General features: G+C 37.4%; 7 protein-coding genes and 1 long non-coding RNA gene across 10 annotated transcripts in view; 3 read left to right on the forward strand and 5 right to left on the reverse strand.

The window, feature by feature from the left end:
* Window positions 1–359: 359 nt before the first annotated feature.
* On the reverse strand, window positions 360–3242 carry LOC110855187 (zinc finger protein 62). Of its 2 annotated transcripts, XM_035855899.1 has the most exons (4): window positions 3162–3242; window positions 3059–3079; window positions 2698–2792; window positions 360–2179 (listed from the first exon to the last, which is right to left on the reverse strand). In XM_035855899.1, the coding sequence occupies exon 4, from the start codon at window positions 2164–2166 to the stop codon at window positions 538–540; it is 1629 nt and encodes a 542-aa protein (XP_035711792.1). In that variant the 5' UTR covers window positions 2167–2179; window positions 2698–2792; window positions 3059–3079; window positions 3162–3242; the 3' UTR covers window positions 360–537. The 2 variants fall into 2 exon arrangements, with proteins under 2 accessions (XP_035711792.1, XP_021959296.1); XM_022103604.2 differs by having other exon boundaries at window positions 3059–3232.
* A 2467-nt stretch (window positions 3243–5709) lies between these two features.
* On the reverse strand, window positions 5710–6445 carry LOC110855392. The gene is made up of 3 exons (XR_002548455.2): window positions 6368–6445; window positions 6262–6301; window positions 5710–6131 (listed from the first exon to the last, which is right to left on the reverse strand). It is a non-coding gene; the product is annotated as an uncharacterized LOC110855392 (long non-coding RNA).
* Window positions 6446–6597: 152 nt separating this feature from the next.
* Window positions 6598–8565, forward strand: LOC110855188. The gene is made up of 2 exons (XM_035856038.1): window positions 6598–7051; window positions 7413–8565. Exons 1-2 carry the CDS (start codon window positions 6737–6739, stop codon window positions 7920–7922), a joined length of 825 nt encoding a protein of 274 aa, XP_035711931.1. The 5' UTR covers window positions 6598–6736; the 3' UTR covers window positions 7923–8565.
* An 8811-nt stretch (window positions 8566–17376) lies between these two features.
* On the reverse strand, window positions 17377–18879 carry LOC118437179. The gene is made up of 2 exons (XM_035856026.1): window positions 18560–18879; window positions 17377–17899 (listed from the first exon to the last, which is right to left on the reverse strand). The coding sequence occupies exons 1-2, from the start codon at window positions 18757–18759 to the stop codon at window positions 17437–17439; spliced, it is 663 nt and encodes a 220-aa protein (XP_035711919.1). The 5' UTR covers window positions 18760–18879; the 3' UTR covers window positions 17377–17436.
* Window positions 18880–22075: 3196 nt separating this feature from the next.
* Window positions 22076–24295, reverse strand: LOC118437205. Its single transcript, XM_035856083.1, has 3 exons — window positions 23613–24295; window positions 23177–23505; window positions 22076–22385 (listed from the first exon to the last, which is right to left on the reverse strand). Exons 2-3 carry the CDS (start codon window positions 23491–23493, stop codon window positions 22175–22177), a joined length of 528 nt encoding a protein of 175 aa, XP_035711976.1. The 5' UTR covers window positions 23494–23505; window positions 23613–24295; the 3' UTR covers window positions 22076–22174.
* Window positions 24296–54040: 29745 nt separating this feature from the next.
* LOC118437111 lies at window positions 54041–63046 on the reverse strand. 2 transcript variants are annotated; one of them, XM_035855906.1, is made up of 4 exons: window positions 62573–63046; window positions 55020–55960; window positions 54610–54958; window positions 54041–54537 (listed from the first exon to the last, which is right to left on the reverse strand). In XM_035855906.1, exons 2-4 carry the CDS (start codon window positions 55305–55307, stop codon window positions 54149–54151), a joined length of 1026 nt encoding a protein of 341 aa, XP_035711799.1. In that variant the 5' UTR covers window positions 55308–55960; window positions 62573–63046; the 3' UTR covers window positions 54041–54148. Both variants share the same exon structure in this region; 1 of them encodes a protein (XP_035711799.1).
* A 1342-nt stretch (window positions 63047–64388) lies between these two features.
* On the forward strand, window positions 64389–65148 carry LOC110855365. Its single transcript, XM_022103795.2, has 2 exons — window positions 64389–64546; window positions 64667–65148. Exons 1-2 carry the CDS (start codon window positions 64402–64404, stop codon window positions 65017–65019), a joined length of 498 nt encoding a protein of 165 aa, XP_021959487.2. The 5' UTR covers window positions 64389–64401; the 3' UTR covers window positions 65020–65148.
* A 5213-nt stretch (window positions 65149–70361) lies between these two features.
* LOC110855369 (cyclopropane-fatty-acyl-phospholipid synthase) overlaps window positions 70362–72089 on the forward strand; it is a 2029-nt gene continuing 301 nt past the window's right edge. The window contains exons 1-2 of the mRNA XM_022103798.2: window positions 70362–70897; window positions 71296–72089. The exon at window positions 71296–72089 is cut by the window's right edge and continues 301 nt beyond it. Of these exons, the coding sequence (XP_021959490.1) occupies window positions 70489–70897; window positions 71296–72083 (1197 nt within the window). The 5' untranslated portion in view covers window positions 70362–70488 and the 3' untranslated portion in view covers window positions 72084–72089. The remainder of the gene's footprint in view (window positions 70898–71295) is intronic.

Below are 72089 nucleotides of genomic sequence, written 5' to 3' on the forward strand. Positions count from 1 at the left end.
GAAAATTTGCGATGCAAGGTTTTGCGCTGAAACAGTTTTCGAATTATTTTATATTACCTGCCGGGTTACAGAAAGACCTCCGGGATAACATATTCATACTAAGAAATTATTAATGTTTTCACCCAAAATACATATCTACATAATTATCCACAACAACATCTCCCCCCAACTACTTATTTAGAAACGCGTGACAGCCATAAAAAATCCAAACTATTCACAAACTCTGAAATATAATATTTTTTAACCAATTTGTCACGACCATGCATCACCTCACATAATTTCTTTCCATCACTACAATATGTTGAGAGCCTACTATTCAAATTTGATTTTGGGCATGAAACAATGCGTACTACGACGTATGTATGTACCAGTCCTCATTTATTTATCTCTAAGTAATCGTTAACATATTATGTTTACTGGGAATTTTTGCATTAGTTAAAATAACTCCAGTTATTTGGGGTGCGAGCCTAAATAATTTCTACAATATCTCTACACAAGCTGATCTATTCGACACGGGTCAATGTTACACCTAGTCACTCACATATGCACTCTTTTAACATGCTGGCTCAAAGAATCTTTCGACGCGTATAATTTCCCACACTCGGAACAAGTAACTTCCCTCCGCAAATGTGTAACCTTGTGTCTTTTGAACGCCGCCAGAGTCTTAGCCACCTTATCACACCCATCAAACCCACAAGGGAAGCCCTCCCCCCCACCGTGTTCCCCCTCCATGTGCTCCCTTAGTGAGGCCACGGTCAAGTACGTCTTCCCACAGGAGGCCTCCCTACAAACAAACACTCTACGATGGATGGCATGCCGTGATTCCAAGTGTTTCTCCAAGCTGCACTTTACCGTAAATCCGGCCTCACAATCCCCACATTTGTAGGGTTTTTCTTGTAAATGAAAACCAGAAATATGGATTTTCAAACTAGCCAGATCACCGCACCGTTTTCCACATAGATTGCAAGCAAACGGTCTCAATTTTAGATGCACCCGCTTCTCATGCTTCGCCAAGGAGTCCCTCGTCATGAATTTCTTTGGGCAAGAGGGACACCCATAACTTCCCGGGCCAGTGGCATGCCTGCTCTCATGAGTCCTTAAGTTACTCTTTTGACCACTGGCAAACCCACATTTTGGAAATAGGCAAGAGTACGGGCGCTCCAACGTGTGAACTCGGAGATGGGTCTCCCATTCCATATTCCATCTGAAGAGTTTGGGACAAAAGTAGCATTTCAATCGAGCCACGTGGTTCACCACGTGTCTGCGCAGGCCGCTCAGGGCATAAAAAGTTTCCCCACATTTCCCAACGTCACACCTGTAACGCGCCCCATGCACAATTCTCTCATGTTTTTCCAATATTTTCTCGGTGGACAACTTTTTCCCGCATTTTGTACAAATCAATTCTTTCCTTCGGACATGAGTAGCCTCATGACGTGGAAGGGCAGACCTTTTAGCAAACTTTTTCCCACATATCGTACAGGGAAAGCCGATACCCTCATGGTGCAATTTACTGTGAACCTTTAATGTTCCCTCGTGCTTAAATACTTTCTCACACCCGGGGATTTTACAAGAATAGAATTTCCTCTCACTCAGATTTTTATGGGTTTCGCGGTGGGTGTTGAGGGCTGCCATGGTTCCATGCTCCTTGCCACACTCCTCGCATTTAAGAGGTTTCTCCTTCAGGTGGAAATGCTTCACATGGCTCCTCACGGCGACGCGAGTTGCGAAACTCTTGGAACACAAGGGGCATGGAAACGGCTTGAGTTGGAGGTGAACCGCTTCCTCATGAGTTTTGAGGTGATCCCTCCTTCCAAACCGTTTCGGACAGGAGGGGCACTGAAATACTTTACGGGCGTCGGAGTCCCCGTGATGTTTTTCGTGCCGGCGAAGTCCACCCAATTCTCGGAAGGATTTTCCACAATTGGGGAACCCACAGATATGGGGTCGTTCCTCGTTGTGGGTTTTGATGTGGGTTTGTAGAGCGGTTTTGTATTTGAATTTTTTCGGACATATGGGGCAAGGGCAGGGTCGGAGGGAGGAGTGTGTCATTGAGTGCACTTGAAGGTGATTCTTCCTCTTAAATAGTTTCCCACAGGAGGGATACTCGCATCGGAATTTCCTTTTATTACCGCCTTCGTCCTTGCGCTGGGCGGGGGAATCATTCATTATGTTGTAATTTCTGTTGGGGTAACAATTATAAAATATAGTTTTACGGATTGTGCCTTAAAAAGATGGAAAATTTTGTATTATATTTCTTATGGCGAGCGTCAAATTTTTTAAATATTTACACAGACCATGACTTAATTTAGGATAATGCATTTATTTATTATGAGTTCGTATGCATAGGAGTGAAATTGTTAAAAATTGTATTCACAACTAAACACTTCACTTTGAGATGGGCATGTTCGTAAATCAGTTTTCAAGCCAAAAATTGTTTACGAACTTGTATTCTATTTTCTTGCTGCCTATTCGAACTCGTATTGAATATATACATACATGCATATCGGCGCTGTTCGTGTAAAAGTTGTCGGATCAAAAACCAGTTGGAAACATAAGTTGTCGGATGAATTTTTGGGAGAAGTGAGACTTCATAAGTATAACATGGTATCACACTTTTCCCGCATTTTCATCCGACAACTTATGTTTCCAACTGGTTTTTGATCCGACAACTTTGGCACGAACAGCGACGATATATACCTTTATGATTTGGCAAATGTTCTACCAGATGTGTAGGAGGTGGGGACCCTTGGAAATTTGGGATGCTACTTGAACAAATCCTTGAAGATTTTCCCCTAAAAGTCAGACAATTTATGCATTGAACGTGCATATAAAGTAGTCGTAGTCGCATACATGCATAAGTCTGAAGTCACTATTTTTGAAAAAGCATTAATAATGGATATTTCAATAAGTTGCTGTGGGTCCATTGCTGCCGACTGAGCGAATTTTTTTTTGTATGAGGCGAAGATTATCTTTAGTCGCTCAATTTATAAAATTTGTAATAAGTATTTATTAGTTTAATTGGAGGACAAAATTTAGAGGAAAACTTAAATAAACTTACTCTCGACTTATGTACACATGCCTGTCCATACGTTAAATTTGTATTATAAAGTGTGTCAACTTTTATAAATTTTTATTGTATTGAAATTTGTTATAATCATTACCTTATAAATTAAATAATAATTATTCCTTCAGCTCGTGCCTGCAATTTAAACACCATCACCAAGAACTCTCCTACCGGTCTTACTCTATAAGAAAGAATGAGCCGGAGTATTGTAAATGGATGGAATGCATTCTGTCTCCGAAAGCAAAAATAAACTCCAACCCTTTGTGATTAACAGTATGAAAATATTGTTCTGAGAAAAAGAGAAGGGCGAGTGGGTAAAATATTCCAAATGTTTAAGTTGTGCCTCAGGAAGAAAGTATGCCTAGCCCAGATTTTGTCTCCCTTTCAAAATGATGTTGTACTACACTCTTAAAAATCAGGTAGAGTCAAAGCGCAGCTAATGATTTCTCGGTAATAAATTTGGTAATGATTCGTTTTATGAATTTTAAGGAAAGCTAAATAGATGTTATGGCCCCATTGGCACAGGCAAAGCCCTCTCAATGAATTTTCAACAATTAGAATTTCCGCATTAAAACATCTTAAAAAATAATAAATGCACGATACACAAGTAGCGCAATAATGCTGAGAATGCATCACAAAATAAAACGAATAATTCTCCGAGTCATATTTTAATAATGCCCAAAAGTCAATCAATTAATGATCAAATAATTATCTCTAATTGACCATAATGGCCATATTGCGACATGTCGACAACACCGAAAAACATGTTTGCCAAAATTTCATGCATATCGCCGAAAAAATGCCGAAATTAAGCCAAAACAATTTAATTTAACTGGATTTCATCCATAGATTAATTTGCGCTATAAATCTCATTTTGCCCAGATCACACCGCGACCGCACCCCCTGGCGCCGAGGAGGTGTGGTCCAAGAGTTTGTGGGATCCTCCCCCTGGGGTCATATGTATGATGCCGCAAACCGATTTCGATTATCTTGATGCGTTCTTGAGTTATAGTGTTGACAGACAGACGGACAGACAGACTAACTAACCGATCGCATAAAGTAGCTTGCGCTACTTAATAATACTGACAAGATTTTGGTAATTTTGATCCTGCATCCTTGTATTACACATATTCAAAATCATTTTGATTTCAAAATGCTCATCATCTTCTTTGTAATTCTACCGTTTTTATGCATTAATAGTTTTTCAACACAAAACTAATAGTGTGCATACTGGTAGAACTTATAATTTTATGAAATCCATCATCAATTAAAATGTCGGTGTTCTTTCTGTCGACTGGATAATCAAATAATTTTGCTAAGTTGTAAATACGTAGAATTAAGCGATATTTACAGATATACGAGTAAGCAATACACTTACAGTTACAGGAAGCGATCATACATGCGTAGGAATTTTGCCATTGTCCAAGCACATCAATGGATTTGATACATATGTATTAATCAAATTGACAGCTGGAGATCATCAATCATTCTCGTTTTTTACCCCTCCCTCCCCCTCATACAAATACATATGTTGCGAGATAGGAATTTTAACATGGGAGGGATATACGACCTCAGACCGTTCCCTATCCCCCCTCTTGCGTTACGTACTTTATGAACGTTCCCTAAGGTGAATCACTCTGATTTACGAGACAATATAATTTGTAATGGGTGAGCTTATCATTGTCTGTTTAACTACACCTGCCTACAACGTAGTTAAACCGATAAGCTGGATTCCATTGGAAAATAGACAACATTAATCTATTTTAGTAGATAAACTCAACAAATATTTGCCACGTCAGGATTCAGACTGACAATGCGAAGCCATGAAGTGTTACCCTCAGATTTAGATGGGACTAATTTTATTTTGTTCTTGCCCCAAAATGAATAGAAACGGGTTTTTGCGTTTTCGAGAATACGGCCGTTTTGGCACTTTGCGGGAATTTCGAAAAAAAATTCCAGCCAAAATCTCGGATTTTCAAATTTCTCTAACTTTTTGAATTTTGGCGAGAATTGGAAAAACTCAAGACATGTAGGCTTAGAATTACTTCCTCTACGATATATAAATTCAATTTCAAAAAATTTTGAAAATTTAAATTTTGCTGGCATTTTGCAAATTATAAGATTCAAAAACTGGTTAAAAATTTAAATTTTCAAAAAATTTTGAAATTGAATTTAGATATTGTAGAGGAAGTAATTCTAAGCCTACATGTCTTGAGTTTTTTCAATTCGCGCCAAAATTCAAAAAGTTAGAGAAATTTGAAAATCCGAGATTTTGGCTGATATTTTTTTTATTAAATTCCCGTAAAACACCAAAGCAGCCGCATTCTCGAAAACGCAAAAACCCGTTTCAATTCATTTTGGGGTAAGAACAAAATAAAATTAGTCCCATCTAAATCTGAGGGTAACACTTCACGGCTTCGCATTGTGAGTGATCATGTCAAATTTATTTTTGATCCAAAATGGCAGTCCGAATTAATTGTCCAAATTCCGGTACATTGATTGATAGAGGTAAAACCGTACAATTTAATTTTGCTAGATATCAAGCACTGCAGATGTATATGTAATCACAGACTAGGAAATTAAAATAATAAAATAATCCTGATAGAAATACAATAAGAATATGAGTCAAAACAAATATAATACAATATTGTGAGTCAGGGTATAATTTTATTGCGTAATATTTTAAGACTTTGGGAACATTGTGTCCTTAATTGAGCAATTTAATTGCAGGATCTCTTCCCAAAAGATATCCAATTAGGAACAGCATAAGCGTGACAAAGGCCAAGATGATATTTTCCTTTCTCTCAAGATGTAACTGCTGCTCCTTTCTCCGATAGTAGTCATCTCGCACGGCCTTAATACTGCACTCCACCACTCTGCCCACTCCTGTACAAGAAGCTACAGATGCGTCACAGACCGCCTTACTGCAAGTGCAGATTGAAGATGTACTGGCTGCACTGGCCGTACTGGGAGCAGTCGATGAACCACTCCCCATATCAGACGAGCTACCGCTCCCCATGTTTTATACGATGTCTCACCACAGACGGTTGTGCCAAGTTGTTGTCTTCTGAAAATTAATTTCAAATTCCGAAATGGGAAACATTTTTCACTACTGCATATTGTACAGTCTTAGTTTTATTAACCGATCAAATGCTTCACGTGGGACTAAGTTGCGGATATATGGAATACATAGTTACCTGGGCAGTATTTAGCCTCTAAGCAAGACCAATGAGGAATCTGAACTATTAAAATCGCAGGAACTGTAGTGTGTCAACCTTATTTATAAATAATTTGGAAACATACCAAGCAAATTGCATGGGATGTTGTCTAGTATATCCCTAAATTGTGTGACTGTTCGCTGCCGTACGGTGCATCACTCTGATTGACAAAACAGTATGGCTTGATCTGGGTGGAACTTATCATTTCTGGTGTAATTAAACTGATAAACTGGATTCCATTGAAAAATAGATAGCATTAAACGATCCATTTTAACAAATAAATTCAATAAAGATATTTGCCACGTCAGCTTTTACACTGCGTAGATTGAGTGAAATTTATTTTTGATCCGAAATGCCAGTCGGAAATAATTGGACGAATTATAAAAATCTGTTGGAGGAGGTGAAACCCTACGATTTAATCGAAATTAGTAGAAATATGTTCTGCCATTAGGCAATGTACATCGGGAAGGGAGTTGTTGTACATGTCGTCCAAGGAGAGTCCGGCAACGAAAGTGTGGAAACATTTGGCAAAAAGGGTTTCGAAATGTTATCCGACGTTGTTGGAGATTGCGAGTGCAGAATTAATAATTTGGATAAAATTGCCGGGAACACTGGGTTAAGGAAACAAGAAGATTTGAAGATATTTGAAAATTTTAACGAACCTGAACTGTTTTCCGGGTCTAAAGTTGATGTCCCGTATTCATTGTTGGAAAAAAATTGCGAATATTATGTGAAGGTATGGAGATATGGGAAAAGATTTACGGTACAGGTAAATTGGGGGGATGAGAATTTTTTGAGAATTAATTTATCCTAAGAAATATTACACTCAAAATAAAGTTGTAAGAATTCTCACCGTGCGTGAACGCACTACAATAATGCTCTACCAGCATTGGTAACTATTTATCTACAATTTTTGGCTAATTTTTGCGCAAATTATAAATTTGTTAATCCCCGGTGGGAAAATTGATACCATAGCGTAACAAATTTGAGTGTAGCGCAAAATATTGTCACAATTTGTCGATAAATTATTGCCAAGCCTGGTAGAGCATCACTATATAGTGAGTTCACACGGTGAGGATTCTGACCACTTTATTTTAAGTGTGTAAATTAAAAATATTGATATTTATTAGGGGGAAATGGGTATCAAGGTCGGAATAGCTTTTCTCAAACTACTTTCTGACGAGGACATAGAGGCAGAATCGACACCTGACAATTTCTGGGAATTGAGGTTTAGTGAGGAAGATAGAGATCATTGGGTTGAATGGATAGAATCCAGAACTACGAATGCTAAAAGAATTCCAATGCTAACCATGGGTATTTTTATTCTACTAAATCATCTCGGTTGTCCTTGGATTTGGATTGCAATCGGGAAACTGCTATCACCTATAATTGTGGCGTGTTTGGCTTCAAAATTTCCTGCTGTAATTCGATTTTGCGCTCTGTTACTGCTGGTTAACTCACCATTTTGTGAATTAATTGCGTCATTCGGATTAGGATGTTGTATGAAAGGAAGTCGTAATCCTGTCTGGAAAATAATATCATGGATTTCCGTGTTCTTTTTAGCCATGCTACAGTTGCTACTGCTGCGTTTGCATCTTTCTTTCTTGTATATTGTGTATCCAATGTGCAACCAGTGTTGAAATATATGGTAAAAATTAAGGAAAAATTTTTTGAACTTTTTGAAATACCACAAGGTGAATTTGACATTTGAAATTTTGAGGAAATGCTTAATATGATAGTCATACATAGCTTCAAGGCGGGTTAGTGTGGACACTTTTCGGAAAATTAAATTTATTTTATAAAATAAAATATCATTACAATGCAAAATTAATTGTTTAAAAATTACTAGAGGATTAGTTAACTATTAGACTTCATATTACAGACATCAAATTTTGTAGAATATAATTTAAATTCGTAGTGTCAAGTGCCAAATAGTATGTACTTATGTAATGATTGTGTAATGCTAAGATATTCATTATTTAACTTCAGTCACTTCCGACTTGACATAGATTTTTTAAAATGACAAATCTGGCCTGTAAATTGGAAACTGTCCTCGCAGATCGGTCTCAACTTGCTGGTTTTAACTGGATATGTAATTTTATCAGCACTTTTAGCTTCGTAAATTTGAAATAGAATTATTTTATTTTCCAATGAATACTACCTTCTTGGCACGAATTATCATTAATTTCGCGAATGCTTCCTCGAATATATAAATTTTCTGACATAAAAATGAATTCATATTCAATATCAGAAAAATAAATACGCCTATATTTTTCCTGTAACAATGCGATGGTGTGAAGTGCAACTCTCCGATTTGGCTGAAATTTTGGAATTGTGCAGTCCCCGTCAATACCACTAACGTTTCTTGAGGCAGTTTGTGGGATGGTTGGGATTTGTCGAAATATTTGAGGTCATAGTTGAAAAACAGGTGATTTTTACCAAGCGGAGGAAGAAAACTCCACGTCCATGTGTCTCAATAGGAAAAATCGCCAGTTTTTCAACTATGACCTCAATTATTTTGAGAAATCCCAACCATCGCACAAACTGCCTCAAGAAACGTTAGTGGTATTGACTTGGACTGCATAATTCCAAGATTTCAGCCAAATCGGAGAGTTGCACTTCACACCATCGCATTGTAAGTACATAGAGGGTGACCTTGGTCTTTGTAACTTTCCATTTTTTAAATAAAATTTTCCGTTTCTTTTACATGTATCAGATAATTTTCACTTCGAAATTATGTCAGCGAAACTAAAGCATTCCTTTATACATTTTCTCATCTTGTGATTTGGCAGATAAGAACTATATTAAAATTGAGTACCCAAATTTTCATCAATGACAAAATTTTATCTCAAGCTTAATTTGCACACACAAGTTGAAATTTAATCCATTTCCTTGAATTCTTAATTTACTATTAATGGATAGTACTTGAATAAGTAATAACTTTAACCACAGTATTGGTCGAAATATCAATAAATCGGAGCCGCCTAGCTCATAAATCCTGAAGCGTGCGTATTCTGGTTATAGTTAACCAAGTGATACATAAGTAAAATAAAGAATACCACCGCCGCGATGTACACGAAATAAATTAAATACAGATAGTGTTATAATAAAGTTACGGGTAACCTAAAAAAACCCCTCTCTTCGAATACATACACTACACCCAATTATTCTGAGCCCGATTTTTTTCGCCGCACCAATAATGGAAAATCTTAAAATGAGGTCGAGATTTCAAATTGATTTTTTTACAATTTATCTATCATGTATTTGTCATCTTGCATACAAATTTGCAGAACAATTGGATTAATATAACTTGCTTAAAAAAATCTCATCCATCAGAAAATGCAAATAAAGCGCCAAATAATTGTGAGCCCTCACATGTTTTCTGAAAACAAATAACTTAAAAAAACCGAATCCGCTCGTCAACATCTAATTGTTTTATAAATTATTACTAGTACCTTCTTCTAATATAAATTAAAATTAGTTTTGATAAGAAGAAGAGATAAAATGTCTCATAAGAAGGAAGTGAGCATGGAGGTCAGGAATAAAATTGTTGCTTATCGCGAAAACGGTCTCAGTTTTGGGAAAATCAGTGATAAAGTGAAAATTTCGAAAACTGGGGTTGGAGGTATTATCAGCAAGTGGAAAAATACTGGAACCGTGGCGAATCGGAGTGGACGTGGAGCAAAACGCAAGACAACAGTTCGGCAAGACTCAGCAATTTTGCGGAAGGTCCAAGTAAACCCTCGCCTGTCGGCTCCAAAAATCGTTGCTGAAGTGAAACAAGAGTTTGGTATTTCAGTTACACCTCAAACTATTCGAAACAGATTAAATTCAGCTGGATTAAAGGGGAAGGTTGCAAAAAAGAAGCCATGGATTTCATCAAAAAACCAGAGGAAACGTTTGGCATGGGCACGGGAGAAGGCAACTTGGTCAATTGATGATTGGAAGAAGGTCCTTTTTTCTGATGAGACCAAAATACTACTCTTTGGATCAGATGGCATCACTCGAGTGTGGAGGAAGCCAAAGGAAGGCTTGAAAAAAGAAAATCTCAGGCCAACTGTGAAGCACGGTGGAGGTAACATAATTATCACGCCATGAATTTTAGGGACTTGGCCTAAATTTTTATTTTTTCCGCAGGCAGGCTGATGGTGTAGGGCAGTATGTCGTGGGGAGGAGTCGGGACGTTGGAATTCATCGAAGGCATTATGACAAAAGATGTATATCTCGACTTGTTGAAGAGAAACCTTAAGCAATCGGCAACCAAGTTAATAATGGGTCGACGATTCACGTTCCAACAAGACGGTGACCCAAAGCACACTGGCAAAATCATTCCCAAATGGCTAAAGGATAACAAAATTAATATTTTGGATTGGGTTGCACAGTCACCTGACTTAAATCCAATCGAGCATTTGTGGTCAATTTTGAAAAGACGAGTAGCTGAGCAACGCCCTACCAATTTGGCATCATTAAAGGAAGTCATCTCAGATGAGTGGTGGAAAATCGATGAAAAGGTGACCAGACCATTAGTGGAGTCTATGCCAAGAAGAATTTCTGCAGTTATCGCAGCAAAGGGGGGCCATACCAGATATTAATTTTAAATTAATGTGAGGGCTCACAATTATTTTGCGCTTGATTTGCATTTTCTGATGGATGTGATTTTTTTAAGCAAGTTATATTAATCCAATTGTTCTGAAAATTTGTATGCAAGATGACAAATACATGATAGATAAATTGTAAAAAAATCAATTTGAAATCTCGACCTCATTTGAAGATTTTCCATTATTGGTGCGGCGAAAAAAATCGGGCTCGGAATAATTGGTTATAGTGTATGTGCATACATAAAATTAGTATTGAACTCTGCCGCTGTGATGCTACAACGAACGCGAATAGTTTTTTCTGCTGGTCAGAATTTCAAGATGATGCTGTCATACATACGTCCACAGCTTTGTGCCCATTCAATTTCATCAGTCCGTCGACTTCCAGTTCCTCATCCGTCTTACAAATATGGGCCCTTGATGATAAATATCCTTTATTCGAATTCTCTCCACTACGAAAATTCCTACCTGAGCCATGCATTTCCACATCTCACTTCTTCTCACTGCACTCTAGATTCGAATCAAGTGCTCATCTTCTCCTACTTATATATATACACATCTATGAAATATGTGTGTATAGATAACATCTGTCAAGCAGGGTTCAATGAATGTTCAGAGAGTGGAGTTTACTCCATTATTTAATTGGTTATGTGAAAAAACACGTGTGCCTGTCTATATTGAAATAGTTATGTTGCTATGGACTTTGTTCCATGTGCTTCCTCGTGTACAGACATGGGCAAGATAATTATCTCCGATACAAGATCAAGATAAAAGATCAAGATAATATCTCATCTTCTATCTTGAACCAAATCGATTGATCCTGATCTTGATCTTGATCTGCTGCTCGGCGATCTTTTATCTTGATCTTGATCTTTATCTTCTCAAACACAAAAGTTATACCAAATAAAAACCATTAATTCTGGATTTATTAAATTCACAATTATTTAACATGAGATAATATAAAAAATGCGCAAGTGCACGATTAAAAATATTTGCTGATCAGTACCACTTGATTTTATGTACCATTTGATGGAGTTTACTTGATCATATTAACTTGATCTTAATCTTATGCAACATGTACAAGATAGTTTTAAAAATATATTGCAGTGGATAAGATTGTATGCAGAGAAACCCGATATACGTCACATATTGTACCTAATATTCATTATAATAATAATATTGGTAACAAATCTGTTCAATATCGGGCAGCAGTAGCATGGGCTTCTCTTCCGGAGGAGCTTGTATCGCATATGTGCATAAATACCAATAGAAATATGTTATACCCTACATTTACATACACGTGCATAAGGATATAAAAATTTGCAAGGATGGTTAACGGAAACTAATATTAAAGTGTTTCCCATAACGCGAGCATTGTGAATATTTTACCTGGGAAGTTTAAACATTATGCATATGTAACATGGCATTTCATGTTGGACAACTCACGTGTAAACATGTAGTATGCCAATACGTTTGCAAATGCTAAGTGGTCAATTATCTGCAAAAACTGATCGAATGGACGGGGCTTCAAATTTTTGTAGCCCCGTCCATCTGCGAATTTAACTAAGTTACGCCTTGCAATATCGTGTTCCTCCATTTATCATGAAATTAGTGAATTAAACCAAGAACCTTTGGTAAATATCCAATTAAATTATGTGACTATTGGGGCACAAAAGATCTAATCTACACAAATTGAAGCGTCCCAATAATAGCGACCAAATTGGGTTGAAAATCAATATTTGTACAACTATGTAATCGAAATGCCAATTTAACACCCCCTATAAGGGGCATGAAATCAACGTTGCACAATAAGCAGATGAACGTAATCCACATACTTACTTATGTCCATATGCATGTAGGAATTTAATTGTATGTTTACGCTCAACATACTTTCTTGTGTAATACTGATTTTTTGAAATTGTGAAATCAGTATTTCCTTTGGTTCACATTGTATACTTACTCAGAATTGTGTTTAAAAAAATGAAAACTACTAATTTCCCAATTAGTCTTTTCATATTTTCAGTAGCATCCAATTTTACAGAATCACAATACAAGCTCAAACTGCCATCAGAAGTGTTGATCACTGTAATCTCCAATTTTTGTATTCGAGGGGCGCCAAGTATGCACCAGATAAGAATCCTACACTCTGGCTTGTCGGCTTCAAAAAATCAAGATTACGAAACATTCCTCTATTTCCAACATTGTTTCCACCCTACAAACAACAACTCTTACCAAGTGGAACTACCATCTTCATTTTACAAGTCACTTCATGGCCTGCGTTATCTTAATCCTGAAAATAATTTAAGGCTGTTTGTCGAGGTTAAGAATTTTGACATGTCGGCGTTCCTCCCGCCAACGCCGCAAATAAATCTCATTTACCTACAAGGGAAAACTATCGAGTCATGGATACCTTCTTTTAATTTACTCCTGGAAATTGACACCCCAACATATTTTTTGGTCGATATATTGGGTTCGAAAAATTTAGTTCTAATCTAAGTTCTTTCAATATTCTTAAAACCAAATTTTGTGAGAAAGTATTTTCTCAATCCCTCAACTTCAGATTTATAAAAAACCTCATACATAACAAAGAATAATAACAATATGAACATTTATTTTTCAGGACCTGACGAGCAATCCTCTTCACTAGGATTATTGTTAGCCTCAAACATTTTCCACACTAATGGTTTCTGGAGGCCTGAATCGCATTTATCTCAATTAACCCTGCGTACAAAAAATATCACAACCGACGAGCTTATCACCACTTCAGTTCAACAACAGCAGAATTTTCATGGACAAAAGCTCCTTTGGCGGGCAGTGCATGGAGTCAAGTTCCTTAACTTTGGTCACCTTTGCGACACATACCTAAAATTCACGTCAAGGTTGGAATGTATCCCAATCTTCCCCTTAGTCTTTGCCTTAACAACCTCGCTAAATGCGACCCTAACTCTACGTTCCATCCTCACCAAGGCCGACAAACAGCTGGACTTCCACTTTCCAGAATTATACCTTCGCCGAGTTTCAACCCAAGGTGAACCCGCCACCACTATATCCGAGGAAGAACCCCCTTCCTTCTACCTGCTGGAGTACACCGACACAGTTCTGCCCATTTACTGCATGCCTGTCGACGCCGTTGAACTGGTAACGTCCTCGAACTTTTTAGTACCAATGCTGTCAATTGACATCTACAGCATTCTACTCTTTGTCTTGGCATCCTTCTGTTATGCGGCAGTTCAAAAGAAATGGCTCGCCATCTTTCATCTGAGTCGCTTCGTCCTACATCAAGTTCACTGCAATAAACCCAACTCTGGCACTAGAGCCAGGGTTGCACTTCTTGTCTGTCTCTGTTGTATGAGCATGAGCGCCTTTTTTGAAGGTGGGATAACCAGTGGACTCGTGGCGCCTGACAAACCCATTGTATTCCACTCTTTAGCTCTACTTCACAAGGCGGGATACAGAAGCCTATACACCGGAATTTCTGGTGAAATGGACAATGTAGAGAAAAAGTTTCAAAAGACTGCGACGATGGAGTCGAACTACACAACAGAAAGTGGGACATGCTTCAAACTTTACTTCTTTAAAAATAGCGTGGATCAGATTGCCAATATTGTTCGAACGTCGGAACATTCGGTTAGGATGTCTCGGACCGGAGCGGTTTTAGTAGAAGGCGAAATGGCGCAAACTTACATCAAATACATGGCGAGGAAATTTCCCAATTTATCCTGTTTTGATGTAAGTGGGGAACACATGGATAAATTGGGTGGGAACGGTCCCATGCCGAATGTTGGGTTCAGATGGGAGGGAAAGTACAAAGGGGCCCGAAGGATTCGTGCCATTCTGGAAGGATTTGCCTCGGCTGGAATTGGGAAATTTTATCGGGAATTTCTTAACTATCGACTGAAGCTAGCAAATACGGAATTCGAGCCGTCAGCGGATAACGATGAGACGGAAAATCTTAACGAGAAGTCTGAGTTTGTGACGCTAAAGGGAACCGGGCAAGTTTTTAAACTTTGCGGTGTTCTCTGGCTTGCGTCTGGGATTATTTTAGTGTGTGAAACTATATGTTATGCTTTAAAATCTTTGAAATAAAGTCATGGACTTATGTATAGTACTGTGTAATATACATACTAGGATCATCTACACACAGGATCATCACCCCACCAAATACATACATGTATAAGTAGCACATTTTCCAAATTAAACTAATTTTTATGCTGATTTTTAATTATTAATTAAAATGGGACTATGTTCAATTATTCCAGTTATTTTAAATTACAATGAGGGAGGCAGGATCGATAATACATTTTTCATGGGACATGTGGTATTGATTTCTATACGTGAATATTGATTATAATTTTGTATTCCATTGAACCAATTTTTGATTATAATGAAATAAGAAGAATTATTTTGCCAACCACAATGGTGATGTTAAGGTTCGCGAAACAGGAATTAAGTATGTCATTTCTGAGGAGCAAAAGAATAAAGGACCCAAGAGTGATTGGCGGTGCGACTATTGTCGCCCATATTGGGATGAACAAGTGGACGTTTCCTGGGGTATCCGGGCAACTTCTCCTCTTACTGCACAGTAAGTGCTGTAACATGACCAATAAAACTTGTATTTTTTATTCATTCTAGTCAAGAAATACATTCACAGAGGAAAAAATATCAGTTCAAATCATCATTATATAAAACATAAATAAATAAAAAGTACACATGCTGATCTCAGGTCGTCGTCTAAAAAAATTGGTGCAATATTACATAAATGATGAGCTTACCAACTCATTAGCCGGGCAATAGTCCTCAGGTGTGGATGAGGGTGTGTATAAAATTCTTGTGCCACGTCCAGTTTGCCAAAGAGGTTTACTTTCTGTTGAGAAATACAACCACTTCCTACTTTTGCACTGCGCTCTTTATATTTTTTGTAGCAAAAGAGCAAATGAATTAAGTTGTTTAGGAAAGGGTCAAGAATTACTCCGAAAGTTTGTCACAGATACAAATTTGTTGTCTGGAGGGGATTTTCTTGTATATAATATGCATAGTCTTTTACATCTACCAGATGACGTTAAAAATTGTGGCAAATTAGATAATTATAGTGCATTTCCGTTCGAAAATTACCTGCAGACGATTAAAAAAATGTTACGAGCTAAGAGCTGACCCCCTTGAGCAAACTGTAAATAGGATATCCGAACTATCAATTGTTACAAGATCAGAAACCACATCACGAACAAAAAGATTTAAGATTATTGGTGAAGCGAGTTTCTCCATCCGTCCGAAAAAAGGTGAAAATTGTTGTTTAGCTAAAAATGGTGCAATTGTAATTATAACTGAACCGTTAGAACAAGGAACATTTAGATATAGAACGTTTCATAATATTAAAAATTTTTACATTGAACCAATTCAAAGTTCGATTTTGTCAATTTTTCTTGTAGACAATTTGACAGATGATGAGAAAGTAGGGGACATCTCTATGTTAATGACGAAAGTTTATTTAGTACCATATAAAGGTTGTAAATTTGTAGCGGTACCGTTACTGTAGTTGATTATTTATGTAAATTTTATGTTTTATGTTGAAATAAAAATAAATAATAAATAAATGAGTACGAAGTATGTATATTTGATTTGATTCTGCACTAAATCAGCATTAGAATCAAAGTTGAATTTGGCTTCGAAGCGTCTTTAATCCAATCATGAAACAAACGTAATTCAAACTAAATTCAAACCATAATTTGACTTGTGGACAGATTTGTTCCAAATCAAGATCACAAGTTTGCTGCCATCCAGAAATGGTGGACAAATCGTGCTTTCCTACAGATCAAACCGACAGATTTGGAACAGAGCAGATCCAAGTTAACATTGTTGACTGGGTAATAGTTAATTTCGTTAACAAATTAACGTTATGCGTTAAATGTGCTTCATAAGAATTTTGAAAAATCCTGGCTCACCCGTTGTAAGTAAAAAAAATATAACTAGGTTGACCCAAAATTCCCAAATCTCGGCAAGGGACTGTCCAGAAAGCATGTGATCGATTTGGGGGGAGGGGGGTCAAACCATCCCATCCTTCCCATGTTAATTATGACATGGGGCATTTAGATCACCAGGGTGAGAGGGGTAAAAATCGATCACGTGATTTATGTATGTACAGCCCCTAAAGAATTTATTACCATGTCGGAACTGTAAATGACTGGACAGTTGTGCTATCAATTGAAGATTTGTGACGCAAATTCTGCTACCGTAATATATTTAATTTTTCAGGCATGTCGTCTCTCGACATTCTGAATTATATCCTGATTGATCATACAAACAGTTTACAAAATTGATGTACCCGTCGTGCCTGCCAGTTGTATGTATGTTTTCGGTGCCAAACAAACGTGCTAAAAATGTAGGTCATGAATACTTTGTGAGTTATGAAATTGTTGGTGAAAACAAGTAAAACATACAGGGAAAAGTATGACCTTTGACAGGTATATGGTTTTTAATCAGCGAATTTATATCGTCATCCTATTGTGAATTAATTTCTACTGAAACATTATTCTTTTGACATGTATGCGTTGAAGAATGTAGCTTAAAGCAACAAAAATGTGACTAGCTGATCCAAAACAATCCTTGATATTAGGAGTGACGTTGATCTATCTACAAATGTGTCATTCCCAGATTCAACTTTTAAAGGCGAGCATGACGCAATATATTTCTCTTCCCATCTCGACATCTTCTTTAATCCTTGCCTTGCTGTCTTGATAAATTCTTCAGATCTTGTATACGGGAAGGACCAACGTTTGAAGAGAAATAGAATCAATACGAAACAATCGAAGGCCATGAAATAAAATAGTATCAAAACAGGCAACGGGATCTGGTCAGTGGACGTCAGGATGATATATAGGGATGCACTAGTCAGCAGGATTGTGCCACCAATAATGGCCTGCATCATTGGGTCTATGCAGAAATTTTTTAGTAAGCGAGATAACAATTGGAGTTCTCTATATTGAAGAAGTGACATCCTGCGGAAGTATTCTTCAGAACCCAGATCCCTGGAAAACGATTATTTATGGCTGAATTTTTAAAAGAAGAAACTAATATTTTAATACTTGTCAGGCATTACCCCTCCTCAGTGACCTCACTCGGGTTCAGTGTACCTCGGTGGGCAATGTTATGACCCAAAACGCACGATTAGTTGAATCTGTCGTTTAAGGTGAGAAATTTATGTTAATTTTACGGTCGCCTGAACCCGAACGTGGTGACTGAGGATGGACGTTGGTTGACCAGTTGTCAAGAATTAGTTTCTTCTTTTAAAAAGTGAACCATAAAGTGAACCAGAAATGCATACAGTTATCTCTTATTTTTCTTGTTACTTGATGAAAACCAGTCATGTCGGGCCTAAAGCAAGACGTAAAAGCCGGCGTAAAGTACATATTTTACTGATTAAGATGAAACGATTTATCGAATCTTAATATATTTAGCAGGGTAGCACTGTTTCCCGAAATTATAGAATCTTGGGTAAAATGAGAAATATAGAAAGGTTTGAAACAACAGGAATATGCATATGCATAGTTCGGCTGATAGCATGAATATTGGATACTTGAAGATTTGACGGATAGACTTTTGAATGTTTCTGGACATTGGGGGCTAGATGTCAGCTTCGATATGCATATGGTATCCGTCGAGCTATGCGACTATATACAGGAGCGTACCTTTTTAATCCATTTAAGAGCAGAAGTTGTACTTCAACTGCAAGCAGAAGGGCAATTAAGCCAAATACTGGTGTGCTGGGGACAAGACGACCTGTATAGGCGGCGACGAAGGCTTGTATAATTCTTTCTAAGAAAGGTCCGGACGTGTCGTTCCAATCCTTGCATGGAAACGTTGCCATGGTGAGGAACGCAGGTGGCATGCAAGGTTTAACGAAAGTAGTGATAGCAAATGTGATCGGCGTGGTTGTTAACGTTGAGATGGTGAGGAGCGTAATGCCAATAAAATAATACTCAACGTACCCACGGAAACCCGTTTTTAAGTATAAAATAACTTAACTACTTAAAACTAGGATTCCCCTTTTACATGTCATCATTTTTTTCCAATGAAAACAAAATCATGAAAAATTTTACTTGAATCGTATGACATCAAGTTGTTTTGCAAAACAAGTAATCAAATTTGGAGCTGTAAACCACAGTATGTAACGAAATTAATGATTCATGCTCCCTTTCAAATTTCAACATTATTTTTTTACCATGTATGCATCATGTATCTGTCCGCAAATCTGCCAAATTTCAGACAAATTGGACTAATTTTAAGTAGTACAGGAAAAATTGAATTTCAAAAAATTAAATTTTAACGCAGTGCGACTCATGCGCACGCTATGATTAATTTCGTTACATACTGTATATGGAGACGCGAATTCAAAATTTTGACCAACCTTTCTGCCGATGTTTCCCTTCCGAAATAATCGAAGAATTAAAAACACATAAGGTTTCCGTCGGGACACGGAGAAGGTGCAGTAGGCCGAAGCAAGTAGCTGCAACTAGGACTAGAAAGACCGTCATAAGGATTTGTTTCCAGTTTTTAGAGATAACACCTGCACTCGAACTTTGAATTTGAAACCATTTCAATATTAGCAACAATTGAAGCAAGAGAGATCCAATGGCAGAGGAGATTTGAAGAGGGGCCCATTTTTCTTTGTTATGGCGGAGATATTTTTTATCATCTAAAATGAAAGGAAATGCGTGGCTCCAAAGGATGCTTTTGACAATAACCTGGCTGATCGAGGTGTAGGAAGATACTGTTCCATTGTAGGACAACAGATATTGCTTAATGGAAACCTTGAGATTTTTGAATTGGGCTGCAATTTCCAAAAATAGGGAAGCCGGACTGGAAAGCATTTCCATACTGGTAGGATCACTGCTTCTTGTAAATATAGTAGGGGCGACACTTTGGGGTTCGGTGGATTTCAAATCATTGCCTTATGCATTGCCTCGCGAACCAAATTATGAGGCCGGTTAGAGTTTTTGTTATTCAATAAGCTCTTACAAATGTAACGGCTTTGGTAGCAGGGCGAAACAAGCCGTTCCCCAAAATATTATTGGACTAACCCCCTGATCTCGAGACGATTGACGCAAAATAAGATTCAATCCTAATATGTTCGTATATTGCTGCAAATCGGTTTTGATGATCTCGAAAGGAAATTGTAATATTTTGCGAAAGCAAGTTTAGTTTCAATAAATCGATATTTTCTTGACTACGTAAACTAGAGTTTTCATTCTAATAAATATTGTATTATATGAGACCTGTTATCCTTGGATTTTGGCCGGATATTTTTTCAATGCAAGCCATGGATTTTGTTGATCAGCTAAATCCAAAACTGGATCGAGTTTCTGGAAATTTTTGTGGACTATCTCAACTCAATTCTGGGTTTGACACTATATTTTCTATATTAAGGATACTATATTAAGGCCAGGGGTGAAATTAAGGAGAGACTTGGCATTCGATGCGGCTTGGGAGGAATTAGTTGCTGAAATGTCAACTGAAAGAAAACAATGAATATATTATATCCTTAGACGGAGATACCCCAGTCGATGGGCAAAGTCGATCGATGGGCAATTTTATTACGTATTTAGGTAGACATCCGCAAGGTGATTGAATAAGCTATGAATACTTGAATTTGCAGGGTTTGTTACATATTTAATGTTTGGCGGGACACATGCTTCCAAATTATTCAGAGTGCATTTCATACACCGTTTAAACTCTAAATAATGCAGAAATGTCAAATTTGTTGGTAAAATTCTAGTATCGTACTTGCATGCCTATTTACACAAATCTATATGATTCGGTAAAAAGGTGTTACCAGACGGCAAGCTGGGACTGACGTTTGACTGACCCGGGACGGAATGATTCCAACCAATCGGCCTAATTTTTTCAAGTTAAAAAAACGATTGATTTTTGCGTAGTGACCCGAGTTTTAAACTATCATAAAATTTACTTGACGGAATTTAATGTCAATTTGTTGAATGTGCTTCATAAAAATTTTGAAAAATCCTGGCTCACCCGTTGTAAGTAAAAAAATATGACTAGGTTGACCCCAAATTCCCAAAACTCGGCAAGAGACTGTCCAGAAAGCATGTGATCGATTTGGGGGGAGGGGGGTCAAACCATCCTATCCTTCCCATGTTAATTAAAACATGGGGCATTTAGATCACCAGGGTGAGAGGGGTAAAAATCGATCACGTGATTTATGTATGTACATCCCCTAAAGAATTTATTACCATGTCGGAACAGTAAATGTCTGGACAGTTGTGCTATCAATTGAAGATTTGTGACGCAAATTCTGCTACCGTAATATATTTAATTTTTCAGGCATGTCGTCTCTCGACATTCTGAATTATTTCCTGATTGATCATACAAAATTGATGTACCCGTCGTGCCTGCCAGTTGTATGTATGTTTTCGGTGCCAAACAAACGTGCTAAAAATGTAGGTCATGAATACTTTGTGAGTTATGAAATTGTTGGTGAAAACAAGTAAAACATACAGGGAAACGTATGACCTTTGACAGGTATATGGTTTTTGATGAGTTGCGTAAATAAGGATTGGCAAAATTTTAAAGGGATCACGAGAATATCTGAGTCGCCAAATAATTGAAAAAAAGTTTACATAAAATCAACTTGCGATGGAGGTCTCCCAACGTATGTATGCTCACAGATTTGGACGAAACTAGCGTCAATCGATCACAAATTTAATTAGTATGAAATTTGCAAATGCAACTATCTGCCATTGCGCATGTCTGGCGGAGATTTTTGCATCCCAAGAGTCGAAAACGGGCCACAAATGCAACCATTTTTTCCCTTTTCGAGTTGTGCATTACAAATTTGAGCGTTTACGCCACTTTGGATGCAAATATCTCCGCTAAACCTGCGCATGGGCAGATAGTTGGATTTGCAAATTTCATACTAATTAAATTTGTGATCGATTGACGCTAGTTTCGTCCAAATCGGCGAGCATACGTTGGGAGACCTCCATTGTTAGTGAGTTCCTTAACAACCAGAAATTGGAAGAAAAGCTTTTGAAATATTAATAAAACTCATATCGTATGAATTTTATGGCAGGATGTGAAATTTTGGTTCATATTAATGAAAGACAAGGAAATGAAATGATTGAGCTTGACAGAAAACCTTGATCAGGAAATCAGAATGACGAATATTTTTATTAAAAACGCGTGAATCCATGGACAATTTTATTTAAATGTAAAACTGGTGTGAATTTTCAAAATTTATTGAGATTCTGTTCCACCCGAAATTATAGATAATCTGACCTTTAAAATTAATGTGTTGCTTTAATGAGAGCCATTTCCCAGAAGAAACTGTCACTCATGGCTCGTTCGATCTTAATCCAGCCGTCGTGCTTGGGACAGGGACCCGTCTTGACCTTTACCCCGCTGGGTTGGAGGCACCGCTCCACGTCGTTGTTCCAAACCATGACCTTGCCCAAACTAGGGGCCGGGGTGGGTCGAGGGTCAAGCGTGATGGTCCATCTGCATCAATATTTAACCCAAATTAGAAAAAAGTTCGCTCTGATATAAGTAAAATTACAAGTTTTTAAAATCTGTGGGTCTGGACTATGTATGAACCTGAGATACTTATTTGAATCGGGGAAATTCTCGTACCTAATCTGTATTAAATTTGAAATATATGTACTTATTTTTTACATTCATGTTAAATATTTTTAGTATTTATTTATTTTTAGTATTTATTTTTAGTGTTTTTAGGATTTATTTTATTGTATTTTTAGTATTTATTTTTAGTATTTAGTATTCAATTTGAAATATATGTACTTATTTTTTACATTCATGTTAAATATTTGTATGTAAATGTGATAATTAAATTGACGCTGATAATTTTTAATGAAATTTAATAAATATGGGAAGCATGGATTTGAATATTACGCCAACTTTGAAACGTTGCAAATCAAACAAAATACAAAAATGTGTTCATCTCTCGAATAATGGCGAATTTAATCGATGAAAATTGGGATGGTGTGTATTAATCTTTTCTTGATTGAGAACCAAATTTTTCGTAGAATTTGGAATTTATGAGGATCCGGATTCGTAAAATTTCAATGCTTCATGTTGCATACAAATATTCGAGGTACATATATGTAATAATTTTTGTGAGTATGTAAGAGACTAGAAATCTAGCAACGCTAAAAGCAATCCTGACAAAAAAAATTGCAAATGTAAATTCTGTAAAATTTACAAATTTGTATTTTTGTACAGGATTTCTTTTTTACCTTTGCATATTTTTACTTTTTTTAAAAAATTTTTACCTTATACAGGCACATTGTAGGGAACAATTTTGCAAATGGGTGTAAAATCCTTTTCCCTCGGGGGGCGAGGCGAGACACATTTCCGGGGTGATGAATGGCCTAATACTTCCCCCCCACTGGGGACCGAGCGTGATCCACTCCTGAATCTTGTCCGAAGGGTCGCAAAAGTCCATGAAAGTGTCGCCACGATGACCCACCAGGCATTTCCCGCTGGACAAGTGTTTCAACAAAAAGTGGCGTCGGTACGGCACCTCGTTTTGTACACCACTCGCCAAAACTAGAATTAGCAGTGACACGGCCGCGAATTTTTTATTCATCCTGAAGGAACTCTGTGAAGAAATTGGAATCAAAATATTGAAAGGTATTTCGACGGGATAAAAAAATACTGTCGTGATAAATTTTCTAAACTTTTAAGAGTATAAAATTCTATTTTTACCTAGATTTTCCTGCTTGCTGAAATTTTAAAATAATTTACGGAACTCTCAACATTAAAATAATCCAAAGGAATTACTACACTCTAAATAACTTGGGGACAAATCGCAACCTGCGGAGGTACTATAGCTGATTGGGCTAAATTTTATAGTACTAATTGAGCAGACGAATTGTCACCAACAGAAAGCTCGTGTACCAAACGGAGGGAATGTTGTCATTTTAAGAATTTTAACCCCTTCGCTCCCACAAAAAGGACTGGAAAATTCGTTTGCTACCATTTTAATTCAGATGTCAAATCTCAAAAATATGAAAAAGACAGTGAAAACCAGAAAAACTCGAAAATTCCAGTTTTTTTACATGGCGTTGGTATAGGAAAAGTTCAAATTTTTGGCAGAAAAAGTCTACAGAAATTCCACTTTTTGCCATCGAGTTTTCCACTTTTTGCAATAGAGTTTTTCCATTTTTCCATTTTTTCCTTGGTTTCTGGTTGTCATCGAAAAATTCAAAACTACACAAATGTGTGTAGTTGGTCCTTAACGGAAAGCAAAAAAGTTAACAAATGTGTGTACTTGGTCCTTAACGGGTTAATATTGTGAAAAAAAATTATATACGGATAAATAAGTTCAATTTATGTAAATAACAACATCACAAACTTAGCGGTTGAGTTTTTTGGTTATTATCACTTGTTGAAAAAATGTCTCCTTACACATTTCCCAAAAATACTACTTATGGAATGAAATTAATGAATGAAAAAATGAGAGTGGATACGTGCCGGAAGTTCCGACTTGTCTGTGGACATCCGCCGTCAAGATGTTCCACGAATTTTGGGCTGACCCTGGCCCACTTTCTTGCTCGCAATGAGACGAGACGACAGTCAGTCAAGGCGTGAACGGGGCATGCCCAGCTTTTGGATGGGCATGCCCATCACTAATTTAACATATTCTAATATTATAGTGTGAACGATACTTTGCAAATAAACCTTCGGATGCGAAAAATAGACAAATTTACGCTGAATTTTATGCAATAATTGGAAAATGGAAATATTTCAATTTAGCATCCACCCCAATTACTTTTTTGTGTGTCATACGATCTATTTTTCAATTAATGTATAAAATTCAACCTAAATTTGTCGATTTTTTTAAGATTTTAAAGTATCGTTTACGCTAAAATATTAAAACATGTTAAATTAGGGATGGGTATGCCCATCCAAAAGCTGGGCATGCCCCGCAGACACCCTGACTGACAGTATATAGTTTTTTTGCGCAACTTCTTTGTCACCCATTTCGTGACAAAGTTGCAATTGGAATTGCGAGGCAATATGCTTCTCGTGTGGGTCTTACGATTTGCGTAATTGTACATGCAGAGTTCGTAAGTCATGTTTTTTTTGGGTTTTGTTTTTATTGTGTTTTATTGCGCGTTAATACTGTCGACAAAACCAAAAATACATAATTGTATTGAAAAATACAATAAAAATACATAAGGTTTTGTACATAATCCTGCTGGAAATTTCTCCTTTTTTCTGTACAGATTTTTGCTGATATTGATCTCGATAAACTTTTCCTGTAGGGAAAATGGGTCAATTTTCAGAATGTTGGCCAATTTTCGGCAGGAAAGTTATTGAATTTTTTCTCGGGGAAGGAAAGGTAAATAATTCGGCGAAATTATTCCAATGCATTAAATACGTCAAAATGTCATACAGGATAATATGCAAGTTGATAAAAATTCTGAAATGTTATACAAATATTTACACAGCATGACTTTATTGACACGAGATGCATAAATTCAAGTAAATAATTGCATGAATAGGACACGTTATGGCGTATCACCGAAAAAACGGAAGTCAGACAGTTTGGCGAAAACACTTTCGGCGAAAAAAAATCGCAAGAAAAACCACGCGACAAAATATTCCGTATTTGGAACCCTGGCGTTCACTTGAATCGTATTCCTTGCCATGTCTGCAAGCTTCGTCAAAAGTATGCATGTCTTTGTCTGATTTTGTTTATTTTACACATTTTTGTATCTCATGAACAGGGGTGTACTTATTTAGGCTTTGTTTACACCCATGTCAATTTACGTACATATTATTAATTAACTTATAAATTTGTAGTATATATTATTTTGATCATATCCATGTAAATCTTTGTGCATACATTAAAGCTGTCCGCACTAGAATATTAATAGCAAACTTATATTATTTATATGTTACAAATTTTGGTTAAGTAAAACCGTTAACTAACTAAGTAACCTTAATGACTTGATTTGCCAAGATACATATTTACGTAAAAATTAAAGGTCTGGCATTGATTTGTGTTGTTTAAAATATTGTGCTTTAATTTGTTCACTAAAATGCAAACAAGGTTTGTTTACACTTTAATTATGAAATTTAGTTTGTTTTCTTGTAGCACTAATCAACAAAACAAACGAATGCTTAATTGATTTTCCGAAATTATATTGCTTTGGCTTTATATATTTAGCAGCAAAATACTCAAATTGATTTTCAGGAGTTTTCGAAATTCGCTTTGTAATTTACTCGATCACATCTTTTGTGTACGGCCCCTTTCACAAAGCGTAACAGAAGGAGTTTTTCGTAATAAAGGATACCAAATTAGACAACTCTCCCTTCCTTCCCTGCATCATGAATGGATAACGGTCTGACTAAAAACCAAGTGTCTCGTTAAATCAACTTTTACAGCCAAAATTAAATTTAAACTTAAATTTTTAAGTTTAAATTATGGTTAAATTTTTAAAATAAGATACTAATTTTTGAAATTTTATTAATTTTTGTTCGGGTTGAGGTGACCGTTCAATTTCTCGCCTTATAGGTCAGGTGCAATTAATTGTTCATTTTACGTCACACCATGGTCACTGAGGGGGGACGAAGGTTGACCATTAGTTAAAAATTAGTTTTTTCTAAATTCAACCATAGATCAAATTATGAAATTAATCACTAAACGATGTCAATTTTTTTAAATTCGAGACATAGAACAGTGCACATACCACGGCACCTGCAGTAAGTTATCCTGCAAACCATTTCAACTTAAGGAGGACAAATTCTGTGTCAAGATTCCCCCACTTCTAGTTTTCTTTACGATTTTTCTAATCAGTCATATTTGCCAAAGGACAAAAATATGTTGGACCATTGACCAGCTCCCCACTAAAATAACTTGAGTGAAAAAATGGTCGAAAAAGGTATGCAAAACATTCCATCAAGCAGTTGGCATAAAATTTGTCACACCCCTTAGGGATTCTTCTGCGCATAATTTGCCCCGCATTTTTATGCGTGTAAGCATGCTGCGTACTAATTTGATTATAAGATTTTCTATGTGTCTATTTATTAGAGCAGGAATATGTGGCAAGAAATGTAAGAAAACAGAGTTTGTGACGCTCTCTTAAACCCATTCGTATGCCCTTCTTATTTTCAATATAATTTCATCACTTTGTACACCCGGTAATTTTTGTATGCATTTCGTTGTGAAGTTTTAAGCATGGTCGGTTACATATTTGCACGTTACATGTACAAATAACGGGCAATAGTTATAACTTTAATTGCTGAGTTAACTTGTTTCGTCTTTTTGGGTTAAAGCTGGGAAAAGGTTTTGACATTATTTTCATTGGTCGAAAAGCCATGGGTAATACTAATTAGCAAAGTTGCTTAACTAATTTACTCATTATTTGCATATTTTGTAGCCAGCGAGCAATTCATTCAAATAAGTAATACAATTTTTTGTAAATAATATCTACAACAAGTAATTATCTTAAATGATTCATATTTCGATAGGACCCTTATAATAAGGGTATTATCTCAATATTCACATCTATGGCAAAGCAACAACACTAAACGAATAAATTGATGGATTTCGACCTACGGAGAATTTGTGGTTTCAAAATATGTGATAAATTATCACTGGTAAGCGTAACCAAACTCAAAGTAAATCAAGTGTTGGAAGATTGAAATGTATCCAAATTCGTGAAAGAACGGGCTACTGAGAACATCTTGTCTCAGATTTTGAGTAGGCCTCTTATCCCTTCGTCAGTCCCTTGGGAATCTTGGGTTGGCTGAATTAATACAAATTACGACAACAGCTCGCCATGGAAATGCCTGTACCACCAAATTAATTCAATTCTTGTAACGATTTCACATTACATGGGGGAAAACGTTATGTTTGGTTTTTATTTTGGAATTTTTTAAATGAAATGAATTAATTTTTAAATGAGAAATTTGAGTTGTAACGTTTCAAGTGAATTTACGTTTCACAAGGGTGACATTATTTCTAAGGGTGAAGTATAGGATGCATTTATTCTTTGTTTTATGGACAAGTTAGAAAAGATGTAGAGTAGATCTGCTCATTGTTTGCTATTTAGGACTATTTAGATTGTAAAAAAATATATGACAAATTTAACACTTTCATCCTTCGCAAATTCAGGCATATAAAATTGAGGGATATAAAGTCTGGGTCGAAATTCTGCAAATTTTAGAAGAGTAACTATGTAGCTATGTATATTTGGAGCAAAAATTTTTCTACATGTATTTTAATAAATATCTTAAGAATTGTCGATATTAAAAATTCGACCTGGCAAGAATGAGATTGAATTGGATTAATTGTTAATTTTGGGCACTCTTAACTGTCAAAACTCAATTAAAATTCAGAAGAAAATCTGGGACAAGGTAAGGGCCAGCATATTTATGTGTTTGATATTTTATTACATAGACCAGAGTAAGATAAGAGAGTCAAAGACGAGCAGGATAAGCTTCTTGAATTAAGTTAATAACTTACAATTTCTATAAATTCTTAATTCTATTATTCTATATAGTAGAACTTCTAAAATAAAGTAATTGTCGGCTATAGACTACGAAAAATTGACCTGTTAAAGAACATTGAAATAGTGCTATTTTACTTCATGTTAAATAGCAAAATTGTCAATGTTTTTTAACCCGTCACACGGTCAGTTTTTTTAAAATATAAAAGAATCAAAATGTCTTATTTTTCGATTTTCTATAAGAAAAAAAAATCACCACGAGGATAATTTCAAAAGTCGGTTTAGCAGGTATTGTAAAGCATAGGTTGTCCAGAGACCCGGGGAAACCCTGGCTGTAGTGCTGATTGTGACCTGGGGTAATTTCGCTCGGATCGAGCAGTAGCCTAAAGACGACCAGGACGGCTTTGCTTATTTATCACAAATATTTCACAAAGTTGACAACACGCGAACTTTACTGACTCACTCGGTGGAGCTCTTTAGCTTTAGTCGGGTGCGTACAGAAAACAGAAGCGTCCAGACGACGCTCCTCCACAACACACCACAAAAAATTTGACCATATCAATAAATTCGGCCAACTTTGACTAATTTATGGAACAACTGACCAAGCGGAAACTTCCTTTCCTTGTTCCCTGCGAGCGGTCTGAGATAAAAGGTTTAATGATTTAATTCGAAATGGTGTTAATGATGAGAAAACCTTGCAACTTGGTGCTGGCCGGTAGTATTTATTGCCATCGTAAGAGACAAGGTTAGGAACATGTTACACATGTGAAAAAGAAATAAAGATCTGTATGAAGTGGATTTACACAAGTCAAATATCCTCACGAAATATATGAGATATGCGAATATGAAGATGGTTTTGAGATGTTTTTGGTGTCGTAAACTGACGTATTTTTTACATGAATACGACCAGAATTGATATTTTGCAATAGCCAGAAAGAATAATAAACAGGTGTGACGGTTCAGAAAGGGGAATAGTGACGCTATGTTACGATAGATACATGTGTACCCCCCATTTTTTTGGCCACCTGTGAAAAATTATCGAATTTTCACAAAACACAAAATTTGTAGGACAAATACAAATACTTAAATTATCGATCAGAGCGAAATCTTACAATTCGTCAAGTCAAAAACCTTACTTTGAGCATAACTGTTTCAGCAAAATCTTTCGCACACTTTTGAGTGGAGAGCAGGATCAGACAAAAACGCCATGATTCAAATTTCATGATAATCATGATTGAGATGTTAATCATGTTGTAATCATGATTGAGATGACGAGATCCGTTCGTAGTAACTCACTACCCACGAGTACATAAGTAATCTCATGTTCATTTCTTATATGCAGGATAGTACGATCCTGAAACTTTATTTGACCCGGACAAGAGTCGTGACGTTCAGTTTGGGAAAGGAGTTAAATAACTTAATAGATGTTTGATTTTTGTAACCTAAATGAGGATTGCCACACCCCGTGCTGCCAAATTCATATCTATTGTCACTTTCCAAATTGCGGTCAATTAGTCTACCCGAGGTTTCGAATCGAAAGAAACTTTCCATTTGAGTGGACGATAATAAACCCATGAAAGATGATTTTTTTCTCCTCTGCCATTTCAAAATATAATTGTCGATAATCGTGCGGGGGTTACCCTCTCAACGAGTGACAATCTTTGGATTAGCGTAACTTTTTCGACCATAAATATTCGCACACTTTCTCAGAATTTATTTCTTATATGGCAAATATAAAGATGGTGAAACTAATATTTATTCAGGTTAAGTTTCAACGTAATCACGTTACATTCGGGAAAGCGTTTTGGGGTTTTTAAAGCTAATTTAACGCGTTTTTAAGTGGCTAATAAAGTTAGCTTTTGAAATAAATTTACTAACTTGTTTAATGAAAATGCTCAGGTTGGGCATAAAAAGACGGCAAAAGGGAAAAGTAGGTTTGCAACTTTGCTTTCTATCAGAATGAAAACCGTGGTCGTAAGTTTACTATTGTCTCAAAATAAATTTAGAACCGGTATGTCTAATCGGATCACAAGTGGCCGTCATGGATATGGATCTTACTTCACAGTGGAAGTATAAATTATCCGGGCACGAAAAACCGAAAAATCAAAGAACCATCTGTATATCAGAGGTCAACGTGGACAAATTTTGAGGCGGCGGGGTGAAATTTTGGTGATTTTTTTGCCACGTGGCGGCGCGGCTAGGCGCCAATCCTACACACTCTTGTGTTGAAAGTAAAAGTTGCTCCTTTTACAAGGCCAATTAGTCATAAAATGGTTGTTTACAAAGCACTTAATTTGATATTCAAACTTTTATGTATTTGTTTATTTATTTTTGGAAACTTAAGATTTTTGAGGTAGGCGATGACAGGTAGGCGATAGGATGTATGTTACTATAGGAGGTAGGAGATCCGCTGTACAACATTAGAAAACCTTGGCTCTTGGTGTTTACTGGTAATTTAATCGTCGTAGTAGACTTCTTGAAAGGTTAAAAATATGTTCAATACGGGCGAAAGGAGTAAAGATCAGTTTTTTGCCTAGTAAATATTTGAAGTGTATAACTGACATGTTTGCAGTTTAGTAAACTGGCGTATTTTTTACATTAATACGATCAGAATTGATATTTTGAAATAGACAAAAAGAACTAAAAAGGCAGGACCGTATAGCACGGAATAATATTACGATACCCCCAGGTGTGAAAAATTATCGAATTGTGTAACCATAAAATTTGTACAAATACAAAGTACCCAAATTATGGATTAGGTGTTACAACCGAACAAAACATGTCCGCCCGAAATCGGACAATCATTAAGATTAAACCATTAAGGGGTCAAATCAGGGTCGCCGGAGTGGATATAAACTTGAAAAAAATAAGGTGAAACACTAGGAATCACTAACACATGTAAATCACAAATATTGACAAGCTTAAAACTTATCCGGTTGGTTCATACACATTTGTAAAAATTCCAGAAAATAAGGAAGACGGAAACTGTTTGTTAGCGTTACATTTGTCACTTGAGGAAATGGAGAAAGTACCAGTTTCCACATTTACGAGGACATTTGTAACTCTTTGGTAACAATAGGTTAAGCCACCGAGTGCTAATTTCCTTATTCTTTTTAGGTTTCTGTTCTCATTTGGAGTCTAATAAATATTAGGCTTGCCGTTGTGACAGAGATTCCTCCCACCACTGTGCAAAAAAGTGCCGTACTTGCGTGAACGGGATACGTGTAGGATTCCGGATGGCATTATTAGCGTAATGAGACTAACAAGCCGTCTCTGGGAAATTGTATGGAGTTTCATCATCAAGCTTCCCTCCTGCTATTAATTTCGTTCAGGAATGTAAATTAGTCTCACAAGCTGATCAAGACATGAAGATTTTACATCCTTTTTTCTTACTAGAATTTGAAGTAGAAGGATACCTTTCATTGCACAAAAATGTGGGGACCGCAAAACAAACTAAAACAATTGTGAGTGACCCGTTATAAATATGTATTACGTTTAGCATGGAATTAAACAGAGATTGATGCAAATATACCATCTAAACGGTTTAATTGTAACCGTTTTGAACAGTATTATGTAAGTAGATCATAGTTCGCTTGAAAACCAAGAGAATGACCTTAATATTTAAAGTCTTACATTGAACTTAAGACTAAACTATGTATGTAAACATATGTAGGCGTACTTCTAAGAATTTATGTAAGAGAGTGGAAAATGAAGATCAGAATTTTAAACATTTAATGGGCTTTCATGGTTGCCTAGATATGCTTGGGAATTATTACCGAATATTTTCTCAGTATCGCATCTAAAGAAGGTTTCCACAGCGGTGGGAGATAGTAAAACCAGGCCTAATTTGTCCTGGATTTTTCACATATGTTCATGCGTAAGAAAATTTGCTGAATAATTAAACCCCCTGGTTCATTCCAAAATAGGATTTCGACAACGGAGGGATTTCTTATATTTGGGCAATATTTTGATTAGCGTTACTATTTTGATGGTAAGTATTTTTCCAATCATTATTTCTTGACGGCTTCCCGGCTTTATTCCTCATAGTCCCGATCCAAAGATCGGTAAATTACTATTATTTAGGCTGATTTTCCAAGCAATCACATTACATTCGTGAAAACGATGTCATACTTGGGGTGTCTGAGGCTATTAATCTCAACATTTGAAATGAATTTATTTGTCACTAGGATGAAAAGGTTTGTAGAGTCAATACATAGGTAAATTTGTGAACTTTCGTTTCTCTCACAATGAGAAACGTGTGCGGAGTACTGTTGACAAGTTTGCTAGTGGGCCTCGTTACGGGGACAGAAAATAGCCCAAAACTTGACCAATTCAAAAGGAAAATGATTCCTTCCCGTATAAAAACTAAAAATACTAAATTTAGACTGAATCTAATAAATATGTGTGAATCCGATCAAGACGTGGCCAGTACTGCATGCAGCTTTTCATGGAAAATCATTAACAGCAACGTGACCACTGAAGCCACCACTAAATGCAAACAGCAGTTAGTCCGCCGGGAAAAGCACAGCATTGGTGCTCGATATCCGATGAACCGTTCTTTAAGCCCTTAAGCCGTACACCGGGGTCAAACCTGTCTGCAACCCGAGGGGTCAGATCAGGGTCGCCGGGAAACTGGAAGATGATAGGAGATAACACTAACACGAGCAAATCTAGACGTTAATAAATATTTAATTCATCACCTTTAAAGTTTTCCCTTTAGTACTAAGACATTTGTGAAAATTTGACAGATGAGATAAAATTTAAATTACAGAAGTGTTCACGTTCATAAATCGAATGGTATATCTTAATATAGATTGTACATTTTTGAGAAATACCAACATTCCAAAAATTATCAACCAATGTTAAACCAGGGTGGAATGAAGATAATTCGTCTAAAAAGTCTGAATCGTTTTCGGAATTGGACTCCATTTTGGGGGTCCCAAAATGGCAATAATTGCAAAATTAAAAATTACTTGAAGTTGTATGATCGATAGTCATATTTAAATAAATAGTATGAACATGTACTTACTTTCTTTCTGGATTTAATAGCTAAATGGAACTTATATATCCTATAATTAATTAAAAACCCTGTCCAAGTTTCTATTTTTGTTTGTGTATATAAAAATGGGTAGTTAAAAATATTGGGGTGTTTGTGTACGAGCTGAGGGTGTACAGATTTGTTATGAGTTATGGCTGGAGTATGCTGTGAAATTTGCTTATGTGAAAACTTTGACAGGGGTCAAACTCTTTCAGCCAAAAGCAGTGGCATTAGATAGATGCATGTCCCACAGGCTGGCATTATTAAGGGGTGAAAACCCCTTTATGGGAATGTCTTGTCCGTCCGTCCGTCCGTCCGTCCGTCTGTCTGTCCGTATCCACGATAATTTTAGAACGGATGCGAATTTCGAAATGCGGTTTTCGCCAAAGTTTTTCTAATTTTTGAAGTACGGATGAGTTCGAAGATGGGCTTTGTAGGTCGTAAGGCCACGGCGCCACGGTCATGACGCCGTGTCGAATAGGTGTCGAATTTTTTGTTCTGACTGTTTTAGACGTATTTTGGGACGGGGATTTCAAAAATCGACATCATTTTGACGTATGATGACCGTGTAAACGACGCCACGTCGAAAATGTCGAAATTTTTGGTTCTGACCGTTTTAGACGTATTTTTGGGCGGGGATTGCAAAAATCGATATCATTTCGACGTGCCATGACCGTGTGACCGTGTTGACTACGCCACATGTCGACAAACTGAATTATGTCATGTGGGATGTCTATCGAAAGGAAGAGTCGTGTACGTTCAAAGTACGCGGGAGTTATATCGAAACGGGGCGAAATGAGACGTGGGGTAATGTGAGACAATTGGGGAAAATGACGGGAAAGTATTGGAAGACGATGTGGGTGTGCCACAAGAACATTTACGTGTGTTTTCACCCCTTTGCGACATTTCGTTTGCAACGGTTTATTTTTCTTTGTCAATAATATGTAGATGCCAGGCCAGGTGAACAGTGTAAAAATTCGTGTCTTCATATGATGACGCCCCACCTGACAGTAGCGGAACTATAAATTTGGGGCCGGTAGGCAGGGGTTCGCTAGTGGCCCCTGTCCCTGACTGGTTTGACAGCACAGAGAAAATTTTAGTTTTTACGAAAGCATAAACTTGATTCTGGCCAAGGTAATTTGAGGTCGAATTCTGATTAAACTACAAAAATTGAATCAGAATATCGTATTCAGAAAATCACATTGATAAGCCATGTAGGGTCGGTTTTTAAGTCAATATCATGATTGCAAATTCAGTTAAGCCATTTAGGTGGCACCTGAATGGTCGCATGTTTATTGTCGACGATAGATGCCAAGCCATGGTAAAGGTTCGAATTTAACAGTCGAAAATGTATCGAAATTTGTCGTTTCGACCGTTTTAGACGTATTTTGGGACGGGGATTTCGAAAATTGACATGGTTTTGACGTTCGATGACCGTGTGACCGTATAGATGACACCACATGTCGAAGAATTGAAATATGCCGTGTGAGGTGTCTATTGAAAGGTATTGTCTAATACGTACGTTCAAACTACGCGGGTAGAATTTGAAAACGGGGCGAAATGAGACGAGGGGAAATGTGAGACAATTATAGATAATGGCGAGAGAGTGATAAGAGACGATGTGGGTGTGACATACAAGACAATTCCACGTGGTTTCACCCTATTGCGACATTTCGTTTGCAACGGTTTATTATCCACGCATTCCTAATTTAGGTACAGTCAAATTTTGTAAGGCACATTTAATATGTAGGTATATTTATTTTGTACGTTTTGACCGTTCACCTCTTACAGAAACAAGGATTTTTAGTTTTACTCATTTTAAAACGTGAATTTACAAATTAATCATCGACAATTTCGATAAGTTCCCTCTTCTCTGCAGCACTGATTCTCCCCTTATGTTCTGTAACGATTAGCTCATTTTGGGCCTCGTTCATTCTGCAGATGGCAGTAACATGGGTAATGCCTTCTTTATCAATCGACAGTGTGACGTCAATCCTCTGTTCGCCGGCCATAGCGGGAGGGACACCATTTAGATAAAACTCGCCAACCTTATGGTTTGCAACTACTGTTGTGCTTTCCCCCTCATAAATGACGATAAGGACGGAAGTCTGATTTTCGTATGCCGTTAGATACGTCTGTGTCTCGCTGGTCGGGACTGGACTGTTTTTTGGGATGATTATCGACATAGTTCCGTCCAACAGCTCGACTCCCATGGCGTGTGGAGTAACGTCGGATACCCTCATTTCCACCAGAGCACGTTGTCCTTGCGTTAGATTTAACTTTTTGGATTTCATTTGTACTTCTAAATTCCCTGTTAGAATGGCAGCCTGTAGGGCGGCACCACGTGCGACAGCTTCATCAGGGCTGACCGTGTTGTTTAATGGTTTTTGAAAATATTTTAATAGCAATTCTTGAATTCTTGGGATCCGAGTGGATCCACCGACAAGGACTATCTCGTCAATTTGGTCCGCATCAAGGTTCGCCTCTTCTAAGGATTTTACTACAAGTCTGATTGATTTGGCGAACAGGTGCTCATTCATTTTTTCGAATTCGAGCCTAGTTAAATCTAGCTCAAGGTCGAGTTCTTCATAAATTCTGGCTAGGCTCAGGTGTGTTGAGGTGGCCTGTGACAGTTCAATTTTTGCTTGTTCGGAAACGTGTCTCAATCTTCTCATTCGACGTTGTACCTTAGCTTGGAGGACGCGGTCGTCACTGTTTTCCCTGCCCTCCATTAAATCCACGCCGTGCTGTGCCTCAAATTGCTCGACGCAATAGGCGACAATACTGCTGTCGAAATCTTCACCTCCTAAATGTGAGTCTCCATTAACGACCAATGTTCTAATCTGATTTCGAGTCATATTTAAAATTGAAATGTCGAAAGTTCCACCGCCTAAATCGAGTATTAAAATATTCCTGGTTACGTGAAGTTCTCCTCGATCTAAATTATACGCAAACGCAGCAGCCGTAGGTTCGTTAATGATTCGAATAACGTTAAGATCCGCCATTGCGCCAGCATCGCGGGTGGCTTGGCGTTGTCCATCATTGAAATATGCAGGGACTGTTACAACGGCGTTGGTTACTTTACGGCCTAAAAACTTCTCCGCGGCTTGTTTAAGATTTGATAAGATTTTTGCAGCAATCTGTTCAGGGTGATAGGTTTTTCCGTGCACCTCTATTTTTGGTTTGTCCAATTCTTTGACGACTTTAAATGGCCAATTTTTAATGTCATCTTGAACATTTTTATCTTCGAATGGCCTTCCAATTAAACGTTTCCCGTCAAACAAAGTGTTTCCTGGGTCTATAAATGCTTGGGTTTTTGCTTCTTCGCCAACCAGCAGTGTCCCATCTAATTTGAAGGCAACATAACTTGGTGTAGTTCTCTTCCCAAAATTGGGTATAACGGTCATTTGACCTTCCCAAAATATCGCCACACATGAGAACGTTGTCCCCAAATCAATACCAATGGCAGGTTCTAATGAGGAATTTTCTGCTTGGCCCAAGCACAGCGTCTGGAAGTAATCCGCAACTAAGGATTCTAATTGTGCACGGTGTTCTTTACTGAGGTCGGGAAATCTTGTGTTTGTTAGATGTCGCGATTTATTGTGGAAATTGTTTAAATCTCTAGGCGTTAAAAACTGTACTGCCTCGCAATTGCTTCGCTGTTTGTTAACCTCGTTTTTATAAAATTCAAACGCGTTCTTGGCTTCGTCCTCGTCAACGATTCTCTGCCGCTCTACTTTTCTTATAGCTTCCACATACTGGTCTAGACTCCTGGCAAGTTCTTTCTTTAGTTTTTCTTGCCAGGGTTCAATCCTTATTCCATTTGATTTGAACTTTTTAACAAACGCATCAGAAAATTCCTGTTGCTTCATGTGCAGATAATTAAGGTCTTGGGAGTCCGAATTATGATGTCCAAGAACTTGATCAAACTCGAGTACAATGTTTTCAATTTCTTTCTCCATTGTTGGTTGCTCAGTTTCAGTTTTGGTTTGAGGTGGAGGAATTGATCCCGAATGAGGAGGGGTACGGAGTGCAGGAAAATTGATTAAGGTTGCTGAATGTTGTGGGGTATTGGAAAAATCAAAATTTGAGACGTTTAACTTGTTGTTAAACTGCTTATGTCGGTTCAACGATTGTAGGATTTTTGGTCGAAGAACATTCAAATCAAATGCATATGGACTCAAGTTTATCAAGTTTGTAGTTTCATGAATAATTTTATCATGGTGCTTTTCAATCGAAAACCGATTTGCATGACTTGTCCCGTTGCTGGATTGTTGAGTTGGTTGTTGAGTTATTGATCTGATAACTTGATTAATGCTTGCCTGAAGAACTTCTTCGAAGGCTCGTGTATTATTGTTGTTGATGATAATCTTTTCACTTTGCATGGACTCAAATTCTTTCTCCATTTGAAGTTGACGACCAGAGATTATTGAATCTGGGCAATCATTGCCATATGAATACAAGGACGTTTTGGAGTTTCTGATTTCAGTACCGCAAAAGTTGACAATATCGGACTCGGAATAGAGGAGGATTTTATTCGATATATTTCTGGTAGGGAATTGACGATCCACATGTATTGCAAAATCATTCACTTGTTTTTCAACCATTTTCTGTAATCTTTGGGCTTCAGCATTTGAAGAAGTAGTGGATAACTTCTGTCCCCTTAGATCCTAATGACATGCGTAGTCGCTCATCTGCCTTGGTTTTATCGAGTTGGCTCAAATTGTTAGAAAATTTGGAGAAATAGGCCATGGCTTTGTTAACTTCAGCGTCATTGTGGTTCTGAAATTCTTCCAAAGTCAAATACATTTGAATCTTTTCAAAATATAACTGGACCACATCATCCATAGCGGACACGCATTGTTGTTCTTGATTATTTAATATTTTTAGTTTCTCTTGAGTCATGTTATCTGCTAAAGTAGACCATTCTTTTTGGACATGCAAGATTAAAATGTCAACTTGACTGTCGCGTATGATGGGAAAGTTTTTAATTTTCTGATCGAGATCGAATTTTAGTTTGTCGGAATTATGCTGAATAAGGGCAGCGGTATTAATTTTGGTGGAGGGATTAATCATTGAATTTGTATCAATTGAATCTAGCTTCTTTTTGGCGTCTGTTGCAAATGTTTGACTGTGAAGGTTTAAGCAGTTTGTGATTGAAACTTATCAATTTTTGACGTGTAATCAAATAAGTTGGAGTCCAGTTTCGATGTTAAATTCTGTCTAAGTTTGGCCATTGCATTGCTTGACCTGCAGCTTTGTTCCAGTATGTTTAATTTTTTATCTCTTTCTTGATAATGCCAACGAGTGAGGTGATTCCGGAGGTCGGAATTTATTTTGTATTCATCAGTAAAGAACTTATTGGTGAGAATGTTCTGCATTTCCTTTTCGTAAGTGAGGATCATGGAATCGATCATGTTTTGCATTTCTGAGTTGCCTTCTTCTAGATTTATTCGAATATTTTCCACTTTCTGTGTGGCCTGAATTTCAAATCTCTCCATTATGATGCCAACACTATCCTCGCTAATTTTAAGTTCTCGAAGGCTTGGAAGCATCACTTTTACTGCTCCATTTTTACAAGACATTCCGATCTGTTCGAGTACTCCAATTGGAACTGGATCACCTCTGGATTGCATAAAATGTGTCAATTTTGCATCCAGCTTTATCTGGAAGTCAGATTCTGCCTTTTGAAGACATAGTTCTACCTGATTTACAATATTGTTGCATTTCTCTTGAGCTTCTTGTCCTTTTGCGCGAATAAATTCTACGAATTGCTGGCAATGCTCGGAGTTTTTGACGTTGAAGGACTGCACAGTCGAATTAAACGATTGAATTGAATTGTCTTCCAGTTCGATAATAGATTTTTTGGCACGCTCCAAGTTGATTGATTCCATAATTGTTTCAAGTTTGGTGGTGAATTGTTTTTTCGCCTTTATTATGGATTCCGAAAATTTGGTGGATTCTCCTTTTTCATAATTTCTTTTCATTATTGAAAAAGCAGCTTTAATTTTGCTTTTTAAATTTGCTTCGAATTTAACTTGCTGTTCATCCGATCCAAATTTTTTGAATGCTTGGAATTTAGAAATTGCTTCTTCTTCCAATTGGGTATGTACGTCGAGCAATTCTTGCAAACTGTAGATATTTTTGACATTTCCGACCGGTAACGGTTCATACTGATTTGAACTGCGGCTAAGTTGGAGGACTGAACATTAATTTCGGCAATATTTGTCTCATGTAGTAGTAAATTGTAGGGGGCGTGATAATACGCTTTTACTCTCAGGCGCTCCATTATATGTGTGTCTTTGTCAACTTTCCTTTGGCCTCACATTAATCATGAGAAAAATGAAGCCACTTCACTTTCATGGACTGCTGCATCTTCTTTGTTTAAAGATGAACATTACACATATCAAGATTCTGTTATCCTGATTGTCCATCACCCCTTCTGGACCATGAGTCATCCGAATTCCGTTCCTTTCTCTCTGCCTCTTAATATCAGTCTTAATTATAGTGCTTTACTTTATTTTAACTTGAAACTTTAAAAAAAATCGAACATGGAGAATAAAAGGCCACGAGAGTCTCGAGCGTACAGAACTTTAGTTCAGTGTTATTATTGTGACAAAACATTGCAGTTAGACAATTTGGAAGATCATGTGCACACCCAGCACGGGGAGGATTTTCCCGTAAGGAGAAAAGGAGAAGTTCCTCTAATGGAATTTTTGAAATCCAAATCTTTGATAAGTTTAAATACGTAATGCAATAAATTGATACTTCAGAGCAATTAATAGTATGATTTAACTTTGTCATCGTAGACATCAACGTCATCTGCGACTTCGTCAGCTCAGTATGATAAGCAAAAGAAGAAAATTAAAATTGACCTGCCGGAAATGCCCCCTCCGCCACCGAAATTTGTATTCAAGAAACGAGACCCAAAAGTAATCATGTAACAAAATTATTTCTCTTACATTAGTCTCAAATTTCACATAAATTATTAATTACAACTTAATTTAAAAAAATCTCATATAAAAATTGTGGTACAGAATTTGGAAGATGACACTCATGGAATGGAAATATCTTCAGAGCATGGGGGACGAAGCAAATACTTTTTTCTGGATGAAGGAATCCAAGAAAGTGTTCAGATTGACAAATTGAGGCAAGAACAATTGAATTTCACCAGAATCTTCTCCAAGATAAGACTGGAGAGGGACATGAATAAAATAACAAATCAATTGGATTCAGAGACGAAGCGAATTTTGAACGACTTGCAAACCAAATGTCGAGCTACAAAACCCATCATCTTTAGCGACTCACTTCACACAGATAGGGATTTTCAGAAGGCCATGTTTCAGGGATATCAAGAAAAGTTCAAGGTGGTACGAGCAAAGTCAAACGGAAATTGTTTCTACGAGTCTATTTCATTGGCATTATTCGGAAACTCGGAATACACGTCGCATCTTCGGTTGATGCAGGTGAATCACATCGCTGAAGAACAAGAGAAGCTTCGAGTAATGGCTTCACAATTCAACCGATCTGTTGATCAGGTGAGTTATTACATATAACGACCCCCACTCTCCAAGTAAAAATTTAATATGCAAATAAATACGTATGCATAGAAAAATATTTACACTAACTAACACGAATGAAAAGGTGTTAAAATTACAATAAATTGCACTTTAAATTAAGTTCCTGTTTATTAAATTTCAGATAATGCAAATAACGAAAGAATCACCTCTATCATCGGGGGAGGGGTGGGCGTCCGAAATGAATTTATTTATGATGAGCGAGCTTATCAGAAGACCAATAATAGTTCACCAACCATCCGTCATTGGTTCTCAGAGACCTGGATATAATTCCGTTTACATATCCATGCCTGCCACTGCTACTAAGGCGCCCATCCATTTAATGTTGAAAGGACAGCATTTTCAGCCAGTTCTTCCACTGGTGGACGGTATTACATATTCTGCAATCTTAGGCGATAGCCAAATGGTTGCCAATGAATATACTAGGATACGGTGGAAGTACGAATTGTGCGTTGGAGATGAAGTATATCGAATTACTGATGAGCAAATACAAAATATGCAGGAAGCACAACGTGACCCCTATAATATAATTAAGGCCGTTCACGCACCCACAACAAGGACGACCTTTTTCCACCTCTTCAGGAGAGCAGCGTAGCAGAGACAAGCTATTCATCAATCCACGACGAAAACGTATTTTCAGAGAAATATGAGATGACTAGCGAAATTTTGAGTTCCGACTTCAAATTTGAAATAGGCCAAGACCTTGATAGGGACATTTCAAAAGCTATTCAAGGTTTGGCAATTGAAGTCGCATCTCTGATCAAAAAATTTGACAACTTAGACTTAATGAAATCAATCAGCCAAGAAGGGAAGAAGAAGAAAAAATTTACACATCCACACGAAATACAGATAATATCATGTCACTAACGATGCAGACGGAAGTCTACCCTGTGCTGCAAAAACTTAAGAAAGTGGAAGATTTCGAAGAGGAAGATGAAGAATTTACCCATCTCGTCTGTGAACTCTGCTATGATCCACTTGACCTAAGAAATAACACTGGAATTTTCAAATACAATGCAAACCAAGGTACTGACTTTTCTGGGACAAGACAGCCGGACAGTTTTCGTAATCTGAAATATCGAGTACATGCTCACATGCAAAGTAAAACACACCTTACTAGAGCAGGAGAGAAAGAACCTAATGTGAAGTTGGATATAAAATTTCAAGAAAAGAACAAAGAGGCTGGAATGAACTTGGGACGGTTTGCATTTATGGCAGTGAAGGTGGATCACAGCATTGAAAGATACGAGGATTATGTGGCATTGTTTGCCAATAAAATGCCACTGGGTGACATAAATCACGGCCACGATTTTTGTCGCAATTTGACGCACTCCATCTTCAAATGTTTACATTTAAGAATGGAAGAATACCTAACCAAGCCACTGCCGAGCACAGGCCGTCCTACACCAATCTTCATATTGGTCGATAAGTATACGCCGCACAGAATTACAGGACAGATAATAGCCATCCTTGCATTTTACGAAGGCAAGATGAGAGACATTTCATTCGATTACGCCCTGGTTCATTCTCACACCGGCGAAGGTCTGGCTGAAGCTATTCACAAGTCGCTAACTGGTGTATTTTCAAATGAACACTTGCGGACTAGGTATTGCCAATACTAAATTGTATTGAACTTGACATCATACTGTAGTAATAATTATTGTCACAGGTTTGTCGGAGGATGTATGGATGGTGAGTACATAAGAAACCTAGGAGTGGGAAAACATTTGATTGCTGAGGAGAGCTGCATGCAAGTTAATTCAGAATGTGCGACGTGGTACACATTCGATTGGGACAAACCTCACATGTTTGAGCTAGCGTACGCTGATGCAAATAAAGGCCAAATGGCAAATATTGATACGACAATTCATGCCATTAACAAGATATTCAGTTCCCCTAAGAAGTTTGAAGAATTGAAGAATTTTCGGGCTAATTCTGCCCAGTGTCACAAGATTGTGGCACCCATCCAGAAATCTGAAACAAGATTTCTCAAGCACCAATATATTGTCCTTAGTCATTTTATGAGCAATTTTCCAGCCATTTATGACTACTTGTACGAGAATAGGGACGACTCAGCCAACAGAATAAATAATCTCCGGTTTGTGGTTGGACTGACGTACAAAGCAGATATCTGGATTGCCTAAAGTTATAACACCTACGGCACAAGTTGCTGCATACGTAACGAGGGATTAGTAAGATCCATAAGTTTCTATGGATTTAATAGGACGTAATTCAATGGGGATATTCAACTCATGAACAGCGTAAGTTTGAAAATAATTGATCCTAATCCTTAAGGTGTTCTCGCGTGCTTGGCAAAGTCAGAATTCGCACAATTTTTGCTTAAAAATCAGTTCCCAAACTTTTGGGCCAGTTGTTGAAAAAAAAACTCGAGGGAATATTCCCCCTGGAAAACTCCACTTTTACCGAACCGCAACACAATGGTGTTAACAACGGTGACGTGAATAAATAAGTTTGACTGCAGTGAAAATAGCTCTACAAAAATTAAATAAGAACCGCTCAAAAAGTAAAGAGGAACTAGGTTTCTGACCTGTAGAAAGATGATTATTGAATCAAATGACATGAAATCATCACAGATTATAGTACGTGCATTTACCTACGTACTTTAATCGTCAAGGGGCCCATATACTCCATCCCTTCCGATTTTTCTAATTTTAGAGCGAACGTTCTTCATGAGGGTCTTGCCATGATTTCTTGCCACTTTCTTGATCAAATTCCCGATGACATGTAGAAATCCTCTCAAAGTTTTTGGTGGATCGCCTAGTCTGGAGTACTCCCTCTTGAGATATGCCCAAAACCGCTCGATCGGACGTGCTTGAGGTACATTTGGAGCGTTATCCTTTTTTTCAACAAAAACGACTTTTTTGGCATGGAGAAAGTAGGTCACTTTCTTGGCGTAATGAGACGTTGCCATATCCGGCCAGAACAAAACGGTCTTATTTTTGATGAATCGGGTCAACCTCTTTATGATGCACTCCTTCAGGTACAATTCTGAGTTCAAATTCTTGGAAATCATCAAAGGTTTCGACACGTCCCCGTTTTCGTCGGTTGCAAGCCAGATCATATGCATCCTCGGAAATTTTTCCTTTCCTTGGAACTTGTAGTCTGGTCGAATACTTTTTGTATCTCTGCATGAATAGAACTTTACACCATTGACACTTTCGGGGTCCACAGTAGGTTTCATCGTCCATGAGGAGTAACTTTGATAGTGTTTGCTCCAACAATTTCTCGTAAAGTTTCCGGCAATTGGTTTTAGCCCGCTTTTTCTGACCTTTGTTATATTTTGGTGCGGTTTTGGCCTTGTAGGTCTTGAAGCCTAACTTCTTGGCTTTAATGTAGTGTACATAGTAGGTATGGCTGTCCTAACTTCAATTTTGACGCCACGGCCCTTTCCGAAACGTTGGGGTTCTTCAGGAATGCTTTCTCCACAGCCTTCACCACTTTCTTCGTCGCCACAACGGCCGATCGACCGTAAGTTTTTTGGGATCCACATTTCCACGTTCCTCGTACCTCTCCAGTATCCGATTAATTGATGTCCGGTGCAATTCCTTCACAAACAAAGTGATCACGAGTCATTTTCTGATCGCGATTGAACGAATTTACATACGTTTGGCATTTCCCAGCCGTCAACCTCGGGACCGCCACAAAATCTACCGGATACCGGCGATGTGTTGTTTGTTCCACTTCCAAGAAAAGGAAAATGACAAAATACCATTGCAAACTTTGCAATCAACCTCTTTTTGTTGCTCCGTGTTTTGAAAAATATCACACACACCAAAAATATTGAATTAATAGATATGAATTAAAAATTGTTGTGGGAACGCTCTAATTTAAATTGTGTTTGGAAAATTGAATCTGCAAAATATATAAAATTTAGTGTACTTATATTTGTTTCAACTTATTGTACATGCAGCGTAATTGCATTCGCAGAATTGTTCAATAAAAGAAAAGAGTTTTGAAATACTACGCATGAGAATCCTACATTTGAATGTTTTTAGGTTAAAATCTGTATTTATTTTGCAAAAGATATATTTGTCAATTATTTTCTCAATTAGGCCCATTTGAATGACTTAAAACATGAAAATATTACAAATTTCACTACTTGGAACCCTTCCCACGGGAGCGTGTTGCAGTGGGTGGTCCAGCACCCCACAGAGCGCTCATCTTGTTCGACCACGGCTCCCACTATACATAACCAACAGCAACGCGTCGCACGCTCCGCACTTGAACCATACATATAACCACGGAGGAATAGTGGAAAAACCTAGCTATGGTGGAGGGAGAGCTAGGAAAACCACTATCACTTCTGGGAATGTGGCCCAGAAGTCTATTCGGCTATGACTACATATAGACACCCAGACAGGTCAATGAATGATAGAGATCATAGGCGGGGTCCATGAGAAAATGGAGACATACAAATGAAGACGGAGTCGTGACGGCGGAAGCAAGATGAGTGATGGTTGTTGGGCGAGGCATCCACGGACCACGAAATACCCTAGCGCCCTTTCGGGTTCGGGCTACGTGTCCCCTTCGCGGCCATGCATTATGACCATAGCCGAGCGACATTACCCACTTGCCCCTTCACCGCTCGCAGCACAACCGGGTGATGGGACCCCTGTAGGCCCTACTCCGACCTCCTACTCGTCACCACCCCGACATACCAAAAACTGATCTACCTGGGGGAGTACTCCCGGACGTAGATCCGCCAGTGCACAGGGTCCGGCGAATCCTCTTCGCCTGATGGCTCAGCTTCTCGTTGCTGGGGCGAGTGGGGCCAGGGGGCGTGAACAGGGTCGCAGATAAGGGGTGTGAGTGGACAAGGCTCACTGTGGCAGTACTCCCTGACACGCATTTAACTTGCCCTGGAGGCCCACCCGTGACCCAGATGGCAGATATCCATCTTTCAGAAGAGAGAGAGAGATACGTTCTGCTTGTGCACTGGTCGGATGCCCAAGGATAACTCCTAAAAAAAATAAGTATGCACATCTTTATATTGATAATTGGAACCAAAATCATGCAAATTAATTATTTTTTAAATGTCGCGCAATTATTTGAAACGTCTACAGAAATACAATTAATATTAATTAATATTAATATTACCAGTAATTTCTTAATAATAATTTTTACAACTTTCTAAGACATATAGTACTGTTGGTAATGTATAGTGGGAGACGTGGTCGAATAAGATGAGCGCTCTGTGGGGTGGTGGACCACCCACTGCAACACTCTCCCGTGGGAAGGGTTCGAAGTGGTGAAATTTGTAATATTTTAAGTCATTCAAATGGGCCTAATTGAGAAAATAATTGACAATAAGACATATTACTCATGTTTTTTATAAATTCTCTGTAACATGTCGCCTGTGGACGGACGAGTACCTCTAATTTAGAATTTAAGAAACATATCTGTTATATTTTTGCAAAACAAGCAACAATGAAAACAATAATTAATTTGCGTGATTTTGGTTACAATTACAAATGTAACAATGTGTAACTATTATTTTGTTATGCAAAAATGCGCTTAATAAGTAAATATTTACTGTTATTCAATAAATAACACAATTAAAAATAATTTTTGATGGAAAATAAAGTAAAGTATGCTTTATTTTTAGAGCAAAAACAAAATAAATTATAATGCCTGGGAGATTCGACCTCAGAACCTCCGGTGCAAAAACGGAGTGGCAGACCAGTCTGCCACGAAAACTTCTATCAGGTTACTTGTTCAGGAATACCTGTTATGCGAGTGCGGAGAAGTAACGTAAAATCGCGCTTTTGTCCTCCGCCACTACCTCATCTAGTACAAATTAATTTTTAGCCCGAACCGGGGTTATGTACCCGTCTTGTCCGTCCGTCCGTCTGTGTAACGATAACGGGAGAACGGATTGAATGATTTCACCAAATTTGGCACAAACATGTATCTGGGCCATACATGTGAATTTCACTTCACTCAGCCTCACTCGAGTCAAATTGCCCTCCACTCCCCTCACTCATGTGAAGTATGGCCAAGTGTGGCTTCACTCACTGACAAATCTCATTCGCACTACTTCATTCCCTTCACTTCTTCATTCGGTTCACGTCACTCACTCCCCTCACTCACCTAGATATTGCCTTCACTCTTCCTTTCATTCAATGCATTCCCTCGTGTCATCATAATTTAAATATTTTGGCGCTATCTAGTGGGGCAATGGGAGACTGGACTGGGGCAAGGTGAGACTGAGCTGGGGCAACGTAAGATTGGACTTCTTGTCTCGGGTAATATAAAACGGTACTATTTTAATATTGCCAGGCTGATATCAGTATGTCAACTAATTATCTACCCTACTACCCTATATTCCTTCACCATTCTTACCCCTGAGATGAAGGAGTGAAAGAGATGAAGGAGTAAATGAGACGAAGGCCTTCACCCATCAATCCATTCGGTTCTCGGTTTGCCTTACTCACTCACCTTCACTCACTCGATCAAGTTTTCAAATCCCTCACGCAGCTTCACTCTTCTTCACTCCCTCATTGTGAATGAAGCCTCATTTTACCTAAAATGAGTGAAGCTGCACAGGTATGATCTGGGCAATGTAATGAACGAGTTCTAAGATGTTCTAAGATGATTCTTTCTAGGAGTAAAAGTAAGCCAAGAAATTTTATCAACATACAAAAACTCTTTCAATGTAAGACAATATTTACTACAGCACAATCTAAGAAATTACTAAAAATGTACAGATTGTTTAAAGGAGAAAGTCATTATATTCATAATTTAACAAATATTGAATTACCTGAGTATATTAAATTTATCCTTTCTTTTGGTTTAAGATTCTGTTTACTTACAAAAATTAATGATACTAGTATAAAGCAACATTTGAATGAAGCAATTAGAAAAATTTCCTGGATAACTTATTTTAAGAGCAAAGATGAAGATAAACAGTTGTCAGATTTAGACAAATTTTTAATACGTATCAAAAAGTCAACTAATGTATGTAAAAGTAGAGCTGACATTGAGACTGAGATCTTCCCAAACAAGAATTTAGTAAATGATTTTTTGTCAATGATTAAAAGTAAGTACAAAAGTTTGCAATTTTTACCGAACGAAGTGATAAATAATTTTAAAACTTTTATAAATACTAATCAAATTATTATAAAGAGTGCAGACAAAAATGCAGGTTTATGCATAATGTACAAATCTGACTATGACGAAGAGATTTACAGAGAACTTAGCAATGAGTATATTTATATACCATCAACAAAGGTTCAGTATGAAATGAGTATGTCAAACTTTACTGACAGAATTAAGGCATTTAAAACAAAAATTAATTCGAACATAAGTGTTAGTACCCTCATCAATGAAAATCACAAACCGTCCAACTTTTATATACTTCCCAAAATTCATAAAGAATTTAGCAAATTTCCTCCTGGCAGACCAATAAGTAGTACATGCAGCTCAATTAATAAACAGGTTAGTCAATTTGTGGATTTTATTCTAAAACCAAGTTTACCATACATACCCAATTTAATTATTGATACGAATCATTTATTATTATTATTGGATAATGTACAATTATGTAAAAATGAAAAACATGCACTTATAACATATGATATAAATAGTATGTATACAAATTTGAAACGGCAGAATTGTAAAACCTTTTGCTTAAAGGCATTTAACGATTATATTCAATCTAATTTAATGTCAACAATAGAATTTAAAAATCTTCTTGATTTGTGTTTGGATTTTAATCACATTGTGTATGAAAATAATTATTATAATCAAACACAAGGGATCCAAATGGGGAACTCTGCATCTGTCACAATAGCAAATATCACAACGGACTACGAATTACGAGATCTGTTTAAAAATATGAATGAAATAGTTTTTAATGTGCGATTCGTCGATGATGGTTTTCTTATTATAAAATCGACCAGTATTGCTAATATAAACGAATGGTGTAAAAATGTATTTCAGCATTCCTATTTGACATTTACGTATGAATACAATGAAATGCAATTAATTTATTTAGATGTAAATGTAAATATTACCATTAACAATACTATATATACGTCATTTTTACAAAGCCAATGGCTAAGAGTGTTTTTTTAAACTATGAATCGAATCATCCTAAATCACTAAAGGAATCCATACCGTTTAGCCAAGCTTTACGCATTAAGAAGATTTGTTCTAGAACGGAGGACTGTGAAAAAGAATTCGCCTTATTATGTAAAAAGTTTTTAAGCAGAGGATATCCAAATGCAATAATAAAAAAATGCATAGAAAAAGTCAGAACAAAGGATAGACACGAAGTTTTACAGCCTAAAACTAAACTTGTGTTACATTCTCTTATGAACAACCATCCAGAAATAATATGTAAATACCAAAATTGTAAAATCAAAGAAAAAGGAGACATACACAAAACATTTGTAGTTATGCCCTTTTACAATAATATGTATAAGTTTAAAAGTACGCTCATACGGTTCCTAAATACAGAGAAGGATACAAGCAAAAATAAGCAGTACCGTGATATCATTGATAGACTAAACTTTGTAATCTCTTTTAAACAAATCAATTCCTTAGCACAGTATTGTACGTACAAGTAAATCTCAGTCTTGTACAAACCTTGAAAGAAATACATACTATTACTAAAATGCAAGACTCGATCTCACCGAAGGTAATATTTATATGTATTGTACTTAATTTCATTCCTGATGGCTAATTTTATCTAATTTTATCTAATTTTATCTAATTTTTTACCTAATTTTTATCTAATTTTAATTTCAAAAATGAGTAATAATTGTAAATATAATTTTGATTGTAAAAGGTCTGATGAAGCAATAAAGAATTGCGAAACCGGTCACAAACGGTGATTAAACACATCCAAACATCGGTTGGGAGAGTTTTATTTTCATAGAAAGGGTCGATCAAAAAATATTTGGACCGGTGGGGGGGTTCCTCCCACTATTAGTGGTGTGTGAGGGGGATTTGTTGAAGAATATCCGAAATAGTCCTAAAAGGCTGAAATTCGGCATGATGGTCCCAGACTCGGAATATGAAGCCAAAATCGAAGAATTTTTATCTTGAGGGACCCTGTGGGGTGACCAATATTGATTTTGAGAATTTGCCCTAGAAAGTTGAAATTTGGAACACAGGTCTAATGAAATCGAGAGAGAATTTAATGTTTAATTTGGAAAATTATCAACCTAAGCGACCCTAGGTTTCACGCAGACCAATATCAAAAGTTAATATATTCTGCTGAAATTTGGTGTGAAGGTTAACTTTACTTTCGAGTAGCATATTTAGTTTGATATTTGATATAAGATGCCTCTAAATCCTGGTTCGGGCTATGCAAAGCTGTACTGAGAGGTTTTTGCTTTTTCTGCCCATGAGAATTGTGCTCTCCAAGTGTTCTGACCATCTTGTAGCGTGGTTTCAATTTTATATGAAGGAGTCATGGATGTTAGGTACCGCTGGACATGAAGGGCAGAGCAAGTGATGCCGCGGAGAAGGCAGCGTAGGGGAAGCAAGAGGAAGCTGAATCGAAGCCTGCTAAGATACGATTTGTATACATTACTCACTCAAAACATGTTTCACCTGTCCACAAGTGATGTGACTTCCATCGGGCAGAGCACTACTTATGTGACCGGATTGCACATACTTTCAACCCCACGTATTAAATTTCATGGAGTCCAAGTCCTACCAGAACCTATGTGCCGACATAATTAATAAGCTTCCCTTGTGATATTATTGACACAAATTGTCTCACCCAGGTTCCATAAGTTTCCATACTTTTATAGAATCCATCCTCCTGTCAATATGCCCGCCACATTACTCACAACATTGGCGAGACTGCCGGGGGAGAAATTCACGAGGATTTGACATGAAGCCCACTCGGAAAGAAATCAGGGCAACTCTGTCACCTCCGACTACTTACTGAATTTCATCTCGTAATCGATTATTTCCGTCATGCTCACCTCCCCGAAGAGCCTGTGCTCTGCCATTCTGCCATGAAGGGTAGAGGAGTGGGCAGTGCACACACTATGCGCGTTTTTCAGATTCTTGACCACTTGAATTCTCCTTGAATTCTTGCATGGTCCATGTTAAGTTTAGATATATCAAAAATCCAATAAACAAATAATAAAAATGTTCCAATTCCATGCACGACCCAAATTTCTCATTTTGCACTTGTCGTCATTTTGCGATTTTGTGGAAGATACGGAGCCACGAAGTCCGAGTCCGAGGAAAGTCACACGAGGAATCGTGTTTCGCACGATTTTGCATCTTTTCAACTGAATTTAATTAGTTGAAATGGGTGCTACAGGTCGCTCAACACTAATCATCCTTATGCGTAGTAAATCAGAAACATTACCTGCACCGGTAAATATTTCCTAGTCCGTTGTAACTTTAATTACAAAGTTGATTTAATGCATAAATTATTCACTTACCAGGTACTATCGAGGTGTGTTTCGTGTCCAGGGTACCCACTAGGTGTTTTAAAATCTACTGGGACCCTAGATGAAGGATCCATTGATATTTCCGTGTAAAACTAATATCTGGCGCCGTTGCTTTGCGCCAAATTCGTCAAATTTAAATGTTTTTATTTTTTAAACCGCCATAACTTTTTAAGATTTTTTAAACAAAATTTTTTACTGAATTCATGACAGAGGGTTCAGCTTTCGCATGCCAGGAAAGTTTTCAAAAAATTGGTTGTTTAAATTTTTTGTAAATTTTGAAATTTAAAATTTTTGAGATATTTATTAAAAATATCTCAAAAATAAAAATTTGTATTTTTTATTTAGTTCGTTAAATAATCTTGACCTTTGTGATCAGATTATGGCCAAAAGTTTGAAAGTCTCAAGGGAACCTCAAAACTTATCGAGGTTTGAAATTGGTCGAAAACGCAGATATTATCCATCCTTGACCCATATTTGACGCCACGCCACGGCGCCAAATATGGGTTTTGCACGGAAACGTGAATGGATCTTTCATTTAGGGTCCTAGTAGATTCTAAAAAACATACTGGGTACCCTAGACACAAAACACACCTCGATAGTATACCTCGATAGATTCCAAATGTGAAACCAATGCCAAGATAACAAGTAGACGGAAGCTTGCCTTTCGCTGCAACAACTTGGTTCTGGTGAAAGAGCTTACAAATTTGAGCCTGCCTATGGAAAACTCAGACAAGTCGGATGAGTTTGAGCACTTGGTGACCTCATCAATTTGTGAGTAGACGTCATGGCTTGCCTATATGATTCATTAGTAATAAATTCTGCAAAGTAATTTGCAAATTCAATCCTCCGCAGCATCTCCACTTGTCCACAGAAAGGTTACGCATCGCCCCATGGTGGAGTTATCTGATACAAGACACGCCAATGAGGAAGCACGAACAGATCCTGAACATGATCCATTCATCCCACTAGAACTTAAAAACTATCGGCTGAAGCTGGTAAAACAGAAATTTGAAGATCAAAACAATGAAGATAATCTCGAATACGCGTTAAGATATAAACGTGGAGTAGTTAAAGTTGACAGAGAGTGTCAAACCATCGCCCCATCATTTCTTATGGAACGCAAACATCGCAAATTAACATAGTTTCAGACAGTGTTGTTCGTGTATTTGTTTGATAAAATTCTCACCTGCTTACATGCATTATCTCAAATCTCAAGTGTCTCAAGACAAGAGTTCGGCAACGTAGCCAATTAATGACTTACGAGTGCATGCATTAATTTTACTCGCAAATGTTGAACATTTAGATTTCATATAATTTACATATAATTTAAGTTCAATTCTTGTAATATTGGAATTATATATAGTTATATATATATCGGTATAATTAGATTATTTACCCAAGTAACAACACAAACCTTACGCATTTCAAACAGAAGTTCAATTGTGTATTTATTTGAGGAAATTCATAAAATCCACCAAAAATATCAACAAAACCAAGTCATCTTGAAAACATTCTTTATTTCTTAGCCTTATAAAAATGTTCTAAATTGATGGACACTATAATTATTTAGTCATCTTCATTTCAGGGAGTTGTAAAACTGGTATTAAATATTATTTAACAAATCAATATATTTAACCACAATGTCCATTTCTGTACCAATCATGAATCCTATCAAGTTTTAAGTTCACCTTATCTGTCAACGTAAAAAACAATTACTTAATTTTGGCCCATTCATCATTCATCCTTGGTCACATTATCATTCTACCGATACATATGTACATGTCTTTCTTAAAATAGATACCCTTATATTTGTTGCTCTCTAATTCTATTGAAGGAAGTTCCTCCAACAACTTGCATTGATATGACGATCAAGTAATTGGTGTAAAGTGTAATTGTAATAATATAATAATATAATAATATTTATTCAATGAATAATTCTTACAAGGCTCATGGCCCATAGAATTACAGGTTAATCGTCTGCATGATTTCACAATATAACGGGTTACATTGCTTCTAATTCAAAATAATTAGGTCGAAACATTATAACAGAAATTTGACTTTTCAATATGACACCACAACATCCTTCGCAGTACAATACCATCACAAAATTCTGACACTTTTAGTTCTAATCTGACCAAATAACTACACGCGTAGCAACATTATGATAACGGTAGTATGAAACGGTTTATCCATTACAAACTTCCAAACACTCTGGTAGCGGTCAAAGCATTATAAGAGAAATTTGGTTCATCATGTGGCTTCAAACTAGGCACTGGTAAAAATCTCTACTTTAGCAACGTGACAATACAACTCTCTTCATAGTAAATAACTTTTTCGAGCCGCCGTACCTGTTTTGAGTTAACATGGTAAAACAGTATAACAAAATTCAGTGTAAAATGAACTTCTACTTCCCAAGTTCTACGTGATAATATTAGAATATAACATTCGCAGTATAACAGCATAACAAACTTCTTTCATATTATGCTTTAAAAGTGACAAAATAATGACAAAATAGTTACAAATTGTGACAAATAGTGACAAAACTGTGACAAAAGAGTTACAAATTTGTGTACAGTGTAATTTTGTGTAATGAAAAGTGTCGAACTAGCGGCGTACATTAATGTTTTTACCAACTGTGTTTTTATTTTATAAATTATTATCATTACAATGAATTAGAAGGAATACATGGTGAGTTTACACTTATTCCAAGGCCACAAAGACAGGTTCAATGAATTAGCTGAATTATATCAATTGCCTTGCGAAGGTTATCTGGATCAGGAAGTGGATGATTCACCGTGGCGTCTAATTTTACCCAGAAAGCCAACTCGCATAGTTCACCACGCATAAGTTTTTCCTCCTCTTCCGTTACGAAGGGATTTCTAATAAGAAAATTTAAATCTACAGACGCTTCGGCGAGGTCTCTATCGGTCATGTGCATATTAAACATTTCCCTTCCGTAGGATGCAGCATCCTCATAGCGGTCACAATGGTCAATAAGAAATCGACAGTAGTGGCGCTGCAAATCTAAGAAAATTTTTGCACAATCCGCATTTTGCTTATTTGTTGGAGTTTTCAGAACGGCAGCAAACCTGCTTTCAGCTTCATCATTCCTACCTAAAATTGTGTGAGGTCGTTCAATTTTTATTATATAGGGATTTATGTAGATTTTCTGCCAGACGTGCTTACCAAGTCGGCTCAAAATTACCATCGTAATTTTGAACAATTTTGCCGCGACTTTGTCCGATGTAATGCAAAAGTTATGTTTCTTCTGTAATTTGTCTGACAAAGCTTCCAACTTTGATAGCATGTGGCACATTTCCTGGTTGCTAAATGAATACGAGGTAGACGAGCTGTCCTCCTTGTTATACCATGCCCGTTTCGGTCCTAATGTCTTAGACACATATGTCAAGAGTAGACCTACTGCCACGGTGTTTCTTGGATCAAACTTGTGGATTAAACTTGATAAAAGTGTCATTCCTTCGTCCTTGAACTCATCCCTGTAGCCTGTCAGGGATGTGGCCAGTTTTCCATAAATCTGAAAATGTAAAAGTTATGTTTTACGATATAACTACTAGGTTCGCTATATATGCACGTACGCTGAAAAAATACTCGTTTTGCGTATGATCGAGCCCTCTGAGTTGTATGTCTCTCACGAGTTTTTTATAAATATAGCACATGTCCCCTTTGCGGGTCTCCCTTTTGTTGAACACAGTATTTAAATTTCTCAGCGATTGTTGCACCAGAGGGTCATCAGGTTTAATCCCAAAGCCGGGGTAGGTTGTAGCTTCATGCAGAATGTCCAATGCAAGATGGTAGTCTCTTTTTCGTAAATTATTCACTATTGGCAGTCTTTCAGCTGTTTCCTTTGGAAGTGTTTGTACCATATCAAATGCCTTGCATGCGATCAATTCTACTGCGTTGAGCGGAAAGGATGCACTTGGCCTCAACGGGCGGTGGAGGTGACTTCAAATAATTAGTATGCATATCAATAAAAGATTGAATGTCACTCGCTCCCTGTCTACGGGTGGCGTCATGATCAATCATTCGCGAAATTCGAGCCCATTCGCTTTGCAGTTGTTGGTCAACAATGAAGTCAGGGGTTATTCGTTCAGCTGGAGGTAACATGCAGTCGATAACGTACCCCTTGATTTCATTGTATGACTTTTCAGTTGGTGCCAGAAGACAGAGCCAGATTAGTCCTAAGGAGTAGACGTCAATTTGGTGGATTCCGAAGTGAATGGGTTTTGTGGCAAGGTGCATTGCAGCTTGCTCAGGAGAGAGGAATAGGCGTCTATTTGATATTTCGGCAGTTTCATTGTGGTTGTCCCCGTCTTGCAACGTTTTCATAAACTCGTCAATTCCCCCATTTTGCATCGTCAGGCCTAGATCGGCCAATTTTGCCACTAATAAAGAATCTTTCCTCGAAAGCAAAACGTTGTTAGGCTTTAGGTCCCCGTGGACAATTTTCTTTGTTTGAAGGTAGACAAAGGCTTCGACAAGTTGACAAAAGAGAACCATGCTTTCCGCCTTACATGGCCTGAAAAACATATTTTTCATTTGAAACCATGATAACGATTTAAAATAAAGTTTTTTTTAAATCGAAGTATTTTTTAGATAGTTAAAAACGTATCTATTGTTTTTGCATTAAAAATTTTCTAAGCAAATTCTTGTTCGTCATGTAATTTTGAAGTTGAAAAACTCCGCCACTTGTTGGCTGATTTTCAAAATATAAAATATTTTTAATTTTGAAAATTGCTCAAGAAATGACGGAGTTTGTTTTTAAAATTTCATGATGAAGAAGAATTTGATGTTTTTTTAATGCACAGGTCATAATTACCTACGTTTCGGTAAACCTAAGTATGCTTCATCTACAAATACCGCAGCATTTGGCTGTAGAATTTTGCTTAAACGAGTTTGCCGATCTTCCCAGTGCTTATAAGCATTGGAATTTTGAAATTAAGCCATTTTTGTAATTCTACACCGATTTGCAAAATTCGAAATGTGTTGGAAGCTTTGGGGCATGGGCTAGAATATATATGTTCTGAACGGACGGTTCGTTTCGATAAATGACCGATGAGATAAATCACACAGACTCAAGTTCTATACAATTACAAGGGGTTTTATTCAATAGCACATTAATTGACCCACAAATAATTAGCTTTTAATACTTTTAACTGTACCAAATTACGAGACTTCTACTACAAAGCATATACAAACGAAAAGTGAGTCTACACTTAAAAACTATCCTTCAACTCTTCAATCCCACGAGACATTAATTAACACTTAAGACATAGATGCCTCTCACAACTCTAAAACTAAAAGAGAACCAATATTTTTGACAATATAATTTCAAATTTTTGAAACTTGACCTCGTTCGCCTGCTGTGAAGGTCACAAGGTCAACAATTACCACATTTCCATTGTTCGTAAAAATTGATTGTCCCCAAATTTTATTGAAAATTTCGAAATTAAACAACTTGAGGAGTGTCAAAATATGACCTGTGGGGCATCAAACACACCCAACAAAATGTGGGTGTGGCTGGGGGTGTGGAAAAAATTAATCATGGTTAAATTACTGACAATGCGATGGTGTGAAGTGCAACTCTCCGATTTGGCTGAAATTGTGGAATTGTGCAGTCCCCGTCAATACAACCAACGTTTCTTGACACACTTTGTGCGATGGTTGGGATCACACATGTAACTTTTGCTTCGCGATCCGATCCACGATCCGATACAAGGGATTCAAAAGTACCGCGAGCCGAGCCACGATACAATACAAAGGGGTGGAAAGTTTCGCGAGCCGATACAGGTCAAGATACCTGACGGTATCGGCTCGGCTCGGCTCGTGGATCGGCACGCGTTTTACGATACATAAAATAATTGAAAATATTTAGAGAGATGTACTGACTGGGATTAATGTAATCCCAGTCAGTTAATTGATTTTCAATTTCGTCACCTGTTCGGTTCGTTATCATAAATTGGTTGAAGCGATTACTCAACTCAGGTTCGCATAAACGCATTGTTTATAATTTATAATTCGATAAATTATTAGCTCGCCCTGCGTAGCAAGAGAGCTATTGAATTCCTCCTGTCCGTCTGTCTGTCTGTCCGTCTGTCCGTCTGTCTGTCTGTTCACGAGTTTTTTGCATCAATTGATGCTAATTAATTTGCCCCATGTGCAAATTTTACCAAATTAGTAGCACCAGTGCTCTCGAACAGTCGGTAACACAGAATGGTGCAAAACAATTGAGAAAATAGATGCAAAACACACCAAACGTGCATAAGAACCTAAAGAGACAACTAGAATTTTTACTTCGAATTTGTCAGGATTTTATGTCAAAATTCTGGATTTATTTTTCTCGTTTATTTTCCACCGTTGGTGAAAAATTATGTCACAATTGTGTATATCTTTTGTCCGCCTATTCGGCATCATTAATGCAAAATTATGCCAAAATTGCGTATCTATTTTATCTGCCAATTCTGCACCATTGGTGCAAAATTATGCCAAAAACATGCACTTATTAGCTCGCCCTGCGGAGCATGGAAGCTATTGAATTCCTCCTGTCCGTCTGTCTGTCTGTCTGTCTGTCTGTCTGTCTGTTAACGATTCTTTTACATCAATTGATGTTAATTAAAGCGAGTTATTGGCATTCGTGACCGACTTAATAGCACAAATGATATCGAACAATCGGTGACTCAAAATGGTGCCAAACAATTGAGATAATAGATGCAAAACGCACCAAATGCGCAGAAAAGCCGGAAAAAATAACTATACTTTTTCCTTCAAGTTTGTGAAGATTAATGCAAAAATTATGGTTACTTTTCCCAGGTTTATTTTCCACCATTGGTGCAAAATTACATCAAAATTATGCCTCTTACGAATATTCTGCACCATTGGTATGAAGAGCTCGTATTAATTGCAAAGTGCTAGACACAACACCAACTGGGTTTCGGTTCTCTACAAGCCCAAGACAGGTCGCCACTCCCGTTCATCAGGTAACCAGGTCAGGTTACGACCCAGTTAATGAAATTTATATTCATTTTATTTCAGTTTTTATTAGCCCGAGCCAGGGCTTATTAGCTCGCCCTGCGTAGCAAGAGAGCTATTGAATTCCTCCTGTCCGTCTGTCCGTCCGTCTGTCTGTCCGTCCGTCTGTCTGTCTGTTCACGAGTTTTTTGCATCAATTGATGCTAATTAATTTGCCCCATGTGCAAGTTTTAGCAAATTAGTAGCACCAATGATATCGAACAATCCGTGACTCAAAATGGTGCCAAACAATCGAGAGAGTCTAGGCAATACGCACCAAAAGTGCAGAATATCCCGATGCACTTTGTCTCGCATTTTCAGCCAGGAAAAGTCGATTTTATGTCAATTTTATGGATCTATGTATATTCCCCGCTTATTTTCCACTATTGATGCAAAATTATGTCAAAAACATTTATTTATTAGCTCGCCCTGCGTAGCAGAGGAGCTATTGAATTCCTCTTGTCCGTCTGTCTGTCTGTCTGTCTGTCTGTCTGTTAACGAGTTTTTTGCATCAATTGATGCTGATTAATTTGCCCCATGTGCAAATTTTACCAAATTAGTAGCACCATTGGTCTCGAACAGGCGGTAACACAAAATGGTGCCAAAAAATTGAGAAAATAGATGCAAAACACACCAAACGTGCATAAGAACCTAAAGAAATACTAGAATTTTTACTTCGAATTTCGCAGGATTTTATGTCAAAATTCTGGATCGATTTTTCTCGTTTATTTTCCACCGTTGGTGAAAAATTATGGCACACTTATGTATATCTTTTGTCCGCCTATTCTGCATCATTAATGCAAAATTATGCCAAAATTAGTAGCACCATTGGTCTCGAACAGGCGGTAACACAAAGTGGTGCGAGATAATTGGGAGAATTGATACACTACGCACCAAAAGTTTAACCTAACGTTTAACCTAACGTTTGGGTCAAGATTATGTCAAAATTGTCCACCCACTTATTCTCTCACTTATTACAGGGCGAGCTACTTCTAACGTTACAACGGTTTATTTACCCGTTATGTCTGTCTGTATGTCTGTCTGTCTGTCCGAAGACACGATAACTCACTTTAAACTCAATCGATCGACTTGAAATTTTTACCACATCTATATCGACCCAAATGAAGTATCGAGTTCGAAGATGAGCCACATCGGTCCAGTGGTTGACCTGTGGGGGTCACTTGAATACACCCTATGAGGTTATCCTGCACCAAATTTCAAACATTTAAATTCGGCTTTGTTTTGCGCTGAAAAATATGGTGGCCCTAGTGGCAACCATGTGCTTCATTACTCGAAATTTTAATGCAAAAATGAAATATTTGAGGATTCATACTGGTATTGCCTCACGTCCGACCTATTGTATCTGACGTCAGGATAACTCTTCAAACTTTTGGGTATTGCATATGTGTTCATATCAGGTGCTTCATAACGCGACACTTTTGAGCGGGTTGATTTAGCACCAAATTTAAAGCGCATTATATTTTTGGTTGGATTTCATGGTTGTAATGTGGTTTAGTAGATAACACGTCTGTCTGGAAAAATCTTTATTATTTTGCATATTGCATACTGCGCACCCCTGGCTCGGGCTAAGCAAAGCTGTGTACGGAGGTTGTTATTATTATTTGTGTTCATTCATTGATAAAACTTTTTCTGTGCATCCGATATATAAATTACACTATGTTTGACTGAAGATTATGTAAAAGTTATGTCCCATTAAATATTAGAGGGCGAGCTACTTCTGCCGTTACAACGGTTTATTTATGCTAGAATAATAGTGACGGCAACATTGCTTTGCATTTGATCGACTACATGGATTTGTCTGAATTACGACATACTTATTTTGATGAAGATTCAGAGTTCCTGATGGGGATAAGGAGAAATCATATTTTACTCATGAAAGAAGAATCTAGCATCTGCCCCCATTCATTCATTGCCTAGCTGCACGAGTTCCTCACATTCGTAATGACCGTAATGAGGGATTTGCCTACTCATGTCAAAGAAGATGCTAATGCATTCTATGAGGTCAATTTTTTTCTGGAAAAGCTATCACTCAAATTCCAGAAGTACAAATCTGCAGGAGATGAAGAATAGATTTTGAAATAAAGATTCTGTTATTGTTATTTGTCACCTCACCTGTGCGACCCACTACCTAGGTAGTTGGTCACACAGGAGTTTTCGTAATAGCCCAGAAGGGATATTTTGTAATTTGATTAGTAAAGTTGGCCACCAGCTATCTACTGATGTGTATATGTAATTAGTACTAACTATAGTTAAATTTAACATTTAGAAAGATATATCACACTTAATTTGAGTTTAAAAAATTAGTGTTCTTGGGTTTGCATAATGCAAATTGCATGGAAGTGATTGCATATGCTCGTGGATCCTTCATATGTCCAGTTTGAGCTTCTATTATAATTTGGGGTGATCTGATCCAGCTGAATGGAAAGTATCGCGACTATCGCGAGCCGATACAGGACGCGATACAAGCAGATAGAAAGTACCGCGATCCGATACAGGTCACGATACAAGCGGATGAAAAGTACCGCGAGCCGATACACGATCCGATACCGTTTAGGAGTGTGAAAAATATCAAAATCCTACCAGGGCCACTCCCTCTGATGACGTTTACATTAGCGGATATCATTCTTGAATCCCCACCCACAGGAGTGTGCCTACCAACGCTTTTGGCGTTAATCAATTGAAGTACCTAGTGCGACCCCAATAATTTATCGAGATGGAATGTGGATCCCGATGATGATGTCTAATTTAGAAACCACACCCACACGGGAAGTGGTCCCCGACGTTGATATTTAAACCAGACCTTATTCAGAGAAATCTCCTTACTCAGCTGACAAGAACGCAAGATCACACGACATGGTTTGATTTACGTCGGGGACCACTTCCCGTGGGGGTGTGGTTTCTAAATTTAGATTTCTCAATTTCACTCCCCTTTCCGAGCTGAGAAGAATGACATCACACATGACATAATTTCGTTTGTATGGGAATCTCGGTGACGACCACACACCAGGGGGTGTGGTTCTTATATTTCAGTACCTCAATCGGGCTCCTCATTGACCTGAGAAAAATGATATATCACAACCCATGTGTCCAATAAAATATAAAATACGTCGTGGGCCAAACCCCTTGGGGGGAGGTGGTTTATATTTTGAAATAAATTAACCAGTAAAAAATTGGAAATATTTGCATCTCCTTGTCGATCTGGGAAAAATGATATATTACATGACAATGTTTCGATAAAATTGAAAGGCGCCGAGACCACGCCCACTGGGGATGTAGATTTCAAATTTTAGATATTTAGTCGAGATCTAAACACCAAGATGAGAAGAATGACATGTCACATGACATGGATCTGATCAGTGGGAAAAGTCGCTGAGAACCACACCCACTTGGGGGTGCGGGTCTACATAATTGTAATTGGACGTGATAATATGGGTCCCCTTTAGATTGAGATAAATTATTTGCGTCGCGTGACATGCTTTGTGAAGGTATTAGCCAAAGTTCCCGAAGGCACACCCACTTCGGGGTGTGGTTTATTGTGATTGGACATCACCATCGGGGTCCCCATTCCATCCCGATAAATTATTGGTGTCGCATTAGGTACTTCAATTGATTAACGCCAAAGGCGCTGATGGGCATACCCCCGTGGGTGTGGATTCAAGAATGATATCCGCTAATGTAAATGTCGTCAGAGGGTGTGGCCCTGGTAGGATTTTGATATTTTCACACCCCTGAACGGTAGAACTCAGAAATTTAAACCTGATTTATTTTTTTCCACACCCCCGGCCACACCCACAATTTGTTAGAAGCCCCACGGGTCATATTTTGACACACCCCAAGTTGTTTAATTTCGAAATTTTCAATAACATTTGGCGACAGTCAATTTTTACGAACAATGGAAATGTGGTAATTTTTGACCTTGTTACCTTCACAGCAGGCGAACTAGGTCAAGTTTCAAAAATGTGAAATTATATATTCTAGCCCACATAACCTTTCAGCAAGAAAATGCTGCGCCTTTGTTAGATTAACCATAGTTAATTATTCTCAGAAAACACACTTTTTAAGAATTTATTTAACATGAAAATTTAGATATATGTATACCCACCCCTTGGATTTCCTGCCGTCCAAGTACTTATCCAAACTTCCTTCAGTGCAAAGCTCCATTTCGAAAATACAAAATCTCCCCAAGTCCACGCTTCCATTTGCGGAATCCTCCGTTACACAGCTATCATCGGAAAACATTTTTGCAATTTCTTCATTTCTTAGCAACGTCTCTGCTTCGTCTGTTACAATGTAAGCGTTGTGGCAACGGACAATGTTGGGATGGCAAGTCTGGGCGAAGAACACGAACTCATTATACTTTAGTTGAGGTGTGATTTTGATCGCAAATGTCGTCTCGAGTTCAACCACGCAATCCCCCAACTTAAAAATAGCTAAGTTTGTCCTCGACTCGACTCTTTCTGCCTTAAAGACGACGCCATAACTGCCCCGTCCTAAAATATCTGTTAGGGTACAACTTCCAATTGTCAGCGGAATCATTTTTAGGCAAATTGACCAAACTCAATAAGTTAACTAACGGCAAATATGTAGATATTCTTCGAGTGACTGAATAGAGTTAGTTTACGAGATAGAATGGGTCTTATCAATTAGATAAGATACATATTCTGCGAATATTTCTATGTATGGACTGGTAAGCAGAAAAGATAAGGTCAGGTGGGCACTACTTCACATTAAAGCGAACTGATTACAAACAGAATACGCTGTTTTGCAAATAAATGGAGTTTGCTTATGCAAATCAGATTATATTTGCGACCCAATTATGTTTATAACAGTGTAAAATTGAATGATAATCTATATCATTGGGTTCAACATGTATGTAATACATTCCTAATAAACGGTTGCACGTTAGATAAACTAGTGAGAGGATCCATTCCAAAGGAGCCATTTCAGTTCGCTCCATATTCTGATCTAAAAATTAGTATTTGATCATTTCCCCTCTAAATACTGCCATCGCCCCGATTTCTCGTGGGCTATCTCAATCAAAAATAAAGTAAAATCCTAGTATACCATTTTAAAGATTTAGAGATTTGAATACATAAATACATAAATTGAACTATGCATCTCAATAATTGCATTGTCAATTATGGATTAGTTATCTATGCAGACCCAGTTTAAACATAACACAGTTTACAGAATTGTAAACTAAACAATTAAATTCCTGTACATATTTATCTGGCTGAACCTTGTCCTCATTTTCTACTTTGATGGATTGATTACCACTCTTAAATGTTTTTACTCTGCTAGGTTAACATAAATAAATCATTTACCAAATCCCAACAATATCGGGTTTGATTACATGATTGCGTAAATCAACTCTTGCGTCAGGACATTCCAGCAGCTAGGGTTGCCGGTGAGAATATGATTAAAACAAAAGTTTTAAACAAGGCGGGAAATATGTAAATTTGACGAGATCTCACATATGCAGCGGACGAAATCACGCCTCTTATCTCAAGGTAGGACGTTATTCTACCGCCACATATTGGTTAGATTCAAATGGCAAATTTAAGCCTAACCTCACCGACCTTTCATGTTTGCCGCCATTCTCGATTTTAATATGTAAGGCTTGTTCCAAATGGGAGCAAAACCCTAACTAGGGACCACAACGAAGGAAACCCTGATCGCTTTTCACGCTCAAACCTTGGCGCTTCCTAAACCACGTGGATGATCTCTGTATTTAGTTATACATACAGTGGTTGCCGCGATGTGAGACCGGCATGTTTAAACATGTATCGTATCACGCCTCATTGGCAACCCTACACAATTTCCACATAAGGGAAACCGATAAGATATCTAAATCCCAAGTATTCATGACCCAGAACGAGTATTAAGTAACCACTTGTATAAAAATCAACCCGTTATAAAAGAGGAGTTTTGATGCCAAACAAATTCAGTCCACTTCTCCTACTTCAGGCCTATCCTGTAAAAAGAATAGAAAATTCCCACAAAATGAAGACCTTCGCCATCATTGCCTTCTGCATTGTCGCCTGCTCCGCCGGAGTGGTTGAACACCAGCCCTGTGGTAATATATTTACTCAATTTTCAACAAAACTATTCTTAGCCCGCCAGTATTAATTGCCCTTTACAATGTAAATTAATATCCCGCCGGCCCATTTAAAAGCTATATCTCTCATTTCCCCAGGTGGCGCTGGCGAGGTTCGCGAGGTAAGGATCGAAAATTGTCAAGGCCCCATCGCCCACATGGTCGTGGGAACCGCGTATCCCTCCGAGGCTGACATTATTCCCGCCGAGGCCGCGGCAGAGCTCCGTCTCAAGATCTCGACCGTCTTCATGGGGCAAACTGTGGTCATCATTGACAGTACGCTTCCAAACTCGTCCGTTGTTCCGGGTTCCCAATACACGATCCGGTGGTCCATCACACCCTCCAGCCTCCTCGTGGGGAACACTGCTCCCGTCAGTGCTGAAGTGTTCAACGAGGCTACCCAGGCACTCATGCTCTGTGGCAGGGTTACCGTGTCCGTAACGGCTGCTTAAGTCTCCCACCATAACTACTTAAATAGCAGGACATACGCAAAATTTATTAATTGCAATGTTAAATTTATCGATGCAAGTATAATTCAATAAAATTAGGAAAATACTAATTAACCCATTCGCTCCCACAAAAAGAACTTCAAAATTCGTTAGCCACCATTTTAATTCAGATGACAAATCTCAGAAATATGGAAAAGTACGTGAAAAATTCGAAAAATCCACTTTTTTACATGGCGTTGGTATAGGAAAATTTCAAATTTTTGGTAGAAAAAGTCTACAAAAATTCCACTTTTTACAATCGAATTTTTCCATTTTTTCCTTGGTTTCTGGTTGTCATCGAAAAATTTGAAACTACACAAATATGTGTAGTCATTGGTCCTTAACGGGTTAACTAGACTGTTTCGCGTTGACCGTGGAACCACGTAGGTCTACCTAAACAGTGGGAACAATAGGCTAATGAACAATTGTATGAAGGTAGTCATCTATTGCTTATTGCCTCTGCCCGATCACAGTGTCACCATGAACATGTCCCCTCGTTAGATGTTCCCATCATCTGTTCATACTTATATAACAAATTCCGGCTGCGTCTATGTTTAGATTTTCATTACTCCACAGTTTCCACGATCCCCTGCTTACTAATGTCTTCGTTAAGTTCTACATTATAAGGTGGTCTAATCTAACTAGGCAGTTTTTTTCACGTAATATTCAGATCTTGATGGACCCAGTTTTAATTTGTCAATTATCAAAAATTTAGTTTCCCAGAAAACCAGGGAAAACGTACTTACATATGCATCATTCCTTTCCCAATCTTATTTTCCTAGTGTCATTTGACACTAAGTAACTAGCAATACTATGTACTTATAACAATGCTAACTTAAATCCATAAACATCAGAATTTGCGCCCAGAAACAGAACAGCGTTATGCACATACTCTCTGTATTTCATAAAGAAGAACATAGACGGACGTGACAACTGGGTACAAAGCATTACACATCAATTCACAAAGATTGGAATACGTAAATTTGCATTTCGTAAATGCGTATAAACATTAAACTATTTAATCAACACACAATTCAACAAGCACAATGAATCTTACCTACTACGAAGTTGAACTCTGTACCTGAAAATAATCAGTTTATTTACTTTTGACTTCTGACGTCAATAGCAAAATGCTACTATTTCCATGGATTACCTGCAAAGTCGTGTCACTCTCAGTACTTTAGATTTACAAATACTTCTCTACTTTGCACATGTTCACATAAGTTACATAAGTATGATGTTATTTATTTTTAATAAAGTGCGGCAAAGCACGATACATAATTAGCTCAGAAATGCTTAGAATGCTTCACAATATAAAGCAAATAATTCCCCGATTCAAATTTTAATAATGCCTAAAAACGAATTAATTAAAGATAAACTAATTACCTTTAATTGACCACATGCCATGCGCTATACTTCGAAATTAGGCCATGGAGACAAACCATGTCGAAAAAAGTGTCCAAACCTTAATAGCTATATTGCGACATGTCGACAACACCGAAAAACATGTTTTGCCCTAATTTCATGCATATCGCCCAAAAAATGCCGAAATTAAGCCATGGCGACAAACCATGTCGAAAAAAAGTGTCGAAACCTTAGTCGCCATATTGCGACATGTCGACAACACCGAAAAACATGTTTTGCCCGGTTTTTATGCAAATCGCAAATCGTAATCAATATTTGGAATCTGAAGGGTTAACGTTTTTCATTATTTGAAAATTAAATTTAATTGAAATTTGAAACGAGAACCATTATAAATGACATCTGAATAGATAATTTTCAAAATTTGAATAGCAAAATTTGAATAGTTTAATACTTGCTGTGCATTTGAGATTTAGTAATTTTGTTTAAATTTTACCAAGTTTTATACTGAAATAAAAATAGGAATTTTTCGTAACCTACATTTTAATTTTGATCAAATAGCAGTTTTTCCACTCATGTCTCTGGATAATAAGAAATTTGCTTTGAAAATGAAAACCATTATTTAAAAAATTTGCATATTTTTCAGAACAACCTTCTCCCTTCAAATTAAACTGAAGTGCGATTCAGATAAAAATTAACGAATTGTAAACCTCATAAAAACGAATATATATGTCTACCGTGTTTTTAAACATGGATTTCAAAAACAACTAAATTCAAAATGTATATGTAGTCTTCAGAAAGAATGACAAAATTTGCATATTTTCAAACATCGTCTTTTATTTACAGACGTTTATTTACATTTATTTATTTATTTTATATCCTGATCTCAAATTTTTCGTGTTTGCTATTTTGAAAATGAAAAACTGCGAAATTTTGATGCCATAATGGTAATGTTTGCTATTTTGAAAATGAAAAACTGCGAAATTTTGATGCCATAATGGTAATGTTTGCTATTTTGAAAATGAAAAAATGCGAAATTTTGATGCCATAATGGTAATGTTTGCTATTTTGAAAATGAAAAAATGCGAAATTTTGATGCCATAATGGTAATTTTTGCTATTTTGAAAATGAAAAAATGCGAAATTTTGATGCCATAATGGTAATGTTTGCTATTTTGAAAATGAAAAAATGCGAAATTTTGATGCCATAATGGTAATTTTTGCTATTTTGAAAATGAAAAAATGCGAAATTTTGATGCCATAATGGTAATTTTTGCTATTTTAAAAATGAAAAAATGCGAAATTTTGATGCCATAATGGTAATTTTTGCTATTTTGAAAATGAAAAACTGCGAAATTTTGATGCCATAATGGTAATGTTTGCTATTTTGAAAATGAAAAACTGCGAAATTTTGATGCCATAATGGTAATGTTTGCTATTTTGAAAATGAAAAAATGCGAAATTTTGATGCCATAATGGTAATGTTTGCTATTTTGAAAATGAAAAAATGCGAAATTTTGATGCCATAATGGTAATTTTTGCTATTTTGAAAATGAAAAAATGCGAAATTTTGATGCCATAATGGTAATGTTTGCTATTTTGAAAATGAAAAAATGCGAAATTTTGATGCCATAATGGTAATGTTTGCTATTTTGAAAATGAAAAAATGCGAAATTTTGATGCCATAATGGTAATTTTTGCTATTCAGGTTTATTTAAAATCTATAGTTAGGTATGCTGTCAAAGTCGAGGTGAAATTGTGAATTACATCAATTTTATAAAGCATAAGATATTGAGACAATTCACGTCAACCTTCGTAATGTGGAGAAAATAAATAGTGTAGTTAAAACGTATGAATGAGAAACGACGGTTGCAATCATGTGGTGGCTTCATAGTTTAAAGGCGAGATGACGAAATCTCTCATTCTGGTATAACGTGAGTACACCCAAAATTCTGTAGTCTGCAGTTAAGCTGTATGGAAGATGGGTGCAAATCCAACCAGAACGGGACACTCAACACTCTTGCTTTACCCACACAAGAGTTCCACACTAACGAGCAGATATGTACTTACTGACCGTTAAACTTTGCCTGTGTATGATATCGCACTTTGCCTGTGCATAAGTATGTAGATATGTTCGTTCCTTCTTTGCCAATCTCCATCCCAATTAGTTGGACATGTTCCATCTACACACTTCGTAATTTATGTACACACTTAATCAATATTTATAAGTGCAATTAAATTAATGCAAATTCTTATCCTCAACTGCTGACTATAATTTCACAATTTGATCAGTAATATATCAATGTATGAACCATTTGTTTATACTTAATACGATCTTTTAATTTCCGTATAAAATAATAAAACTCGAATAACTAGCACCCTCAAAGTTCTACTTAAACCCGATCCATTTCTTATAAATAACAAAGCTCATAAAACGCTGCCATAAAAATTAACTTGCACCAAACTCACCCACATTTATTGTCACTATTATTATTAACCAATCTTGTAACCTGCCCAAATCAAAATATTAATCATAACTAAACCTCTGTGCAATTAGTTGTCCCGTGACAGGACGACCCAGTAAGAAGTAACCGCATACATACGTCAGTCAGGGTTCCTAAAACACTCATTTACCACAAACACCAACACATTTTCTAAATACGCAAGGAAAACAAATTACACAAAAAATCCACCGCTAAGAACACTAACTTTGATAATCAAGCCTTTATTTCTCTTAATCTTGCAGACCATGACACTGGCAGAGGCAGACACGTACCCCAATCTGCCCTCATCCTTGACTCATTACTGACGAAGGATTCCCAACACTCTTAATTTCACCGGTGGCAAAACTGTGTGGGGGGGGGGGCACATAAATTATTCCCCATAGAAATTTTTAACCAAATCTGACTTCAATTCTAACAAGCTCCGCTTCCCACTGAAGTCCAGGGTATTCCGACCTGGGTTTTATTGGGTTTTATTGGGTTTTAATGGGTTGTAAATGAATAAAACCCATTGGGTTTTACCATGTAAAGTGGGTTTTATTTGGGTTTTAATGGGTTTTATTGGGTTTTATTGGGTTTTAATTGAGTTTTGGTTTAAAATTACATTCTGAAAGTTAAATATGTCTCCTATACGTTAGAAGACGTTATCCCAAAGCAGTTTATTTCATCACTATAATAACACATGAAAATCCGGAAGAAATCAACAATTGACTCCATCCTTTAGCATCACAGATTTCAAATTTTATACAAAAAATATAATTTCGGAATCGATACAAATTCCAATATGGACAAAGGGATTGTATATGATTGGGATTGAATTTGCAATAATTGTGAATTATTTTTGTCACGTTATTACTAAAAACCTAATAAAACCCAATAAAACCCAATAAAACCCAATAAAACCCAAATAAAACCCACTTAACATAGTAAAACCCATTAAAACCCATGGGTTTTATTGTTTCTGATTAAAACCCTGGGTTTTTCCGAACCCTGCTGAAGTCCCCACACCCTCCGCGGCCTGTCCAAATTCTGTCTAAGGTTATGTGCACAAGACATAAACCCCAACCTCATCATGTAATAAATTCTTGCTCTAATTTATTTCTGTGTTAACCTAATTAGTAATTCCTTATAAGATTTCTTCCAATCTCGCTCCACTTCCGCCACTATCTCAATCGAGCCAGACCTTTAAATAAACTTGTAACACGTGCCGTATCAAAAATTATTCCTGTGATGCAATCCCTGTCTGCATCCTACACACATAATTAATTAAAAACTTGAATTTACACACCTCACAAAGTTTCAGTCTTGCCATACAAAAAGTACCTCATATTTACCTCTCAAACAAAAGACAAGACTTATGTATAAATGTACCTGACTTTTTTAACGAGGACTTAAAAAACTTCACTATTTCGTCACCACCACCCCCAACAATCAACGCCTGCCTTATTTAAAAATTCAAACTCAATCAGTTCACCAGAGTCGCTCCGTGGGGTGCAACGTCCCAAAAAAATAACTCTCAAAACCAAATATTCCACCAGACTTGGTGGTCTCGCCTATTTATACCCCCCACCATGGACATAGTCCAAGAAATAACGTGCTGGAGTATATTCAAGGGCTTCGACCTCTACGAGTTCATGGCGAGATTCGTCATCCGCATAATCTTCCCAATGGTCAAGTGGTACGTGGATCGAGAACTGGGCAAACTGGGGCACAATACGGAGGGCAAGGGTCCCCTGGGGATCAGGGTCCATGACGAGAAGGAATTCTACCTCCGCCTCTTCGTAGGGCGACACACGGGCCTGTTCGAAGCCCACATGGACAAAGTGTGCACGATCAACGATGTCAAAGCCATGGCGATCAGTGGACTCCAGTCGACCAAGACGTTGGCCTTTATGCACCCGCTGTCCACCATACTGGACAGATTTAATCTGCAGAGTCGATCAAAAGCTTGGCAGGTCGGGGCGGAACATTACGATTTGGGTGAGGGCAATATTTACTTTCATATTAACCCTTCACGCGGGAAATTTTCAATTCAAATTTGCTGTTTTTCAATTTTTTAAAATTTATCTGTACCTGTAACCGCGATATTGAGGATCTTGTCCGTTTCAAAATTTGTAATTCCCAATTAAAAATTTAGAACTTCGATAAGACTACAATTTCCTGGCTGAGTGGGTTTTAATGGTTACCCAGTCTAAAAAATTTTAATATCCACTAAAACAATTTTTCCAGCCAATTTAACATTTAATTTTTTACAAACAATCATCCCACATTGTTACATTTCTATTTAAATAATTCGTATATATTTGAAATACGAATTATTTTATGAAATCACTTATTTCATACACATTAAAAGGTTAACCATTTCTTCTCCCCCGCAGGAAACGACCTCTTTGAGACCATCCTGTGCAAAAACCTCCTCTACACCTGCGCCTACTGGAGAAACTCCAGCGATCTCGAATCCGCCCAAATCGCCAAGATGGACCTCGTCGCGCGCAAACTCAAACTCAAACCTGGCATGAAAGTCCTCGACATCGGGTTCGGCTATGGCGCCCTGGACTATCACCTCGCCAAACACTATGGCGTCTCCGTCGTCGCAATCTCAATCTCCAAGGGACAAATCCAACACGCCACTAAACTCTGCGACGGCCTCCCGGTCGAATTTCGAATCTGCGATTACCGCGACCTCAACGAAAAATTCGACCGCATCGCCGTCATCGGAATGATGGAACACGTCGGACACAAAAATTACCGCGAATTCTTCAAAGTTTGCAACCGCTGTCTGACCGACGATGGCTTCATGCTCCTCCACACGATCGGAAACAACGACAGGAACATTCTCGGTTTCGACTACTGGTGTCACAAATATATATTCCCGAACGGCTGCATCCCATACTATCTGCAAGTCTGCAAAGCGATCGAGGACGTCTTTTTAATCGAAGATTGGCAAAACTTTGGCTACGACTATTACAAAACCCTGGCCGCCTGGGAGGTCAAGTTTGAGGAGAATTGGGACAAATTGGCGCCAAAGTATGGGGAACGCTTTCACAGAATGTGGCACATTTATTTGAACTGTGCACAAGCCTTCTTCCAAACCAGGTCGTACCAATTGTGGCAAATTGTCCTGAGTAAGAGGGGTGTTGAGGGGGGTTATGAATCTGTCAGGTAAAAGGCA

This window comes from Folsomia candida, unplaced genomic scaffold (assembly GCF_002217175.1).
Source record: "Folsomia candida strain VU population unplaced genomic scaffold, ASM221717v1 Fcan01_Sc012, whole genome shotgun sequence".
NCBI lineage: Eukaryota > Metazoa > Arthropoda > Collembola > Entomobryomorpha > Isotomidae > Folsomia > Folsomia candida.

Excerpts from the sequence above, each read along its gene's own strand:
- LOC110855188 (XM_035856038.1), top strand. The coding sequence starts at position 6,737 with ATGTACATCGGGAAGGGAGTTGTTGTACATGTCGTCCAAGGAGAGTCC. Across the intron at positions 7,052-7,412 it reads GGAAAAGATTTACGGTACAG|GGGGAAATGGGTATCAAGGT; the intron begins GTAAATTGGGGG and ends GATATTTATTAG.
- LOC110855187 (XM_035855899.1), bottom strand. The coding sequence starts at position 2,166 with ATGAATGATTCCCCCGCCCAGCGCAAGGACGAAGGCGGTAATAAAAGG.
- LOC118437111 (XM_035855906.1), bottom strand. The coding sequence starts at position 55,307 with ATGGTACAAACACTTCCAAAGGAAACAGCTGAAAGACTGCCAATAGTG. Across the intron at positions 54,959-55,019 it reads AAAACGAGTATTTTTTCAGC|ATTTATGGAAAACTGGCCAC; the intron begins GTACGTGCATAT and ends TTACATTTTCAG. Across the intron at positions 54,538-54,609 it reads GGTAATTTTGAGCCGACTTG|GTAGGAATGATGAAGCTGAA; the intron begins GTAAGCACGTCT and ends ACACAATTTTAG.
- LOC118437179 (XM_035856026.1), bottom strand. The coding sequence starts at position 18,759 with ATGCCACCTGCGTTCCTCACCATGGCAACGTTTCCATGCAAGGATTGG. Across the intron at positions 17,900-18,559 it reads CTCTTAAATGGATTAAAAAG|GGATCTGGGTTCTGAAGAAT; the intron begins GTACGCTCCTGT and ends ATCGTTTTCCAG.
- LOC118437205 (XM_035856083.1), bottom strand. The coding sequence starts at position 23,493 with ATGAATAAAAAATTCGCGGCCGTGTCACTGCTAATTCTAGTTTTGGCG. Across the intron at positions 22,386-23,176 it reads CTACAATGTGCCTGTATAAG|ATGGACCATCACGCTTGACC; the intron begins GTAAAAATTTTT and ends ATATTGATGCAG.
- LOC110855365 (XM_022103795.2), top strand. The coding sequence starts at position 64,402 with ATGCCAAACAAATTCAGTCCACTTCTCCTACTTCAGGCCTATCCTGTA. Across the intron at positions 64,547-64,666 it reads GGTTGAACACCAGCCCTGTG|GTGGCGCTGGCGAGGTTCGC; the intron begins GTAATATATTTA and ends TCATTTCCCCAG.